Here is a 69377-nt window from a genome sequence, read left to right as displayed (position 1 = left end):
AATAATTGCATTTAAACAACAGTAATTACATTTAACAACAACTACCACCCTTACATTTGAAGTATGTTACTTAAACACTTTAATCAATCATTCAAAGTCTGCAAAATGTCAGAACTAAGGATGCAACTTCCTGGGCAATGAATGAGTCAGGATCATATGAAGAAAATAATGGGTGAATTTTTCATGAAATCAGCATTACGCACATGGGAGCCAGATAAAGATTGCTGAGATAATTGTGAAGCTGGCATTTACTTGCTTTCTAGTGTCGATTTTGCATCCCAAATAAGGACTTTCTTATCTGAATACATGGAAAGGATTCATTGATGGTGATTGCTTTCTAAGAGTTCCCTAATGTTGTTTTTATTGGGCAAAGTTTTTAAAAAGATCAGTTGTCTTGGTTACACTTGGAGCTGCTGCTGTTGTGCATCATCGTCAGGATTTAAGTCTGAACCTTCCCTTTATACCTGTCACCAGAGCTGCAAAGGTAGCAGTGTAATTGTACAGCAAGAAAGGCTCTTCTTTCCAAAGCCTGAGGCCAGGGATCAGCCGCTGGGACTGGAGAGGTAAGGTTAGGAGGAAGGCCTGTCCAGATTTTCTTAAATAATTCTGCAAGGAAAAACGGCAGGCGAAGTAGAAGGGCTGTCCCTAGCTTTATTGGTTTTGTTTCACAGGTGTAATAAAGCCCAGCAAGAGCTCACTTGAGGTCTCCAGACTGCTTCCCCTAGTAGCCTTCCTTCTTACGTCTTCCTGACCGGTTGGTGGTCGGTGGTGGTGAAGACACCTCTGTCTCTGGACGCACACGAGAGCCTGCACCGCTGAGTCTGGGCTCCTCCTTTCTCTTTTACAGAAGACTGCAAGATGGCCAAGCCCTCCTCTCCACAGGGGTCTTCCCATCCCAGCTTTCCTCCAGAGGGACCAGGGACAGTTGTAACCTCTGAATTCCCAAACTGTTGCCCTCCCCAGCCCAAAGAAGGTAGGGCAGAAACAGGACTGCACTTCAGCCCCTCGCTCTCTGTCTTTCTACAGAGAGCAGACATGCTGCAGCACCCAAAGGAGGTGAGCTGCTGGCTGTGGTGTGTGTCTCTGCAGTTCGCTCCTGGCACAGTGTTTATTTAAGGCAGAAACCTCCTGGGAATGCATCTGTGGTGAGAAGCTTGGACTTGGCTTTCTTGCTGTGGGCCAGTTCCTAACAGGCACAAGCTACCTTTGGGATCTGGCTAAAGATCATCGCTCCCTGAGGGAACAGCAAACAGCTGTCCCAGCGCTGCTCTTCCAGCCTTACTGTTTCTCCCAGCTGCTTTATTCGCCGGAGGTTTGGCTCTTCGGCTGCGATAAGCCTTGCCGAGCCCGGGCTTTTTCCTTCCTTTTCCCCTTTTGAAGGGACCACAGCCTAACGAACCCTTCCCTGCCCGGATGGCTAAAAACCACCGTCCCCAGGCGCCTGGCCTTGTGCTGCCCCTTCCCTACTCTAATGGGCGACTCCGAGAGCGAGGGGTTAAACCTTCCTCCCAAAAAAGCTGCAGGGAAGGAGGATGCAGGCGCAGCTCCCTGAGGGCAGATCGTTATCGCAACAGCGTCAATCTGAGACCTTTTAATAAATGGGGGCAGGGGGGTAGGGGATAAACCTTTCCTGAAATACCCTCCGCAGCCGGGGCGGAGGTCGAGGCTGGCTCCCCAGCCCCGGTTTCGCGAGGCCCCCCCCGCGGGCAGGCGGCGGGCGTTGTGCGCGGCTGCGGATGGCTCCAGCGCGGCCCGGGGTTTCCCCGGGCTCGGTACGCACAGATCGCCTCGCGAGGGGACGCCGCGGGGACCCAAACGCTGATTGCTCTTGATCCAAATGAGTAGGGAGCTGCCCTGGAGAGCCGGCAGAAAGCAGCAGCTGCAAAACCCTTTACACACATCTGTAAGCACCAGTGCAAAAGCAGCTGCGGTTTTGAGGCACCTGATTTCAGTGCTCCTGGCTGACCTTCCTGTAAGCACCAAAGCCGCTGGCTGGCTCCTAGAACCATTTCCTTTTAAGTTGGAAGTGCTGGCGATTTCTCAGATATGTGAAGCCAGTAGTTCTCATGCTGCAATATCCTCATTTAAAGCAGCTTTGAGACCCCCAAACGATATTAAAGATCTAAATGGCAGTAAAAGACAGACTATATCCTTGCCCTGCAGCCTCTCCGTCCTGCCTTATACCAGTGCAAGGAGATGTGAAGCAGGCACAGCTCATCCCTTCTGCAAAGGCCAGAGCTCTGCCCCCACAGCCCAGGCTGCCACCCGCCAGCACGCTGGGGCCAAGGTTTGGCCATTCCCCAAAGCGGGAAGCCTCCCCCGGGGGTAACAGGGAGGAAGGAAAAGGGAGAGAGAGAGAAGGGGAAAGGGAAGGGGCAGGCGCCAGGGGCTGGGGCATCGCTCAGAGGGGAAGCAGTGCAGGCACCAAGTTTGCTGGATGGGTTGGAAATCATCTTCAGACCATTGTGGGCTCTCTAGATCAAAATGTGTTTTGCTGCACATTTGCAAAATTTTTGCCCTCCCTAAGGTTGTGTGAGTGGCCAACAGCAGGCGCGGGGAGCCTAAGGCATCAGCCGTCCCACTTGTGTGTGGCGGCACCCCTCTCCCCTCCCCTGTCTCCCAGCCTCAGCAGCACTGCCCTGGCAGAGCTAAGCAGTAGGACAGGCAATTTTGCCACCAGGAGCAACTCCCGCCCTAAGCACCTGCCTGCTTGGCTGCCATCCATGTGCTACCTCAGAGGCTGATGCAAAGGAAAAACAAAGCTCCTGAGGCAGACACATAACCCAGAGAGCAGCTCAGACACCCGCCAGCAGAGCACCAGCCCTCACCGTCTCACCTGAGGCGAGGAAACTTGCTTGAAAGCTATGGCTACATCAGTGAGTACTGCAGCCAGAGCGTATTCACGAACCAAAACAGTTGGCGCTAGCAACCCGCCGCTTGTGCTGTACCCATTTGGGGCAGGGATGGTTGCTTCAGTCCAGCTCCTCTCTGGGCCTGGGAACCAGCAGCCCTTGGGCAGCCTGCAAGCAGTACGTGCATTCCCACAGCCCATCTCCCAGCTGGGCTTCAGCCAAAACTCCCCAGTGCGTGGTGAGGAGGGACCGTCAGGACATTCACTATGAAAGCAGCATCCTTATCCAAAGCAAGGACATGCTAAGCTGTCCACTTAAAGCCAATGTTTGCACGTTATGTATTTCACTGAAATGCATCCAGAGAAATTGCAAAATGGCACAGACAAGGCAACCATCAAATACACAAAGCACTTTCTCCATAGATGCTGCCGATAAACAACATCACCACATCACAAAACTGCATAAGCATCCTAGGAAGCAAACATGCAACAAACTCTGCACGGACTGAGAGCTGGCACTTGTCGAAGGCTTTTCTGCATCTCTCCCAAGCCTGTTTCACTATTGGCTTCACAGGGGAACTCACCAACTGTACATCCAGAAATCTCATCAGGTTTTGCACGCTGAATGTCAATGCAAAGCAAAAATTACTAGTTTGGGGCCAAATTCTCATTTCAGTTGCTTCCTGTGGTTTTGCAGGAGTCAATAGGTGTAACTGAGTAGAAGTAAAAGTCTGGCCAAGAAAATCTCCCAACTCTCAGACTGTGTGGAGCCAGACATCAGAATTTTCTCTCGCTCCGCAATCTGCTACTCCCTCTCGACAGCTGAATCACGTTAAAATATATATTCAGAAACATAAGCAGGATTAGTCTTCACTGTTCACCAGCAAGACCGCTAAGCAGAGTAGAGCGCCTAGGCCGTCTGGGGGACTGTGCCTGCTGCCTCAGACCCCCAGGACAGTTCAGTGGCATGGCGGCAAAGGTCTTGAATTGGTCGGCAAGATGAAGGATCCAGCCAGGCACGCACAGCATCCTCGTGGGTGGAAACGCTACTGGGGCTCAGGGGCTGCCGTTGGTGCTGGGGCTGCCCCAAGCCAGGCAGGATGGCAGCTCTCTACCTGAATCGGGGCAGGGACATGAAGGAGAAAGTGGCCAAGGGGAGGTGTTGAAATTGCATTTGCAGGATGCAAAATAGGATTTCATGGCCGGGCGGGCAGGAGGGCAGGCTGGAAGGAGACCTGTGGGGGAAACAGGACCTTCTGGTGAATGATGAAGAGTTTCCCCTATAGACCTGCAGGTCATTAAATGAATGTCTTCAGCTTTCTGAAGGGCCCATGTTCAACTGCCTTTATGGGCGCATTTCTGAGGAATGTAAACAACGAAATGTAAGGGATTTTAAAAACCAGGGCAAAGTCTGCTGTCAGCTGAGTCCCTAGAGCAGCTCCGATTGCTGCTGTAGGAGAGGAGGCTGGCATTTCAGAGAGACACAAACGTCGCGCTCCAGAGGACAAAATGTCCCCGATGGGCACATTATTCCACCGCTGCCCTCTGAGCTTTCCTGGCTCTCCTCTGAAGCAGCCGATGCCGGTTCCCTGGCCAGCCTTCTGCAGCTGGCCCTGGGGAGGCAAAACTGAATTTGATCCCCAATACCCTCAGGGTAAAACCTTGCCCACTTCAGGCTGCTCCGGGGCTTTTCTGTGCACCTCAGGAGGGATCCCACCACCAACACCTGCACAGCCAGCTCAGCTCCTGTTTCCAGCATGCTCCCTGCAAGCAAAAGCTCAAGTGGGAAGAAACTGGACAGTCGCCATTGTCTGTGGGTTGATCTGCACCAAGGGAAAGGTATGTTGTGCCCTTCCACCATACCTGGTGAAAACAAGGCAGTGCCTTGCTTCCACCTGCGATAGCAGGTCCAGGAAAAGAGAGTTGTGGGGGAGACAGAGACACACCTCACCCTGCTAATACTGGGAAGACCACAGAAAATCTTGGCTTCTTTAGGATCTTACCCCCATTCGCACTAATGTTGAGCTAAGAACATCTTTTTCTTTATTTGCCAAGCTCACTGTCAGTGATGCTCTGTTGCCCACACCATTTACAAGATGTTTACTGAGAAAATAAATGCATTATTTTTTACTCATAAAAGTTTAGAGCCTTCCTGGAATGAAGGCAAGTGCAGATTTTCTACATTCACAGATTTCTGATGCCAATAGAAATTAGTCTAGAAACAGGCAAGCTGTAAAGCACGATGTTGAGCTCTTGCCAGCCTTGTGACGGCATCATCCCATGGACTTCCGTGAACTGCTTCGCATTGCCCCTGCTGTGGGATCAGCATCAGGGCTCAGCAGTGCTAAATAACACTTCAGCAGATAAACAGACACAAGGAAGAAAACCGACGTCATCCCAGCAAATCATCTTCACCTAGGAGAGGTCAGGGCATGGTATAAAGGCAGGCTGAGTGCATTTCCAGATTACAGACTACGTCCTTCTCTCAGTTGTGTTATTTTCATGCCAGGGAACAAACCTCCGATGATCTCGGTGCCTTTCTTACTGATTTACACCAGTATCAGCAACAGGCAATTCAGGCCTGTGGTGCAGGAGGCCTCTGGGATAAGGTCTGCTCCACTGAGACAACAATGGTCGAATGCAAGAGCATAAATCCCCAAATAAAGTCCCTGTGGGCCAACTGTTGTCTTCAGTTACAGCACTGCAGCCCCCTACCTACAGCTTGACAGACCTCAGCAGACTGGCAATATTTCCTGGAGTATATTAAGACAGAAAAAGGAGAAATATCAAGCCATGTTATTTTCTGCTATAAATAGGTTCAGCTCCTCTCATTTGGATCCTTGCCTGATGATGCCTGCAGAAAAAGTTGGCCCACTGGCAGGGCAGCAGCCCAGAGCAATTTCAGTGGTGACCCAGAGAGATTTCATCAATAGGTGGAAAATATGGGAAATATTTCATGTAGCGATCCCAGTCATTGCCTCAGGTACAGCCCAGGGTATCAGCTTCAATGAAAGTGCATTGGCGTAATTGGGAGTGTTGGCAGACAAGCTGGAGTGAATCAGACGGGGAGGAGGGAGTGTGAGAAGTCACCGGCTGTTTGCTCTGCCGGAGATTTCCACCCCCACAGCAGTGCTGGTAGAAACATGTGCCCGTGCTTCATCCTTTTCTGTGCATCATCTGCTGTCTTCACTACCTTCAGCAGCGCCGGCAGAACCAGCCCCGGCTGCCGGGATCTCCAATTCCAGTAAAGGGGGAGCAAACAAATACTGGGGAGATGGGTCTTAAAATGCCCCAGCTGTCTGCTGAGTAAATGCCAAGCCTTGAAGTTGGGATTTGACACAGGTTTTTTTAGTACCGGGGGTTCTGGCAACAGCTAAGCACCTGCTTTGTTCTAGGGTGCAGTTTGGGTCCCCTGTGTAACTCCCAGGTCTGCATTTTCCTTTGCCTTTACACCCTGCAGCTCAGGTACGAGGTTCACGGGCACCAAAAGGCTGTTAAAACTCAGTCCCTCCTCGTAAGCCCAGCCACAAGCCTGCAAAATATTTCTGCTCCTGTTTCTCTTTGTGTATCTTTGTGCAAGAGGAAGGATAATGTAGACAAATAATACCAGGAAATGTATTAATTAGGTCTGAACCTTACCCGATGTTAGTGGAGGCATGCTGCTTTACATCGTCTAGCAATGTGAACCTTGGGTTTTTTACCTTCTTTTAAGGTAATTTAATAAGAAGAAACAAGGAGAGGCAGCAGCGAGTGACCAAAGGGCTCTCTGCTCCAGCTAACACCCGTGTCACACAAGCAAAAGTGGCTGTTGCAGAGGCATTCATTGGTGGAGCTGAAGTAAAGAGGCAGCAGCAGTCTCCCACGCAGCTTAGGTAATGACAGGGTAGCAGCCAGGATCATTGTCTTATATATTAACTAAGAAAGCAGCGACCTTCTGAATTTGCTGCACTAATTGCCATGTTGCAGCGTACAGAGCGTGCTTCTCTCCAAGTCCCCACTGTTTCTCTCAGCTCCCCCTTTTTGTCATCTTTACTGGCACTGTGTTTATCAGCATGTAGTGCAGTATCTCATATTCCCAATTAGATCGTTTATGCATGCAAACCCTCTTTCCTCTCCACGAATTCCTGCTTCCTTACACTGCAGGCTGGCAAGAGCCAGCTTCTATACTCTTCTGGAAACTAGTCCAGTCCCATAAAATCCCTACTGAACTCAACAAAGCTTAAATCAACAAGTGCCGTCTATTTCCTGAGGTCAAACGTTTCTTTCAGTTCTATTTTAAGCCAGTGAAAAGAAACTGGAGGAAACAAAAGCTGTTTAGATACTTTCCAAGCTGCGGCTGGGGGCTCATTGGAGCGCCCGCCTGGGAAGCTGGGCTCGGTGGGAGCCAGCAACTGTGCCGCTGAAATACTCTGCTCCTAATTTCAGACCCATTGTCAAACGTGACCAAAAGAAGTTCCGTTTCCCCAGCCTAACCGCATTTGGGAATGACTTGGCTTGGCGTGCCTCAAGCTGGAGGATCCACGGAGTAATTAGGAAGCGAGGAGTCGATCATCTTTGTTTTGTCACTAGACCTCAGTGCAGTGACTGAGGTCTGAGTCATACTGACGCCGAGTTTCTTTTATATGACAGAGCAAATGCGATCAAACCCCATGTCTGTCGGTCTTTTCTGTTCTTGGACTAAGTAATTGATTTTTAGCTTGGTTTCCCATGGTAACAAGGCTTTCTGATCACCAGCTGCACATGTTGGCCCTAATAGCTTTTGAATCCGCTGCTTCATTTCAGTCAAATGTGACGGCAACACCGAGGTCTGAAGGATAATTAAGTTCCTACAAGTTTTCTGAAAACAGGCTGTGTGTGGCAGACCCTATTAGTGCCACATCAGTACCTTCACTGCAGATGGAAATTCAATGACTTCGTATTGGACACCAGAGACTCCACCAAGGGAAAAGCTCTTGTAAGTACCTTAACTAGTGGCAAGCTTCATCCGGGGCTTGCAATCACCCGTGGGATACAAATCCACAGGAGACCAGGTTTCCTTCGCTCCGAGTGTTCGTAGAACAACTTACTATTTTAAGGGAGCATAACGGGTGTTAAATAACAAATCAGTATAAAATTAGGACTGTGTATGAGGGTGCCTCACAGAAATCCCTGGTAAAAAATACAAGAATTTGCAAAAGTTGGTGGCAGTTGAGCATCAGGGGAGAATGAATACTGCCAGCAAAACAGAACGTAAATTGGGAAAATATCTATGTGCAAATATTGTTCCTTTCTCTGGTCAGCCAGACTCAAACTTTTACTCAAAATTAACTGCATTTGACTCCAGGGAGTGTTTTTACTGAGTCAAGATGGCAAGACTTCCCTCCAAACACAGGTCAAGAAGGAAGGTGGCAGGTCCCAGGGTAGCTGTGCATTAGCTCCGAGGGATATCTACGCACTGCAAGCACCTGCTGAGCTGTCAGCCCTGAGCACGCTATTCCCCACACTGCGCAGGTATCGGATTGGGCTGGAGCATCCCCGTATCTGCAGGCTGAGCTGCCAGCACAGCCCATGGTCTAGGGCCCATCAGTCAGCCCTGGCACTGGAGCTGATGGAGGCATCTCTCCTCATGCATTAACTACCCCTACACAACATAGCCAGTGCTGTGAGCTTCTGCTGTGCCCTTGCTAGGTACTGTGGGGTCACGCTGCCTCACAGCTGAGCTGGTAACTGCCCTGAGTGGCTTGAGCCTGCATTAGAAAGGAGGAGACCCTGTCCCATCCTCAGGGAGACATGGATGGAGGAGGAGTGTGGTCAGCCTTACCGGTGTGGGACAGAGGTTGTTTCAGCAGAAACATGCAGTGCCCCTCAGCTGTCCCACCGCAGGGGATGGGACAAGGGCTGCTGCCCTTGGTGGAAAAAAAGGTGGAAAAAAAGTGGTGGAAAAAAAGGGTCGTTGTGGGGAAACATTTGGTTTAGTTAGGAAACCACTGTGTCAGACCGGTGCCTAAATCAGAAGTCAGGCTAAAGCTTCCCTGGGGTCAGGGGCATAGCGCTGTCGCCAAGCAGATGCAGAGCCAGGCCAGTTGCGTACAGCCTCTTTACGACTTAAGACCAACACGCTGCAGGGCACCCGGGCTGGACCAGAGCATCTCATCGTTTACCAAAACACAAAGCCAGCCCCCACCTCAGACTCCTGCCTGGTCCCAGCTGGGGCAATGCTTTCTCTGTTCTGGGATTCCATATACAAAATTCCCCATCTCTGCTTTCCGACTCCTTTGTTTGCTGTCTTCACAGCTCGTCCCATTTGTCCCCATTTTAAAATCTCCTTCCCTCCCTCTTTTCTCACTAGCTTTTCTTCTGGTGTCGCTTCTCCCACCCACAACACAGCCACATTTGTACCTGGTCTGACCAGGCTTGCGTGCAAAAGGATTAAATCATCATTTGAACCAGATCCAAAAGACATCACTGGGCAATGGAACCTTAAAATATTAACTAAATCAGCTGCTTCGTGCTTCAGAAGTCTTTTTTCCTGCATTGCAGATGGGGGGGTGAGTGCTCGTACCGCTTACCATTACTCTTCCTCTCTGTGTGAGCTGGCAGGCAGAGGGCGTGCAACGTGCCGTTTGCTGATGAAGAATAAAAGCGTGAGGTACACCTTTTCTTCTCTTCGAGCTGGAAATCCAGGGGCACTTTTCTGTTGTGCTTGGAACATTGGACTCAGCAGCTGAATTTTACCTACCGCCTCCAAACCTCTCTTCCACAGAGAGCACTGCCTGTAGTTGGCTGGGTGCAGGCAACAGTTTTCAGGGAGGAACTGATGCAGAGATTTTGCATTCCCAGGTAGGATGCAGCATGTCCCAGTAAGGGCTTCTCCCCAGGCTCCTGCACAGCGGTGGCCACAGAGCCCGTCTCTTTGTGGAACCACCGACCCATGCCCATCAGATTTCAGCCTTCACAGTCTCAAGGTTGGAGCAATGCAGAGTAACTGCCATCCGGGGAGGCCAAACATGTTCTGTGCCTCCAAAAAGTAGCTTAATGATGGTTGGTGAAGGGAATAAGACGGCTTTCAGCTGGGGCTGACAGATTCGCTATGACACCACCCAGTAAGTGAGCATCATCACAAACTCTGCCACAGGTAAGAGGCTGGGACTCAGACACAGTACATGTTTTATTATTAAAAAATGCATAAAAACTAAAGACATGCTTCCCAAAGTTAGAGTCTATATGTACATCTGCGCTTCCAGGCAGCTGCAGGGAGCATAGCCTTCTGCCCTCACTGCAAACGTGTACCGCACAGGTTTTTGTTACCCTTTGTTAGGTGTTATCTTCTCACCTGCATTTACAGCATTCCAGCTAAATGAAGAGAAAACCCTGTACTGCCTGGGATTTAAGATGGTGCAGTTTGTATCTGCGACTGAGAAACTGTACTGAACTTCTGGAGACATCTGTAGGACATTGCTGTTCAGTAGGAAACTTTACAGAAAGGACCCATGCCCAACCCCCAGGCCGAAATTCCCCTTCCCTAGGAAGTGTTCTCACTAAGGGCTGAAACTGGACCTGAATTTTGTAGTTAGCCCCAAACCTTACAATAAGCAAATACTGGGCATCGAAGGGTGGAGTGTTCTGATACCAAGTCTGCAATCTCATTTGACTTACTGGTCCCACCTTTGCCAACTCAGCAAATGATGACATTTGTGGTATTCGTTTCTGAGGAAGAGCAATGTGGAATCCTAAGTCTTGTGACACTGCCAAGTCTTCAGCGCACTGGAAATAAAAGAAATTAAGATCTAGCAAATATTTAGGATAAGTAGAGTAAGATGTAACTGCACTTCCTTGCTGGGAACCACTGCACAAAACAAATGCTGATTTACAGTAAAATATTAAATTATTAAAAACCACACAAGCTTGCAGTTATAGTGAGTCAGACATGCTGATTGGAAAACAAAATAAAACCCGAAGAGCAAAACCATTAATTTTGCCCTGTCTGGAAGGCTGCAGTGATACTAGTCTATGTTCTGATGTGACTTTTACAGCATGCCTGAAGACCTAAATAGGAAGGCCAGTGGTTCTCAAGCTTTTTCATCATGAGGACTCTCTCTTCAGAAAGAGATCTCCCAGTTGATCCCTTCCCCCTAACACACACACACCTTCCAAAACCGATTTCACACCTTCACTACAGCAGCCTCAGCACTTGGTTACTTGAAAAAGTCATAGGACTGTTAAAGAGAAAGATTAAAAGAATCCTATTTTAAAGCAAATGCTGAATCCTGCTCCAGCTGAAACTGAAGCAAGTCTGCCATTCTGTATCTGAGCTGTCTCCTTCCTCTCCTGCAGGGCAGCACTTAGCATTAATTAGCACTGTTTCCCCATACTGCTGTTAAGTCCTCTCTACAGTGTTTCCTTTCCATCCCTTTGAAGTTAGATTCTGTCCTCACACATGCCAGCTGCTCTCCCTCCCTTCGCATTTAAATGCCAGCTGCAAGTCTGGTCAGGCCTGAACTGGCATCAAACAGAAGAAAAAGAAAGACATGAAAGCAGTACGTGGGGTGAAGAGGGATGCTGGATTTTCATTTTTTCTAATTTCATTGCTCACCAAAACGTCTGAAACTCTTAAAAGAGCCTCGGACTGAGGAAGCAGCAAGTGTCACTGCATGAAATAAGCCAGATGTTCAAATTCAATGCTGTGTAGAAGCAGATCCGCAGATCAGTTTGAGAACCACTGAGTAAGGCAACAAGTCTAGGCAGTACTGCTGAGTGAACACAAGGTGAATTTTGCTCTCTTGTCCTGAATTACAGTGTAAATACCCACTAGTGTTTTCAGAGGTACCAGTCCTGAAGTCACGCAGCCAGGATCGAAGACAACATCTACACAAGAGCGAGCACTGACTGAACAGAAGGTGTATTCAGCTCTGCTCCAGCAGTCAGTGAGAAGGAGCAGAGCATAGACTCTGACTGCCCGCCTTAGCTTTGAACTCCTTTCAGCGGGATGCGATCAACCTGTAACCCTACTGCCCCCCTCCCCCAAATCCAAGGGGATGTTGGGCTTGGGGTCCTTCCAAGCCGTCCGCCACTGCAGCCCACACAGGTGGTGAAAACTACAAAAGCCGCCCAAGAGCTCCGGCCAGTGCTGTTCAAAGCCATTCCAGATCTGGCATCAGAGCCCCAGGTGACACGGCACCGCGGCTGCACACATCCCGTCCCAGGGAAGCAGAGTGTCACTGCTATGTACAGGCTAACAACTTTTCTCTCCTTCTGTCTCCAGCTCATACAGAAGGCTTTTGTCCTCCCCTTCCTGCCCATCTGGATGCCTTTCACCCTCAGCATCATCTCCAAGGCACAAGGGGCTCATGATGTAGCGATAGTCACTTGTGACAGCAGCAGCTGCCCCAGCAACGGTCTCTTCACCGTCCGTATTTCCAAAGGAGGCGTGCAGGGCAGGGTCACTCGCAGACGCCTCTTTGTCCTTCCCAATGTTGACATAGAGAGGATCTTGACTGGAAGAGAGTGTGGACATCCTCCCCCGAATCATTTCCAGCTGGGACCGGAGCACTCCGAAGCTGGGACGTAGCTTGGGCTCAGGATGCCAACATCTGCACATGAGATCGTAGCTGCAAAACAGAGGGGGACAAGAGCACTAAGAAGCAGAGCAGCCACCCCCTGCACCTCCAACAGGGGCTCTGTGCAGTGCAGCTTAAAAAGCACAGACACTTTCCCCAAAACCTATCGGCTTTGCCCTTGCACAGGTGACAGGACATGGGCAGCCATTATGGTTCTAATTCCTTGTTCCTTCCTGTTTTCAAAGGCATTCTCATTTTGGTCAAAATAATTATTTAGTACCAAAAAACCCAAAAGCCCTGTCAAAGAATGCTGAACTTCTTGGTAAAAACCTCGTTTCGCTGTCTCTGGAGAACTAGAATAAGACCATGAGTGTGACACCACTTAGTAATAGCTTTTGAATTTATTCACAAAAAGCATCCTAACAACCTCTGCTGCGGCTGAAGCCATCCCTCCAGATTCTAGCTCAAGAGCAGATAAAACACAGGAAGAAAGAAAACAGAGATCCAACTGCGGGAGGTGAAAGTTATTTCCAGAATATTCTTTTTTCACACCGTGTTAACTCAGCGCTCCTGGTGTAATGGAGGTGTGCCGCTGTTGCTGCCCGACAGGTTACCAGTGGGACTGGAAAAAGGCACAGTGGGTTTGTTTAGAGGGCTGTGGAGGAATGGACAACAGCTTCACTGCTGGAAGAGGGATGCTGAAACGGCCTTTCTACTACAATGGCACCACCCCTACGCAGAAGATGTGTTCAGTGCCGTTACCAGCCTCAGGCCCCATCCTGCAGCGTTTCTCCTGCGGTCAAATGCCAGCCACCTCAGCTCTGGTTGCCCAAGGGCCAGCATCAGGAGATTTCGCTGGCTCCAATGGCCTGTGCTCAGGCAAGGGGCGAGGAGCTCTGCTCCCCTGCGGCCGCCTTCGTGGCTTGGCGCCTGCGCTGGCTGGCCTCCCGCCGGCCAGGCCTCCCGCCGGAGCCCACTGGGCTGGAGCACGGCCAGAGCCATTGTCCTCCCCCTCTTTGTGCATCACCCACAAGACTGGCAGCTGCATTCCTATGGCGTTATTGTTGTTGCCAGTTCTGCAGGGAACAGGAACAAAGCACAGTACTGGCACTGAAAAACACCGCAGACAAACGAACCTCAGTTAAACTTGTGAATGGAAAAAATCTGATATGGCCTTTACTGGGAAATAAACCATTTCATGATGGCTTTTATTTTACTTTTTGTGTCCCTTGCTTGCTATCAGCTTTACAAGACTGTTTTTGATCTCACACTAGTTTTCCAGAAAGCTTCTATGGTTCAGTTGTCTTAATCGTGATTTACGTCCCTCACGAACAGTAGAAATAACTCTAAATGCTCCAGATAAAATAGAAACTTCCTATTCTGTGGCACCAGATTAAATACTTTCTTTTACCCTCGCTGGCAAACAGCAGAAATTCATTTGAAAGAAAGGTAGAAAACTGGCTGTACTGAGTCAGCCCAAAAGCCCATTTGCCCCAGTACCCTGGCTCTGACAGTGGCCAGTAGCAGACGCTTAGCGAAAGCACATAAGCTGAGGGTGAGCATGTAGTGAGATCTTTCTGGTATATTCTCTCAGGTCTCAATAACCTGTAGCTCAAGGGCCTCTCGAAATGGAGGTTGTACCTTTTTAGTAGCTTTTGATGGATTTTTCTTCAATGCCTAGCAGGTTTTTTAATCTCTTCTCTACTTTTGGCATCTGTAACATCCTATGGCCATAAGTTCCACAACTTGGAACCAAAGCTACTCACAGCAGTCAAGATACAGACATATAATGAATTTAAGCAGTGGTATAACGATGTTTTCATTTAAACTCAGGAACAGTTAATATGAACTGCTGAGAAGATAGAAGTGTACAGCTTTAATAACAAGAGTACAGATTATGCCCTATGTGGAAAAAAGGCTGGAGAACAGAAACCACATGAAATAATCCATCATCAGAGCAGGAGGGAAGAGGGAGGAAAAAGGACTTCATGTCCATTTTACACACAAGGAATGGCTTGCAAAGGCCACTAAAGTCAGTGCTCATAGTTATGTCTTGCTTTGGGCATGACACAGAGCAAACAGAGACTTGCTTCGGCACTCAGTGAAATGATTTCACCTTGTCCAGACTAGGCAAGCTTTTACCCTGGGAGCAGTTATGGTGACACTCCCTGGGGGACCTCAGCCCCATGTATGGACTCCAGGAAACTCCAGCCACCACCCATGGAGCAAGGGTTCCTCAGCAAACATTTCATGTAACCTGCTGGCCAAGAATGGTCCCTTGGCCGCAGGACTAAGGCAGGAGCACAGGCTGCAGCATGTGGCTGCCTGCTCCCATGTGGGCAACCCAAGTCCTTCCTGCAAGTCTGAAAATGCCTGAAACCAGTATCTGCAAGATTGTCCCAGTTTTGTTTCCACTTGTAATTTAAGGTGGGACACTGATCTACAGAACCTTAGATCCTCCTGTCTGCTCTCTTCTCTTTCATCCTGCTGTTTCTGTGAGAGTAGTAGATTCAATTTTGAAAATTGGGCCAAGCTTTGAAAGACACATGCAGGCCACTGCCTCTGCAATCCAGTTTCCTCGTAGTCTTGCTAGATTGCTTTTCTATTCAGCCTTCAGGGTGTGCCATGAAACTCATCTCTTTTCTCAGATGCTGGCCTGAGAAGGTAGGGTGCAGTGAGTTTCTGGAAACACAACTGTAGTTTCCACAAAGCCAAGAGCTGCTAATGTTGACATTGTTCAAACGCTTGAGCCAAGTTAGCTGCTCATGTAGCTACCACAGGTTCCAGGGAGCTCTGCCAGCAGAGAGTATCTGGTAGCTAACCCAGAGACTTTCTAGTGAATGCCTCTGTGTACTGGAAAGTGGATAGATTCAGATCAGCATCTCAGCCAGCTGCCCCCGTTTCCTTCCAGTGAGCCAAACTTCTCAAGGAATCACATGTCAGCAGGGCGAGGAAGTACTCACACATCTTCCAGGCACTCCGGCGGCTGCTTCAGCCTGTTCCCACTGATGAGGTAGTTGTAGATTTCTGCATTCTCAATGCCAGCATAAGGGGTTTGCCCTCGGGTCACAATCTCCCACATGGTCACCCCAAACGCCCACTGAAAGGGAACAGCACACAGAACAAGTGAACAGACAGTTCCCTGCTCGCTGGGGTGGGGTTTCAGTATGCTCAGACTGTGCCGACCCTCCCAGTCCAGGGTAACATCACGTGAGCAGCAGTGATGCAAGGACTATCCCAACTCTAGCTAGAAAACAAAGAAATGACCCATGAGATGCCTCTGATGCTGACACATCATCTTGGGAGACAGCTGAAGGCCCTGCCTGGCCCCATCGTGCAGTGGAGCAGGGGAAGATTTGGGAGCTACTGCTGTCTTCCACCTGCAGACCTCTCCCAAGCATCTCCTACTCATGGTTCTTTAAGGTACGGGGTATCTGTTTTGTGGTTCCCAGCTATAAGAAGATTTTGGTTTGGGGCTCACAAATCAGTTTTGTAATTCATTGAGCCAGATTCTGAGTTACTGGAAATGCACAGGCACAAATGAAAGCAGAGTTTAGCCAATAAGCAGGGCAAGGAACAAACCTCTTATGGCTGATTTTCATTTGTGCTCTACACTGCAACAGTCGTACATTTAAACTAAACTGCAAAGCTTGTTAGGTGCAAAAAATTATTACTTTCATAAGCAAAACCCTGTCCAGTGTCTCTTGTAAAGTGGCTGAACTAGCAATCACCTATCACTAAGCGCTGTCTACAGTGGTTACAGCAATCACTGGGCAACACAACAGCCAAGTTATAAGGCACTCTTGGTGATCTCTTCAGGGACACTGTGACATGGGTAACTGGGAAGGCAAGTCCACAGGCCTGAAGGACAAAACTAGTGTGAAGCTAGATCAAAAGGCAGCAAGGAAGAGGGGAGAAGGTATCAGAAGAAAAAAAAACAAAACACAAAAACAAAGGGAAAGGAAGCAAAAATTTCAGATGAATGGGTTTAGCCTTACTCCCCCGGGGTGAAGTTATGGGGAGGAGTGTCTAAGCACTGATATATTCAGAATCTATGAAGTTCCACCAATGCCTTCTGTAGGATAGAGTACCTTTGCTGCACTTGTACATGAGTGTGTGGGTTACATGCATTTCAAATGTCACCTTCAAATTGTCATGCAGAAGAGAAAGGAAAAAGAATAACAGTAAGAAAGAAGAGACTGCATAAAGAGAGAGGAAAAGGAAGAGGAGAAGGGGAAAGGTGAAGGAGAGGATGAGGATAAGCACTGAAAAATGAAGGACCAAAGGACAAGAGGAAAGGGTTCACATCCTCTGCCATAAACCACTCGCACATATTTTTAGTCTTGAGTTCTGACAGCACCCAAAGCAGAGGTAGCACTGTCCCTCAAACACAAGGCAAACTCCCTTTCCCATCACCAGGGCCTTTTCCTACCCTCAACGAATACAGAAGGATTCTTCCACTTCAGCGGGAATACAAGTGGTCCCCAAATGCACCAGAGCAAAACTCACCACATCACTGTGTGTTGTGTACAGATTATCCGCCAGACTTTCCAGAGCAAGCCACTTCACTGGCAGCTTGGAGGCACAGCCCTGACGGTAGTAGTCTCCACTGTAGATTTTCTTAGAAAGCCCAAAGTCTGCAACACTCACGTTCATGTTCTCATCCAACCTAAGGGAAAGTTTTCTTGACTGAGGAAAGCATTTATTGGCTACCTCAGGCAAAAAAAAAAAGTTATGTCCAGGGAACTGAGGTATATAGTTCACCAACTATTACCCAGAAGGATAATGACTTCATCTATTTTGTGACCAATGTAAAATGGTTTAGGGGTCTCAAATCAGTTCCTTGAGACTAACAGGGAGATAATTAGGACTAAGGAAGTAAGGAAATGGCTATCCTCAGATGGTCTACTCTGTTACACAAAGTGAACTCAGATACTTTCTGTAGTTTCCAAGATTATCAGAGGACATCTGCAGTGCTCGCTGCTACCACTAAGGCTTGCACCCTGTATAGGCAATCAAAAAAACATACTGTGCTTGCCTAGACTGCCTATTACAACTGCTCAAACTAGATCTGCAACATCTCTCCAGGCCTGGTTAATGGTCTGAATTGCTTTGTCACCCACTTAAACCTAGACACATTGGTAGATAGTGCAAGTAAAGCCCACAAAGACTTCATGCTCCCAGGCCTCATAAAGGACTCCCCGCTTTCCCCAGAAGATGTGCTGAAATAGGCATTCAGCTTCCTCTGGAGGAAGTCTGTATTTTTCAGATGTTTAAAAATAGGAAATCAGTGTGGGTTTCTCATAAATGTCAAAGCAGGCTAACCCATCATTCTTCATTAAGACTATCAGGCTCCTGTCTGTACATCTGGACATTCAAATGCCTTTGGAAATCTGTGTCTCATTCTGGATTTTACCAGTTGTTGTGGTTTTGTTCAGAGGCAGAGTTCTGTCTGCCAGAATGGGTTGTTCCTTACTCAGGGAAGAAGCAGAGTGGAGAGGATAAAAAAGGACTTTTCTTCCCTTCAAAGCAGGCAAGGTAGTTTGGGGACAAGAACAGCAATGTGGGATCATACAGTGTGTTCACCATGCAATTATTTCTAAAGGCATTCTCCACAAGCTTTCAGAGAAATTCTACATTTCTTATATTGTGATAATCAAGTCCTCAAAACAGATACAAGAAATACAGACTTCAGGCTACAATGAAAGTTCCTTTCTCCTAACACAGCCAAACCCATTCTCTCCTGTTGGTTACATTATATTGCAGAACAAATAGCCCATGCTGACACACAGCCATTAGAGTGACTAATTACAAACCTATATTGTAATCAACTCTATGAAACTATATGTGCAGACCAATGATGGAAAAGTTCCTTATAAATAGGGTCTATTTGGAAGCTCAATGGGACATTAGGAGTTGCTCCCTGCTCCCAGCACCACCACTACACCCCCCTGCCCCCGTGGCCATGGCTCCCCTATGCCTCTTGTCACTTAAATGCAAGGACCAGCATTCTCGGACAGGACCCCTCCCCACTTTTGTCACACGAAAGGCTTCTCATCCCTCTCTCACCCACTTTCATCTTTTTTTTCCCTAAAAACTCATGGGTCACTTACATGCAGTTCCGAGCTGCAAGGTCCCTGTGTATGAAATTTTTTGAGCTCAAGTACTCCATCCCGCTGGCAATGTCAATCATGAACTTGAGGAGTGTCTGAACAGGCAAGTTCTGAAAGAAATAACAGTTTAAGTTCTGTTCCAGGAAACTTTCAAACACGTATGGCAAAACTGCAAGATTTGCTGCTAGCTTACTGAGCAGAGATGGGGGATATAGGGAGGGGATGGAATGGAGGAGTTGGTCCTCAACATGCATGGAATGAAATACTTCAACATCACATCTCACAACTTTCTCTGGTATTAAAATGCAGTCATCTGCCAATGCCTTTGGGAGACCAACCCCGAACTGATCCGAGTACATTCTCTGAAAACCCATACCCTCCCAGAAGGAATTCCACAGTGAGACAGACTTACAAAAGGGTTTTCCCCAATCCGTGACATCAACAGAAAAGCATGAAGGTCTCCATGCTTCATGAAGGGCAGGATCACCATGGGAATCGGGAGACGGCCCTTGGGACGGCTCCGTAGACTGACTCCTAATTGAGAACACACACAGCAAAGGGGTTTTAGCAAACAGATCAGTCCCAAGGGGAATCTTACAGGCTTTCTCTTACAAATTTGGAGGAAAATGTGCAGTTTTGGTGCGTAGCTTCCATGCTCCAAGCTCCTTTGCATGGCTTCATGCCAGGAGGTGTTAAGACACCTCTAACCCTGTTGAATTCAGAGGCAGTACTAAGTGCCTAGTGCCTCTCAGCTCTCCTTGCAGGACAGGCTATAAATGTTTCTAGGATCACTCCAGACCAGACAGCCCCAAACCCCAGGCTCTGCAGAGCAATCTCCACATTCTGAAAATTGCCCATGTTCCATAGCGCCCACCCACAAATGTCTTGCTTCTTACTCAGTATTTTGGAAAGGCACAATCTCCCCTCCCTCTATTTGTCTACCAACCCACCTGTCCACATTTCGCAGTTTAGACATATCTCAGCCAGCCAAACTCTCCCTGTAGTATTTGCAAGAACCAAAGAAATGGCTTAAATAAGAGATGCTTATCACCAGTGTATGATGGCAAGTGTTGTGAGCACTTACGCACACTCCAACTCCCTCTAGGCCCGGGAAGGAGCAATGCTGATATATGCAGCACAGAGGTGGCTGCACTAGCACTGCCTTGGACAGCAGTGGGGGTCAGTATGTGAGGCTGTGTGGGATTGTGCAGGAATGGGAGGTGGTCTGTGGCACAAGCAGCAGCGCTGGCTTACCAATCAGTTTAGTGACATGCGGGTGGTCAAACTCCTTCATACATGCAGCCTCTCGCAGGAACTCCTCAATGTCAGTCGAGGTAAAGATGTCCGCTGCAAAAAAGTGACTGTAAGTTTTCTTCCTTTGTGGGTGGCTCCAAGGGACTTTACAGATTGTGATTATTAGAAGCTTGTTCTTTGTGGCACAGCACATCCTCTCAGACCGACAGCTAGATGAGCCAGTTTACAACAAAGCAGAGCCTGACACTTTCTCCTGGGATGGGTGGCAGTAAGCACACATCAGGGACATCTGGTAAATTGGTTCTTGGCAGAGTAAAGACCTGCTGATTAGAAGCTCTTTTCTCAGTAACAACTTTCCTTGGAAGCCATGCAAATCACGTGTGGGTTAAAGATTTAAGAATTAATTAGCTAAAAGGACCTAAACTACAATGTTGGGGAGAGAAGATGTCACACAAAATTAAAGAAAATGTTGAAACTGAGGAGATGGCCTGGAGCCCCTGGCTGGCATGGCAGATCCCAATTCATCTCCGATAAGGATGGCATGAAAGATCAACGCTTTTATGTCTCTTAGCATGATTGAGTCTTCTCAGATGCTAGAGCTAAGATTTCTTACATAAGCACACTACTGGAGAGCTTGGACCAAATTCAGCAGTGACATACATCAGCATAAATTTGGAGTATATTATTTCTCATTGCTATTACTCCAGATTTATGGAAGTATATCAGTATAATCAAGAATTAGCCCAGTGGACTACGTCCCCCACTGCTACTGCTGAATTTAGCAGGAGTCCTCCAGTCCTGCTGCAAGATCAGACTCAGACCTGTAGGGGAGTATTCACATTATCTGCTTTAGGCAAGTAATTTAAATATGATTCAGAAGACAAAAGTAGATTCCCTTTTTACAGTCAATGGAGAAAGGAAGGTGCCTCTGGAGAGTGACAGAGAGTTCCCAAGTTAGATGCTTGAAGGTAAACAGTCTGACTACACAAAAGCTTGCAAACTGATTAGAATTATTGTTGAAACTGGATAGAATAATGCAACTTGCACTAATGTCGTACTAGTATATTTAGTACAAACTGGTATTCTGTGGCAGCCAAACTCAGCTCCAGAGATAAGTGAGTGCGACTACTTTAAGTCAGTCACAGTTAATTCTTGCCTTACAGGCAACAGGGGTGAAATAACATAGGTTAACATATATATACATAAATATATGCACATACTTGCTTTGACTTATACCTATCTATTTATTGCTTTTCTTGTTACAGACTTCTGCCCGATGAACGTGTTAGTTGCCCTTGTTATGTACACTCATCAAATGACAAATCAGAAGGGAGTTAGACTACTTAGTCAAATATGCCTGACTGAGACGAGTTAGCTTGTCGCTGCATTCAGCCCAAACACTATTCTGTTTATTCCAGGATATATGCTTGGAGGAATACCATCTTTCACTGCTGAATTATTAGGGCAAAGTAGACCTGTCTGAGCTGTCTATGCCACATGATGTAGTGCTGTGTTGAATCAAGCAACTGAACGAGACCCTCCATACACAGAAGAAGCTGTAGCTATGACTTGGATTTGGTTGCACTCACCACGTGCTACATGCTGTACAAGCAACTAAGGTGGTATAGGTCCTTCCCTGAAGAGCTTCCACTACAAAAAGACTGACGTGGAAGGGATGGGAGGCAACATGGGCAGAGTGGCTGAGTGGGAAGCTCAGAGAGGAGTAAAGAGCATCAGGGGATGTTTGCTGGAGAACAGGACAGATAACATTTAACCTTTCCAAGCTCTCTTCTCTTAAGTACTTCACGTAGCCCTGCTCCCACTTACCTTTCAGCATCTTCACTGCCACTTTCTGGAAAGAGCCATCATCTAGCTTCAGTAGTGCCTCTCGAACTGACCCAAACTCCCCTGTGAAATGACCAGAGCAGGCAGTGAGGGAACAGCTTCTTGTGAAGAAAGTATGATTCACAGCAGGTTCACTCCAGGAGTCACTGGCAAAGAAGCTGAATAACCATAAGAAATGCAGCTACCAGCTTCATTTTTCATTCTGCAGTTCCAGCCAGCAGCTTTCAGCATGTGTGCCTAGAAGAGGAAGCACTACCAGTAGACAGAGGCCACTGTGCTGGCAGTCCAGAAGGCAAAGCAAAACAAAAAGGAAGGAAAGCAATCCCCTACCAGATGGACGATGTGGAGTCAGAGTGTAAGCTGGGATCCCAGGCAGACATTTCTGGGGAAGCCATATCATGAGAGATGAGTCTGACTGAGGCTCTGGTCAGAGAGGGGGCTATTAGCTAGAGCAGTGAGTGGATGAGTTGGCTGAGGAAGCTCTCAGGGCTGACAGCCGTCAGAGCTGAGTAATGGTGCCAGGACTCAATCATTTGAGACACGATCAGGCTTTATCTCTCAAAACTCAGGGAATGACTTCTGTGAATCACAGCTGACCAGAAAAAACATAGAACACCTACTTGTGTGTGATATGCTAATTTGCAGGAGGAAGTGTTTACCCTGGTGTGTTCTCTAAGGGAGATAAGAGGAAACACAACTGGCCAAACCCTCTTCAAATTATTTTAGCCTGAAGTGACTTTATACCACAGCGTAACAGCCTCTTTGCATTAGATCTGGCTCTAGATTTGCTCTCTCTAATTTTGTAACTGTTTACCCCACCCAAAATGCATTAGTATGAGGAACTCTGGTACTGAAAAGAAGGAAGCAAAATATGGCACTTGGGGCACCTTCCCCAAAAGCATTATCTTTCCACTAACTTTTCACCAGTGTCCTTCACTACTGTATAGCACATGCTTATTTCACAATAACCATGAGCAGTGGATCTGACCACAAAAGAGGAAAATGGGAAGGAGCAAAGGCATTTTGTACTGCTTCCGTATTATGGAGCTATTGCTCAGCTGTAGAGTCAGCAGAGCCCAAGATAATGCAGTCATGCCATCTTATAACCTGTATGCTGAGCGTGGGGTTGGAGGAATGGAGCTGACAACACAGACCAGATCCTGCCAGCGAGCGTCCTCCCACCAAGGCCACCCCCAGGGGCCCCACTGCAGCCGATTTCCAGTTTGTTACCTGTCATGGGGACCGCCCAGAAGCATTGAAGCAGGATCCCAGAAACTAGCCAAGAGCTGACACTCACAAACAGATGACACAGCTGTTTAATTACTTAGTATTGTTAAGCCCTCTGAGACCACTTCTGCAGGAAGGTCATCTTCCTGCTCTGAAAGAAATGCATTTGTTCTAGGAGGGATGGAGTGGAAGAATGCTCCCAGTGGGAAAGGGTCAAAGAAAACTGCAATAAAACTAGTCTTACAAAGAAAAAAGAAGCCAAAAACTTCAGCTTCCTTTTGCTTATGACCCCTGACTTATGCTCCTCTCTTAGTTACTGGCTTTATCATTACATGTTTTCAATTATTTCTAGAGATTGCCTTCAGCCTGAGAAGTAGGGAAGGATGAATCTACAGTTAGCATACTGGCCTGCCATTTGGGAAATCTGAATTCAAAACCATCTTTTCACACAGTTTCTGGGCCAATCTTTTAGCTAAAGTTAAGTGAGAAGCATCCCACCTTTACTCTGCCCACCCCTCCTGACCTCAAAATCTCAGAGAAATGTTAGGAGCACCTGTGTGGGAGATCCAGATGGAGATCCACAGTCAAAAGAGCTCCTAAGGACCTGAGCTAATGAGGACAAATGTCAGCAAAATTCAGTACCTGTTCCAAATGTGCCTCTATAAGAGCCCAAACTAAAATCTGGAGTCAAACCACCCCAGATGTTGAGAATATCTGAAACTGAATCAACATTTTTTTTGAGGGGTTGGAGTGTTTGAGGTAGATCATCTCTGTCTCTGTATTGTCTCAGCCTGTTTAATACTTGATGCACGCTTATATAAATGGCAGGAATTCTATAGCACCACTTCGTTAGTAGAAAGTGTAGAAGTTTAATTGAATATTCCTTTGTTTAAATCTCTGAAAGAGATTCACACACCAGTGAATCAACAGTACTCTGGAAAGCTCAGCATAGACTGCAGTTCATGACTCTGTAGAGCCATATTATAGGAATGGCTTAGCCAATATCCTCTTAGTTATGCTAAACCTTTGAAATGTTTTATCCCAGCAGAAGGGGAAGTTCCATTTAAATTGCCATCTACAAGCAGAAGGAGAGAAAACTGTCTGCTTATAATTGCTTCTCCCTACTAAACAGTAAAGATAACACAAGTGGGACTTTCAGTGCAAAGCCTTGTTCAGTTTTCGTTCTTACCCTTGCCCAACATTCTTCCCAAAGTGAACTGCTGTTCCTGGATTAGGACATCTTTGAGTTTCGTCTTCAGCTCATCACTGATCCCTACACTCTCCACTGGAAAAAAACAAAGGAAGAGTCAAATAAGGGATACTTAAATATTCTGTCACAACATCAAGAGTAACCTGTTCTAATCTCCATCTCCAATCTGATTTCCATACTGTAAGAAGGAAAACCTGAAAAAGACAGAGTTCCCCTCCATGCCCTCTAGCCTCACCACAGACAAGAGGCCAATAACTTTCAACCACAAGAAAATGTACCAACAGTACTGAAAGGGAGAGGGTGTGATAACACCACCCTTAAACACACCAAGAGCAACAGGAATACAGAACTATTGTAAATAACACTGAGAAGACAAAATCCAGTCAGAAGGGACACTGATAGACACTGGTTCATACAGCTTCATTTAAGTTGCCAGAGCTGCACCAGTTTTCAATGACTGGCTCTCAGACTATTTTAAGTACAGTACAAGTCTCACAGTACCTGGCTGAGAGGGTAACATAATGTCCAACAGTTTATGGTCACTAGATTTAATGGAGAGACCTCTAAACCCAGGGCAGCAAAGTCAAAGACAGCCATGCAGTGCTGTTACAGAGAGCCATGCCCTTGCTGAACCAGGAGACAGAAATGGATCATCTTAATTCTGACCATTCCCGGGACTCAATCTCCTATTTGAGAAGTTACTAATTCCTGGCCTTCCAAGACTGATTAACTGGTTCATGCTTGTAGCACAGCTCAGCACACTGTTTAAAGCGTAATGCTAATATTGTTAAGCCATATTTATCTCACTGTTGCATAATATTACAGTTGAAGGAGTCCCTGTAGTGTGAAACTGGGGCAGGGGAGTGGCAAATTTATGCCTTGCACTAATATACACAATGACTGTAGCTGTAATTAGCAAGTGCTCTGTAACTGGTATGGCAACAGCAATTCCGGCCTTTCACCTCTGCCATCCACAGTGCCTAAGCCTCCTTGTAAATTAATCCCATGTTCTTGATCCAGAAACACCGGTTTCAGGGAAAACAAAGAGAGAGCATAGCACATGCATGAACACAGCTTCTCAGGCAGAATCACTCAGGTCATTTTACTTACATGTTGCTTCAATGAGCTCTGGGCCCTCCCTGTTGAAAGACCTGGCAGCTCTGAAATGGACTGCTGGATCACCTCTGCCAACCACACTGCCAAAGGCATGGCTAGAAGGCAGAAAAGACACATGGGGCCATGATTACATGGGCCATTCACTTCTAAAAGGGCGTGTTGAACAGCATGGATGATTTCTCACCCCTTGCCATATAAACACTACAGACTGTTTCGTTAAAGAGGGTGTAGCTGGAAAGGAGGAACGAAGGGTTTATGCTGCCTTGCTGATGCACCTAGAGGGGGTGGGAGCCTTCCAAAAGAGGGGAATCACTCATTCCAAGTGCCTGGGAGAAGCTGCAGGTTGGGACAGGCTGCAAGAGTCACGTAAACAGAGATGCTGCTGTGAGAGGGAGGTCTGGGAGAATCTGAAAAGAATGGGAACCTTGCTTGCAGCAGGGAGCGACCCACAGCCAAGAGTCAGAGGTGATGGAAAGGAGACTTTCCTGGGGATCCAGAGGGTTCTGGGCAGTCAGGAAGTACAGGCAGCTGCTAGACTGAAAAACAGCACGGGATAAAGGGCCCAGCCCATAAGAACACAGAAGATGATTCATCTGTGGGTCTTTTCTCTTTGAATCTCTTAAGCAGCAGTGCTAAGGACTTATAGAATTACCCTGATCTAGTTTCTATTTCCATATTCTAATAAAGTCCAGCTATTGACATAACATTTTTTCTACTGTATTTTTGGTGTTCTCATTTTGAAGAAAAGGTAGGACACTTTCCTGCTAGTCTCTAATCCAGGGTCACCCCCAAAATTGTGAAAAAGCAGTTATCCAAAGAAAGCACCAAAAGTACTCAGTCCACAATGCTTTTTGAAAAATAATTGAGTCAGAAACCACAGTAGAGGAGAAAGCAAAGATCTCTCTAACCAGCACAAGGAGAACTTCCCTTACCCAAACCGAGTTTCCTTTCTTCTTTTTCGAAGGAGAATAAGAGCCAGGGCAACAGCCGTGACCAGAGCTGTGAGAATGCCCAATGCCACAGGAACCCAGGAAGTCCCATAAGGAGGTTGTCTCTGGCCATCTAGATGATGGAGAAAACACCAGTCAGGAAATAGGAGACTGTCAATGCTAAACAGATCATACTGGGATATTTCTTCTTTCTGCTTTTAAATGGAAAAGCCATGCTGCTGGATCTGGTGTACACAGTGGATCACTGTACACTGGAATTTGGCATAAACAGCTACTCAGTCAATCATCACAAAACCTAGCTGTTTCACACAGCAAAGTCACAGTAGATGCATCCAGTTATCAGAACCTATTGTTAGTTTTGAGCCTCAAGAAAGTAAAAGGCACTGCTCCAGAGTATACTACTTTCCATGAGCTCATGATCTGGGGTCCTTTAAAGTGGAGTCTCAGGACAAAAAGGTTGCTTAATATGAGCATTTTCTGTGCATGTTTCACCTTGTCCTGTTTGAGGCAGCCAGCAGAACCTTGACCAGGCTGCACAGTACTGCCTGAATGCCAACCACATAACATTTTGAAAGACAATAGAGAAAGACAATTGCCTCATGGCAATCTGGTTGAAAATATTTACATTTCCCCTCTCACCCCTCCCACAAAGAGAAGCACCCTGTGGGACTTGGTATTGGCTGTAACTTCCCAATGTTGTTGGTTGGTTGTAACTTCTCAATGTCTCTCTACCAAAGAAAAGGCAAATTTTAAAAAGTGCCCTGCGAGTCAAGAAATAAGTTAGCCAGCATGCAGGTTCCAATTCTGGTCTAATATTTGCTCCCAGAATACGTATACTTTTGACTACAAACTGTCTACAGAAGAAATGGAGATGCTGCCAATCTGAGTAAGCTGCCAGGGAAGGAAGATAAGCAATATGGTTATGAATAAAAGAATATTATCTATGCTTGGCAAACAACAGATAAATTAATCCAATTCCCTGAGAGATTTCTTCTCCAAATACAATTACTAAAGATTAAATGTGAATTTGAATGGGTTTATTAAAATCTAGGATAGCCCTCATATCTCCAAATTGTTTAAGAGTAAACAAGAACAGGTAACAGGTCCCTAAGCACTTCCTTCATCTTCATGCTCCCTTGCTCACCTTCAGCAGTCGACTGTGCTTTACCAGAAACTAAGGAAGAATCACCTTTGACGATTTAAGTAATCCTATTATGTTATATGTCATGAGAGTATAAGTAAACCTGTCCTTAAAAGAGATGTTAGGTTAATGGGCTGAGGTTTGGATGAACCTCTGCAAAGATGTATGTGAAAAGGAGTCAAATACCCTTACTGGCAGGCAAAAGGCTTCTAAGGCTTGATTACTAGTTACATTGTCCAGCCTTATCATCCAAGTTTTTAAAGAAGCAATGTTAGTCTAATAAACAGGTAGAGCTTAAGGAAACAGAATTCTGGACCATTGAGGAAGCAGACTAGTACTTCTCCACTTGAAACAAATTATCAGAGCTTTAGCACCTATTTTCCAGCATCTTATTTCCTTCAGTGACTCACATATTCTTTTCCCACCCAGAAGGCTTTATAGGCTCTGGGTTTTATGATATTCCCTCTTGCTGCACCTTTTGACTTGGCCTGCAAGGCTGCTTACGAGGAGGGAGAGGGATCAGAAACAGAAGTGGAATGAAAATACAATGAAAGGTAACTCCAACCCGCTCCACAATTCTCAAGCCAATCACTTGGGCTGTTCCTGCCAAACAATCAGGGTAGAAACGATTAACAACACTGATGTAACAGGTCCTCTCTGACAGTTAACAATAAAGTTTCCTTCCCCCTGTGGTGAGACAAACCTCTCTCAGCCTATTTTTCTAGTCTCTGTCTGCTAGCTGGCCTAGTGAGAGAGCAGAGATTTAGGTCACCTTCCAGGGGGTCCCTCCAAAAGGAGGATGGACGAAAACAAAACTAAACTAAATTATTCTCCCTGTTTCTAAACTGCTAGGAATCAGGAGCCCATCCCACAGTTTATAGCAAATGTGTCAGAAATAGAAATAAATGTTGTAATTCACTGCTTCTCTTCCTCTGCCCCACAGATCATTGCTTTCCACTCGTGCCACTGAGCTAGAGAGGATGGCTGCAGCCCAAGTAAAGACAGGGTTGCCTCTCCTCCCTCAACTCTGTCTCTCTCCCATCTCCTGCACTCCCCTTTTCCAAGTGGCATATGCCTTAAGACTGCACAAGGCAGAGAGAAGACAGTATTATTAGATGAGCTTAAGTGAGTATTTAGGAGCCCTTTGATGATGAGAGAACCCTTTTTATTTCTGTAGTGGGTTTTATGTCACAAAGGTGGGCAAAGAACGTAATCCAAGAGTCTTCTCCTGCATACAATCATGAAGATTACAGATAGGAAAAAGCTATTAGACCATTCTGTTCCTCTCTCTGCAATGAGAGAGAGAGGTTTCTACTGAGAATGTTTCTGAAAATATTAAAACAATCTTAGTGCACAAGATTTCTGCAGAAGCGGAGTGGAGCTCCCACTAGCTTTGCTGTGATGACACATACGACTTAAAGTTTATACAAGCTTAGTCATCCTTACTGCTGCACTGGGAGCTGGTCAGAAACCACCCCTGGCTTTTCTCACATAAAGCAACCAGTGCCAGTTTGCTATTTTAGGAAAGGAAGCAACTTATATTTTCTACCAGACCTGGAACAAAACTGCAGTCTTTCTGCAGCTCTGCTGTTTAAGGCCTGTCAGTGTTTCCACAGTGAACCTTTATTTCCAGCCTGTTATGCTTGTGAAAAAATATACGTGCTTTCAGACAGCATTTGGTCAAAACAAACACCACTCCTGATGCTACTTTTTTTGAAGTGGTTTGTAAATAAAAACAAGCAAACATATTGTGCTTTCAGGATTATCCCATTCCAGCTCCCTGTAAAATGCAAACCCTATACTTTCCCTGGGGCTTCTCGCCAGTGCTGGCTATTTTCCAAAGGGATCTTCTAGTCCTTTCAGGTACTTTTTTCTGTATTTGGGTGCCATAGAAAATACCTGAGCAAAAAGCAGGAGAAAAAAATTGATGGAGCCGATGCCCAGCCTCTAGTAGAGTCAGCTCTGGACCTCCGCACCCCTTCATTCTGCTTTAAATAATTTGAGGGCTTTGATCCCACAGTGACTGTGTGCTCACACATAAACATCAGTACTGACTTCATCACAGGAACCGGGTTGCCAAAGGGCCTTTCTGAGTAACGTGCACATTAAAATCAGCATTAGATGCACTACTGCAAGTAAGGCTACAGTTCTCTCCTGGTTACGCTGCCCCTAGCCCACACCTGCTGCTTGCCTGGGAACCCCACTCTAGGTTCCCCCTGCCATCTCTAAGTGTGGAGGGTTCAGGAGAGATCAATGTCCATGTGATTCCTCAAAAGACATGTGGAGTGGGAAGAAAGCAGCAGCAGGTGGGTCAGCATCAGAGATTAATTGCTGTCTCGTCCTGCCACAGGCACTGGGAACAAAACCTCAGGAGACTGTGGGATTTTTGCATGACCACACCTCACTGACTTATCACCAATCCGTATGTTTATTCGGAACGTCTTTCTCTTAGTTGTTTTACAGTTTCCTTCACAAGCGGCATTCTTCTCTCCCTTCTACCCATCTCCCCACATAACATCCTGCCCTTCTCCATAGCCTGACTCCCATTTCCCATTCACTGTGAAACACAAGCAGGAAGCAAACCAGCGCCGATGAGCCTAACTGCCCTTTATCACTAGGAATACACTCCACACATGCATGTTCTTCGCTCCCAACAAACCCTTCCACGTGGTCCAGATTACATGGTACAGCTTCTGTACCATCATCTCCCTCTTCTACCAATAGCTCAGCTTTTCCATAGACCGAGCTAAACTGGTTTAATATAAACACATTCAGTAAAACCATTACAAAACCCCATGTGGCCATGGTTTAAATCAGGCTCAACTGAAATTAGTCAGGAATGGCTTCAAATTAAATCAAAGGAGAGAACCTATGTTAGAGGAGATTTCTGTCACATTTACTCTTGTAAATGTGTGTGGCATCAGCCTAAATGAAGGATTTCAAACCTTCATTTGCACCTTTTCTGTTGTGTCACCCCTTGCCCTGCTCTGCACTAAGCACAGCAAAAGCCCGTTAAAGACACAGTAGTGGCCAGAAGCTGTTTTGTTAATACCAGCTCTTTAAACAAATATTATTTAATTTCTACTCTCCTTGGTGAAGTGTGCTGTTGTATAAAGCCATGTGGCTCAGTCAGCTGTAAGCACTGAAAGGAGAAGAGTCAGAGAAAAACAGCAGTCCCAGCACTTCTGACTTTTTTTTCCCCAAAGTGGAGGAAATGCAGTGGACACTTACCCATGACCTCTTGGGCTTCAAGCAGGAAGAGGTCACTCCAGGGCCCGCATCCTGCAGAGTTCAGCACACACACCCTGATGATCAGGTCTTTGAGAGGATTCCACGTTGTGAGATTAGCTTGTGTATCCTGTACGATCATCTCGCCCTAAGAGCAAATGGCAACAAACTGTAAGTTGTCTTAAAAGGAATCTAGTCTAAAACTTTACCTTTAAAACTAAACCAAACCATGTGTACTTCATTGGTGCTATAACAAGGGTTGGGAGTTGTGACTCCTGGGTCCTACTCTCAGTTTTGCTACTAACTTGGGCTGTCATCTTGGGTTTCTCTTCTCAAAAATTGCTAATAGTTTCCCAGGGCATAGGGAAGGTATGAGGTTTAATGATTTCCTCCTTTGAGGTCCTTCCATGAAAGTTGCTATAGAAATGGAGGGTTTTTTCTGCTATTAAAAGATACACCTCCTTCTTGTGCTTTAAACACAAAGATGTGCTAACATACTGCAAAGCATCTGACAGTTTTAATCCAAGGGAGGAGTCTGGCTGTTTTAACTTGTTGACCAAATCCCAAATGGCTTCTGAATTTCATGGCCAATTTTCACTTAGGATGGCAAGGCCAACATATTTTCAGTAATTTTGTGGATCTTCTTCAGACACATCATTTGCAGTAAACCCATGAAGATTTGGCTACCACCATTGACACAAAGTAAATTCAATGAGAACTCAAAATATTGTCATTCAAAGTCAATGACGTTGACCTAGTATGAAATGGGTCACGCAAAAAAGGAAGTAAGTCTCTTTTCCCTCTAGCTGTCTATTATTACAGGCTTGTTCATCATTAATAAGCACTGGCTAAACACATATTAAGAAGCAAGAAACCATAAGAAATGCTGTGAACTTCAAAGGCAGATAGATACCTGGGAAAGGTCAATGCTGAAGAACAAATGAAAGGCCTTCTACCCTGACAGGGTCCTTTCAACTCCCTACATACTGTAAATGAAATAAAAGAATCTGCAAGCTTCTTTCTGTGATTTACAGTATAACTCATTCACTTGTTAAATAAACGTTTACTGCTAGGATTTGGAAAGCCAAGTCCCGGTCACAGGAAAGAGAAAGCCCAGATCTTGCACTGTCTGAGCTGCCTTTGGAACAGCACTAGAAAGAGGCAGAGATAAACTGAATTCTCTCTATGTTGTCCTTGTTGTACAAGGAATGGCAGAGAACTGGTCTGTCCACAGATGAATGTTCAAGTGAAGGAATTCTGAATAACCCAGGAAGGGAGAAATGGGCCTAAATCTTGAGGCCAAATACTGAGGAGTTGTTACAAATCAGAATAGGTCCATTTACACAAAAGCAATACCAGCAATCTAGACCCCTGGTATGGATAAGGGATGAGGGACCCTAATGCCTAGAAAATTTAATATGAACATTCTCCAACTCTGTGCCCAATGGCTCAGCTCCCCTCTCGATCTGTTACCTGAGTTACATTATCCTGAATCCACTCCAGCCTGTATCCCAGGACATTTTCTTTCAGCACGTCTGGAGCCACACCTTCCCACTCCAAAATCAGACCAGGATCTCTTTGGATAACATGGATATTTTGTGGGGTGCTGCTTGGAGCTGAAAGCAGAGGACAGAACACAATCACTCTGTGCAGGAAAATAAGGCACTATCCACACTGAAAATGGCTGAAAAGACAGTTTCACCCTCTTTGTGAGATCAGCCGGAAGAGAGAGCATGAGGGGAGAGAACAACTTCTGCACGCCACCAGCACTATGTTTGCTTCAAGTGGAGAAGATAAGGTTGGTGAGCATCTCTCGTTTCTTTCTGAGACCCCAAGAATCTCACAGAGCAAATGGGGCATATGCTCAACATGCAGAAGCCTCGTGGCTGGATCAACTTGTGTATCACACATCATTGCTGTTAACCACATTTGACTGCATATTATTATTTTACGTTAGGTGTTAGGAGACCCTTAGAGCGGACAAGCAATCTAACAGTATAACATTTCCCGCATTTCAGAATTAGCAAGGAGGAGTTCAATGAAGTTTATCATCGTCTCTTTCAGATTCAGAACTGCTTCCCTGTTCTTGTCTTCTATTTGCTTACCAAGCTCCAGGGTCTGAAAATAAACCTTGTCGGTGAAAGGGGAGCTGCCCATCTCATTGCTGCACTGCACACGAACACTGTAGTTGGTGGAATGCTTCAGGCCTTGCACGCCATAAGCAAAGGGCGGCACTGGGGTGACTTCAGTGGAGAACTCCTGGCCGTCTGGTGACTCAGCTACCTGTGCCAAGAGTGAAACGGAGAAGTCTGTTACCATAAGCCATAAGACTAACAGGTCCATAGGGACAAGAATCCATTTCATGGTTAGTTTAGGAATGTGTAAGAATAGATACGGTACCAGTGGTGTTTAAAATACTGAAAAAGGAGTTGTCAAACTAAGAATCATGAGCCATGCCTTTATTTGGTTTAAGTGACATCACTCTCCTAACTCTGGCAGTACAACAATTTTCCACCAGCTGAAAATTTGATTCCATATTTTAAAACATTTCCTTACCTATGTTACAAATTCTGCAGTTGATTATTTCCTTTAAAGAAAACTAAATGTGCTTGTTGCTTTGAGTGCTAGCGGCTAGCTTCTGAGGCTTGTCTAAATTTGGGCAACAAAAATCAGTAGATCAACTTCCCTGTTGCCTAGTGTCACCTTTTTCTCAACTCCTTTTTCAGAAGTTTATTTACAGTTCTGTAGTGGATTCAAGACATGGTAGACACGGGTGGCTTGGTTCAACTAAAGTGTTCCAAATTAAACTGAAAAAAAACTTTTTACCACTTCTGCAACCCTTCTTTTTTTTCAAATCTGAACTTTTAGGCAACATGAACATTAATTTAAATCTGATATCACTGTGTGCTTTTAATGCACAGACAGGTTCAATGTTCCTGCTTTTGTACTGACAACAGCAGAAATCACTGCATAGCTCCCAGGCTCAGCCTATCTTTCCTCTCAAGTGCATATGAAATAGCAAAGCTGGGAGTCAAAGCAAGATGTACTGACAAAAGTGAAACACTTGTGGACTTTATATTCTTTATATAGCAGTCTTTCTCCCTTTCTCCCTGCCCTTCTGCTTGTTCTCACGCATACTTTTGGCCCACTGATTTACTTGGCTAATAAAAAGGAAGAATCTCAAGTTTCCTTAATAGGAAAGCACATTGTTGTCATTATCAGTGTCATGCAAAGCAGGGAAAAAACAAGCAGACTTTTGTCTAAAATCCTGTCAGTTTGATGATGTGTTTCCATTCAACAGTCTGAACAGTTGGTGCTCTTTATGCCCTGGAACATGGCTTGTGTTAACAGTCAGTAAATACGGTGATTCCCTACCCTGTCCCCAGAAGGAATCTGCCTGTCCGAACATGGTGCTCTTGGGGTACCTGCTGCAATTCCCAAGTGCCAGAAAACCACAGCCAAGTTTCAATCCCCCTTCTCTCTCTGGGAGGCTCTGAGCAGAAGTGGAATCGTGGGGAGCCAGGAGCATGTGCATTTTCACATGGAAATGTGAGACAGAGGAAGCACAGCTTTCTGTCAGTGGAGGGTTATTGCCAAGTTACCCTGCTCCCAGATCCAAAGGCAGGAACTTCGTCCTCCCCAAATAGAACAGAAAAGGCTTAGAAAACGGGTGAGAGACTGCCGAGTGGACAGAAACTGAGCTGCTCTGATTCAGCTTCTTTTCCACATGTCCCATCCCCCCCACCCCTACCCCTGCCAAAAGTGAGAGGGGGAACTCAAAACCCAGGGTGATTAGCATTGTAGCATGCAAGCCAGAAAGAATAGGCTGTTCCAAGTGGAGATAACTCACATTGTAAAACAGAGGAAGGAAACAATTTTCGACTGCGAACAAGAACAGAAGCAGCAACAAAACCCAGAGACTGGGGCCAGCTATATTCAGGCATTCTTTCTGCCAGTGAGTTAAAACAAGATGATGGTTTCTTTTACTTATGATAGGGAATAAACATCAGAGCATGAAATCTCTGGTTTTCTCCCCAAATAAAAAGCGGACTGCAAGTAAATTAGCTAGGCTGCTTCCAGCATACCTTGTGTTTATAATCCTCCTCTACATAGTTGGCAACACCCCATAGAAATTCCACTTCAGCTCACATTGCTGCTGTAATCAGGTAGGGAATGCATAGGGGCCCAATATTCACACCTGGCAGATAAATCCATGGGCAATGTGCCTAGCTGTGTTTGCACGGCCTGCTTCAGGAATCACCATTTCTTTTTGACACTTGGTTACCAGCTGTTTGATCTGGTTTTACACTTAAGTGTGCAATGCTAGAAACTAACTCTGTCTGAAGCTGGACATGTACCATTGTTCCCAGGAACCTAAAGAAGCAGTCCAATTTTTCACAGATGTTGAGTACTCAGCACCCAGTAGAGCTAAAGGATATTATCACTCTTGATTTTCTGGGCAGAATTAGTCTTTGAGAATGCAAAACCAATCAAGATTTAGAGGCAGGGCTTAAAATTATTCTGAAACATGCAAATAGGCCTGACTTTGTATCAAAAAGCCCAATCTGTCTCCTGCCTCTCTCCTACCTCCATCACTCCCACCTTTCCTGTACCACATCCTACACTTTGCAAGCTCCTCATCCCTTGGGCTCACTGGTATGTCCAGATCCCAGCATTTCCTCTGGCACCGCAAAACACAGGGCTGAGCTGGCGTGTGAGTCACAGGCCACTGCACTGCACTGCACAAGTTACCACGGGCCAGCTGCTCAACGCTAGCAGGACGTGTGAGCACCCTGCAGCTACTCAAGGGCACTTTCCCATAGTGACATGTGCTTCATATGTGCTGCAGTGTAACACTCTGCATAGAGTAGCTGCCACGGAGCAACTGATGTGATAACCTGCCAGGAGGGAGAATGGGGCCAGTCTCAAATTCTCAACTGGACACTTCATGCTCAAAACTTCATGCCCTGCTCTTTGGCACCTATATATGCCCTGAGTTGCATCCTGTTAAGTTTCCATGTTTTAAAACTGTGGAATAAGAATTCAAACACTGGTACAAAGCAGTCAGGAGAGCAAAAGACGGTCCAAGCAATGTCGTGGCTCAGGGGAGTCCCACTCTTCATGCAGGGCAGGGGACAATCCAGAGGGGCCATACCTGAAGAGTGCAAGAATGGAGGGGTGCGCGGCCATCAAATCCTGGCACCCAGACCACGCTGGCATTGCTGCTGGTGACTTGGCTTACAGTTACATTGAGAGGCGGGAGAGGCATGGCTATAAAGGAAACAAAGAGACCTTTCAGTATACACAGAACTGAGCAGGTATTCACATGGAAATGGAAGAGGCTTGAGGCTAGAAATTATGCAATGAAATCACTAACAGAAATGGGACAATATCACATCTTCAGAGAGTGACCCTGACTGTTGTGAATGAAACTATTATTTTCACATTGAACAAGCTATTGGCATCCATTCTTTAATAGTCCAGCATACTTGCTTGATGCATACAGGCAGCGGTTGATCTCTTTGATAGTAATGCCAGTGTGTGATGTTTACACCTTCACTACTCAGCCCTCTCCCCTGCCCCCTCCATTGCAATGCATGACCCAGCCCTGTGCACACAATAGCCTGTGGACCTACATTGTGAACCAAATCAGGGCTTTAAAATCCCTCCCCTGGTTCTCAGTCCAGCCCCCGAAACCATCTCTGCCAGCACCAGTCGGAGTGTGGTTTGCTGTAGTGACCCGAATACCCTGCAGCTGGATTTGCAGCACACCGCTTCGTGCTGTGAAAGCGCTGCCTCCAGGTGTCCGTTACAAACTCTTCCTGAAACACCCTGGGACAGAGCCTGGACTGAAAACTCTGCCTCCCTCAGGCTTGGGATGAATAAACTCAGAAAGCACTCTGTTTTATAGAGGCGCAATTCGAGGCAAAGGGAGTGCCTGTTACATTGCCGATACCACACTACAAATTAAGGGCAGAGCCAGGAACAAAATCAGGATTCCCAGACTGGCCATTTAATCAGATGTTTGTGCTTCCTACCACCACAGAGCAGCACCAGAGCACTGCCCCTCTGCTCTCGCTCTGACCAGACACCTCCATCACTGCAGGGGCCCCTAGTATGTTGTTGCATTAACCTGAGCTCTTTGGCTTCCTTTTAGGATCCTCAATGCTTCCCTTTGCCTTCTCTTTTCCTCCCACTGTAATTCCACATAGTTACTTCCTAGTCTTCCCGATATACCCCTCACCATCTCTTTTTCAATCCTGAGTCTCTGTTTGTATTTAGGCACCTCACTCCTGAAAAAATTACCAGCTACACGAATACTAACCTCTCCCCTGACCTTTTGCTCATTTTAAAAAATCCTACGCTGCTGCCACAAGTAATACTTTTCCTGCAGCACCCCAACAAACTGTTCCCTCAGGAGTTCTCTTTCAAAAACACAACGGTCCTCAGGACAAGGCTCTGCCTACAAACTGAATTTTCCACCTCTCCTGAGCTGTATCCAGTGGAAAGCAGCAATGGAAAAGTAACTGCAAACCAGAATTCCTCCAGCTGCATCTTCTACTCTGCCAGAGAGCGCCTTTGCCTCTCACTGCATCGAGGACAACCACAATACTGCCTTCAGCATCTCCACAAGGCCCTCTTGCATGAGAAATGCATAGACCAAAGCCCCCTCCCAGGTCTCTACAGAGAGCCTAGAGGAGAGGACGGGGCAGGGAATAGATGGTGCCACAGATTAACCCTATAAAGCCTTTGTTGTCTGGTTAACTAGTTACCAGGCCCCAGGGCAGGGGGCTGCCACCTAGATAAGAACCGTGCGCGTGGGTGGGAGGTGGGGCAGCAGAGGACAGGTCTAGCATGGAAGATGGGCAATGAGTTCTTTGCCTTTCAGTGAAAGATCTTTGTGAGTTAACAGACTTTTCTGTGTCTCGGTTTCTTTCCCTTTTGATGTTGGGTATTCAGGTTTGTAAGCCCTTTGGGGGAAAAAAAGCTTGCTGTCACTGCTTACTTGGGTATCATTGAAACATTGCCCTTAACTCAAGTCTTTTGTAAACACACTCGTAACTTTTGGGTTCAGCAACATGTAATTTTCAACACTGGATGGCAGGCCCAAAGGAGGTACGGGCTATACGACCAGTGAGAATAAATAATCAACTGCTAACACATCTACTCTATAATGGAGACAGCCACTGAAGATGGTCGGCTTGCTAGCACCCTCCCCTAGCTCTGTAAGTTGTAGAAGGAACAGATGCATTTCCCCATCATCCGTTGGGAAAAAACTCTGGGTGGCTGTTTCCTGTTGAGCTCTGAAACACGGGATACGACCCTAAAAGTCTCAGCCACACACATGAAGGAGAGCAAAGCCAGTCTGAAAACAGGACCTTGAGTGTTAACATAATGAGAGTTAACTTCCTCTGTGCTTGTAGAGTGGCTGGAACAATGGGGCTTTGTACATGGCTGGGGACTGTGGGCTACAATAACAGTAATTTTCTGCTTGGAGTACACCCAGCACATTGTGGGCACTACAGAGAATAGATAATGAAGAACAACAGCAGCAAATAGGAAGAAATGTTAACAGTTTGCAAATGTCCTAGCAAAAATATTTGCCTCCGGAAACACAGAAGAAACAAATTGTTTAATAAATTGTAGAAACACTTAAGAGTCCTCATTAGCAGATGGATCTGTGTGAGAGGAAGGCCCTGATCGTGCATGTACGGACAACTCCTCCCAGGAGTAATTTCATTGAAGTCTACATGTTCATAGGATCAAGGACTAAATAAACATTATCTGGGCCTGCTCCTGTTCCTGCTGAAGTCCTTGTTAGGAGCTTTGCTTTAATTTTAACAGGGGCTGTACTAGATCTTCAAAACTTTTGCTCTTTAGAAGAGCCTCATCACTTCCCTAAGTTTATAACTACTCTTTTAGACATATCTTTGAGGTATTACAGTTAGAACTTTTATGACTACAGCACTGGACTTGCTATTTAAAACCTGTTTTTTATATCTAGGACATGCCACATACTGGTGCAACATTTGCCGAATCACTTAAGCTTGCTCTTTCTCAGCTGTAAAAAGTGTGTGTGTGTGTGTGTGTGCATGCACAAGCGTGTGATGGTGATACGTCCCTCCCAAATAGGTTGTGCGGATTCATTACCTGATGATTGACCTCTATGGAGCACTTCTGGCTAAATGTAATTGCTGAGAAATGCGAGAATTCTGAGGCCTTTACCCCATCATCTTATTAATGGTTAAAAAAAAAAATCTCTGTTAACATTAAAAAAAGAAAAGAGCTTGTTTATGCTAAATGTTATTTCAAATTACAGCTTGATGAGATTTTTTAAAGCATAGTAGCTTTGTGAACTAAATTCTATCCCAGGATAAAAATATCCGTAGAAGATATATTCCACAACAACTAATTCCCCTGTGTAGACAAGCCTTTAAGGCAACAACTCCAAACATTTTAAAATTAAGTTATAAATCTTGCTAGTCCAGCATACTGCATTCTTGGCACGGCAGTAACCACAATGTCCTGAAGAAAAATACACTGTAAGAGCGGCAGATCTACAGCTGGATTTTAAGCTATCCTTTAATGAATATTAGCTAATACAACTGTGAGTTCCGATATAAACATAAATGCTTGCTCTTATTCGCACTGAGCAATAAGCTACCACTTGGAACAAATGATTTTTGTGACATGCCTCTCCTGGAACTGATAATCATGTCATTTAATGCGTATTAAAGCATGACTAAAAATTCAAATGCAGAAGCATTTCAACATGAAGAGGATGGGAAGAGCTGGTTGCTCTGATTATCCCTGTTTCAGTCACCTGGAGGAACAGAGGAAATGTGACATCAATTTAGGGACTTCCAAATGGCAACCAGTCATGCAAAGGCTAGGAATTATTTGTTTTGAGTGAGTTTTCAAAGAGCAAAGAATTAAAAAAAAAAAAAATCCATAAAAACAGTGTGGATGAGCAGACTTTACTGGCCACTGGTGATTGCCTTCCTTGTCTTTTTTCAGCATCTAATGTGATGCCAACAGAAGCAAGCAGAAGTAATGGCCTCTTTAGCTCTAACAAGACCCATCTATCTCCAAGAAGGAAAGATTTCCCCAGCTACAGATTTGTATCCAGCTTCATCTCTTACAAACAATTTGACTGTTCTCTCCTTTTCAAGGAAAAACTGTTATTTGACATCACATTTCCACTCCTCAATCAGATGTGGTTTATTTTCAACAGCCTGGGATACGGCCTTGCATAGCAAGTGGGAACTGCTGTTAGAGCACAAAGCATTGTTTCGACTGCTGAGAGCTCCAACCGGTGCTGGTTGCTGGCAGCTCTGAGACAACCCTTTGCATTAAGGAGCCTTACTTTCCCTCCCCAGAGAGCAAACCCAAGTCCCTTGCCCATTCTCTTGCACTCTCTCACCTTTAATTTGAACAGTGGCTGTCCGAGATGAAGACAATCCCTTTACGTTGTGAGCTTCGCAGGAGAAAACTGTGCTTTGATTAATACCTGGAGATCAGCCAAGAAAAGGAAAGGAAACACAAACAGCTATATAATCCAGCTTCAACCTTCAGCAGAATTTCAATTATGTGTGACATCCAGCTCAAGCTGTACAGGCGATTGGAGGGCTGAGCTGGGTGCCAGTCAAAGGCACGTGGATTTCAATGTAATTAACGTGCTGAACACATTTTTAATGGAGAGAGTGTTGCAATGTAGAAAAGCCTCAACGGGAGCTTCAGAAAGCACTGAAAAAGAAGGATGAATTTGGCAGAACAGCAGCTCACAGTGCTCAGGTAGTAGATGTCCACTTCTCACATTCTGGTGAGCATCTTTGGAGCAAGGATCGCGCTAAAACATGTGCTTATACAATGCTGAACACTCTAGACCTCAGCCTGCCACCTGAGCAACAACCATCTTCTAACTGGGCTTAGAAGCCCAGGCAAACTTCCAACCAGATGCTGCAGATTTCAAACTAATGCCCATCTGTCCCTCACCTTGCATCAGACTTTTGAAGACACGCAAAGGAAGTCGAAGTAAAATGCTACTGCATCAGCACTGAGGCACTTTCCAGGGGTGACACAATACAAGTGAGGATTACGCTCCCTCTCTTCTGTGAGCATCCATCCATCCCACAGGCCTGAACACGGCATCATACTGATGTCCAGCTGCTCCAAGATGCATATAGGTATTGCTAATTAATCAGAATTGAGACAGATTTGCAAAGCTGCCTGGAGAAGTGTGTCCAGCATATGTTTCCACTTGACTTGGCCCTCAGCTGCCTTATAGGGCTCTATCTGAGAAAAGTTAAGGATTGGCACACTATGGGCATACAGTTTAGGAGGGAAAAAGATTTCAGAGCTGCACGGAGCAGCTTGCACAGTGTCTGTCTTTGCCCTTTGATTCATCTCCCAAGCCTGAGATTAACGGCATTGCGAAGAAGGTGCAGTGGAAGAGAGGAGGGACTGCTATAAAATAAAGAGCAAAGTATTTCAGCTTCTTCCACTCACCCCAGTGAACCAGAGGAAAATGCTGCCAGCAGGCTGAAGGCCAGGCAGCAGAGCAGAGCAGCACCTGACGTGGTAGGCATGTCACAAAGACAGAACCAAACACAGCCCTGCCCTGAGGAAAACACAAAACACACCACAAACCAACATCTCCTTGCTCTCTAGCACCATTGCCAGCGCTGCCTTCCAAATACAACAATTCTTTTACCAAACCAACTGCTTGCTGAACCTTCTAAATGTTTGATTTCTAGCCAGTATTTTATTATTATTTTCTTCAGAATTTGATATGTTCTTTAGCTAGCAATGCTTGTTTTCTTACCAACTATCTTTTTTGACATGCTTTAGCAATCTGACCATGCAGCTTGTGTCCTGCTACATTCTTTCCATTGCAAAGACAAGATCTGCCCAAGGGACATCCCAAAGAACACTGAAACGGGCAAAGAAAGGTGCCGGTACGGAATATATCTAATAGCAATTCATTTGGAGAATCACTAGGAGCAGATGCCCTTCTTCAGGCCTCCATGCCACTGCCCCACAATGACAGAAGTTTTGTGAGGCATCGTGGGATGAGTTCAGTGGAGGAAGGGAGGCTTATTTTTTTTATTGTCTTTCCCCTCTCGACTATCAATCTTTTCAGTTTCCATTTCAGCAGGCAGATTATATCATAAGGGAGTAGTTTTAATTTCCAACTTGGAATAGCACCGAGTGGCTACGTAAGAGAGGGAGCAGATGATAAAACCATTGCAAATCACAAACCAGGTTTTGATTTGCATATAAATTAGGTTCTAAGGGAAGGCTTAATAGGATTGGATAGCTCAAAGGACGGCCAAAGATGTACAGAAAGAAACTCCCCCTGGGTGTAACTGTATTAACACTGATGAAGAGGCCCCAGAGATGACTCTTAGTCGTAAAACCTTTTCTCTCTAAATAGCTAGTTCAACTTTGGCTCAGGGCTGCTGAGAATAATAAAACAGCATCAAAGAGAAGCAGTAACACAAAGCTGTTGGACAACTAACTAGAATAAAGTTACCTCTCGGAGGTAACTACAAGAATAGCTGCAGTCAGGTCCTGGTAGAGATACATTGCCCTTCCCTGAAAGTGGGCTGAAGAGAGGCCTGAACACCTACCGGCTCCTGAGTTGTTCAGCTGATGCTGCTGGGGACGGCAGTCTTACCACCATGCACCTAGTGTGCGCTCTGGGGCAAACCTTGGTCTCTGAGGATATCAACCAGCCCCCTTCAGCACCAATTCAACCACTCTAAAAGTGTCGAACAATTACATGAGGTGGTCAGGTTTTAATGATAAGAGCATCCAGCAAGCCTGCAAGAATGGGCGGGGGGAAGAGAGGGGAAAGCAGTGCGTGACATGGCTGTGCACAGAAAGAGGAGGTGGCACCTGTTACATGTGAATGCTTGGAGATTTCCAAGCCATATATCACCAAGAGAGTCACTTAGTATAACTATGAACATCCTCCATGAGGTGGAACAAAAGATGCACCCAATGCATCATCTGTCCAGTAGCATCTTTACCACAGTGCCAGCCCCACCCACGCTCTGTAAGAGCCTGTGCGCCTCAAGCCAGCAGAAAATACACAGAGCAATGATCACCCCTCGAGATGATCTGGCTTTGTATGTGACCATGATCTCTCAACCCTCAATGTACAGTCAAAGACCATTCTCACACAATGTGGCTAGCCAGTGTCACCAGGCATGATCAGAAGAGAGCTTTCCTCCTCTTCTGATGCTCAAAGTGATCCCCTGCATTGGCAGCAGCCTTACCTGACACATTTAAGATGGAGGGGGAGATGTCTGGAAGCCCCACTCTAGAGTCTCCCATCCACCAGACAATTGTCACTGGTTCAGGGGGACCAACAGCAGCACAGGCCATATGAAATGGGGCATTAGGGGACACGGACACATCTGCAGGTTCCACAGTAAAGTAGGGCACACCTAGAAAAGCAACAGACAAGTGATAATAACTGGAGAGACTCCTTCTGTCTCATTTATTTCCACTAATACCAGTGCCCAACACTGGACACCCATCTGCCCTGCCCCTATGCCTAATCCGACTCCCTCTAAGCCCTTCACAAGAACCAAGGGTCAGATATGCTGGATCACCTCAGGGCATGAATGTCTTACATACTCCCACTAGAAGAAGTCAGAGAGAAAACAGTGCTTGCTTCCCAAAATGCCTTTGAAAAACCTCTTTCACTGAGTCTCCTTCAAGACTCCCCTATGAAGTAGCTTTTAGTGGCAGTATTTGCTCAATTTTTCAGCTGGAGAGACTGGAGTTTAAAGAGGCAACAGTCAATAACTTTAGTGGTGGCAGACACCATTTTAAAAGATACCTAATCCATCCACAGATACTTCTCGCCATGCATTAAAAACTGAAGCTTGTGAATGTGTTGAACTAGCAGCTGTAACAAACCCATGAATGAGGAAAGAATCCTGCCGGTGAGAGACTGGGATCATTTACAATGCTCTCTCCACAGCTTAATTGACTGGAGCTGCCTTCCAGCATGCTCCAACACCACGAGAACCAGGCTGCCTTGGAGTTAGGGGTAATTTGTTTCAGAGCTGAAGGCTATCCACGGACACAGCTCTCTTGATAACTATCTGTTCCCCACTGTGGAAAGACTCCTGCTTAGTACAACACGCCTTAGATCAGGCCCACAGGGAGCAAAATGCAGCTGCAATGCTAACTGCCTCAGGTCCTCTCTAAGTGGCAATAGCTGAGCATAACTCAACACATTAAGAGATGTGGTTCCTCTTATGGGCAATGCCAAAACTCTTGTGGTTTCGGTGCTCAAAACCAGTAACACAAAATTCACCAGCCATCAGCACCAGTGCCGACACTGCAGGACAGCCAGTGTGCGCTTCTGGTGGCTGGCGGAAGAGCTGAAGGCCCAGAGAAATGTTGAGTTCCTTTTTATACTCAAAACTTTGGGTGTAAGCACAGCCGCTACCAACTGCGTCTACACCAAAATGAGGTATTCTCAGCTGGAAAAAGTGTGTTCTGGAAACTGCTGATCTGCCGCCTCACAGAAACAGAGGAACCAACCGCATTGTGCATTCATATGCTTAAATTACACTGTCTGTCCCTGGCCAAAGATGACGGGCCCAAGCAGCTCCCGTTGGTGTGGCAGATGCTGAACACCTCCAACAGCAGGAAATTAATGTAGGTGCCTAAACAGGGATTTAGAAGCCTAATGCTTGACATTTCCCCTACACTCCAGCTGAAAAGTGGCCTCCTCAGTCTTTCACTGACCGTCCAGTCGCTGTTTGTGTCTTTCAGGTGGCAGGTTTTTTGTGCTTTCCTCGCCTCCTTGCCACTCCCTCTAGAGTGGCAAGTAAATGAACAAACTAAAACAGGTCTAAAAATAGGTCACTGCAGGAATGATGGTGCCTATCTGTGCAAAGGTTAATGGTCAGGACAGGTATATCTATCATCGTGGTTTACTGCTGGTTTTTGCTTACATGTTTTACTTTATTTTTTTATTGCAGTCACACATAAACAATAAAAGTGAAGAAACTTTCCAGATACCAGCTGTGACACCTCCGCCCGCTTTGCCCTCCTTCTCCAAGGATGATTAGAAGGGAAAATACCATACCTGTGAGCAGGATCCCTGCCTCCTGTCCTTTTGCCATGGCACCCAAGGTAACCCTTTGGGAGGATCCTGCCCAGCTTGGCAGGTTTTCTCACTTTGGGAGCAGCTAACCAGATCAGACAAGACCACAATTAAAAACTCTCATAGTTTAGGGAGTGCAGCTGACTCACCCAGCTCAGGAACTTGCACTGCCTCCATACGTATGTTACCTGGATACCTCACTGTCTGCGACACATTTAGCCTCCCAGCTCCTGGTATAAGAGGCGAGTGCTGGCACCCCCCTTTCACAGATGTACCGTGGAGTCACTGAGCAGCCAACAGCCAGGAAATCAGTGGCAAAGCAAGGAAATGAGCCTGTCTATTCCCTGTTGCAAGCTGGCATCCAACCTACAGGGCAGATTTTTTTTTTCTACAGCTCAGTTTTCAGGAGGACGTGTCCTTACAGGTGTGGCTGGGGCTCTGATTGTAGCCACAACAGGGGCTAGCAGCCCCAGGAACAGCCACACTGTCAGAGGTGTAATTTCAGAGGGAAAGTTCTGTAAGAAACATAATCTGTATTTTTAAGATGGTCACACTCCGTAGCGTGCCTCTTAGATTATCTCTCCGGGCATCGAACACTATCATATTCTCGGTAAGGCCAGAGTCTAGTTTCTAAACCAGAAACCACTTTCAAAATCATTTTTTGTAAATTCTGAGGAGTGTTTCATAAGATCAAACATTTTAGCTGTATTACAAAGACAGTGCAAATACCATCGCTACAAATTCTGCCTGATACAGACTACCTAAGTGGATCTCAAGGTAGATATTAGACAGCATAGAAATCCATTCGAGCTCACTTTAAGTTAGATCACCAGTAGTCAACACTTGTTTTGCGTGGCACACTGAAGGGTGTCAGCACCTACCAAAGGCTGCAAATGACCAGAGTAAAGATCCTCTCTCAGTCAAAGAAGACAACAGTTGTTATCAATACAGCAACCACTTCTAGACAAAGCTGGTACACCCAGGGAAGAAATACATACAGAAGGAACAGTGAAAGTGGGACTGATAGGCTTTTGCATTCCCCGGTGTTTTCTTATGCTAACAGCTGACACATTTTTTAAAAATCCACACCTTATCAATACTTGTTTTTTAATTTCTTCCACTAACTCCCATTTCACATGCTTACATGCTCAGTTCAAGTTTAACCGGCTTCTGCCGTACTTGCTTTTCTCATACAGGTGACTAGTTACATTTTTTTAGCTTACACTTCCGCTGTAAGCTTTGGCCTTCATTCTCAACACTCCCCCTTACCTAGCTGCAGCTGATTTTTGTGACTGATATTTTTTGCCTGTGCTATCCAGAAGGGCTCCTTGGTTTTTCAGATGGCTTAGCACACTGAGCTACCCAATCACTCCTAACGTACCTACCATGCAAATGCAGCCACCTTTGGAGCAGGCCATGGTAATTGGAATAGAAATGGAAACTCTGCACAATAGAGAGCGTTTTAAGCTGTAAACAACATTCTCCAGTCGAAACTGCACCTGAAAATTTAGGTGGACAAAAGCCTGGGATTTATGAAAGGCAGCAGCTAAGAGTTCCTGTTCCCGTGAGAACTGCTGTGGATGTTTGCAAGGCTCTGAGTGAGTGAGACCTTTGCTGTAAAACACCCAGACCACACCACCTCCCATGACACCCTGCCTGCTCCGCCTCTTTAAGACTGTCGATTCAGCTCTGGCCCAAAATGTTACCAATCACATCCAAAAAGCCAATTCTTGCTGCAAACGCACTGTTCCTGTCAACTTCTTCACCAAATATTAAGCCATCCTATGACTACTAGCTTCTGAGGATCTAACACAATCATGGCTCAAGGGAAATGAAACTAGAGATAGTAAGAAGCCACCAATCCACGCTGCCTTGGGCAACTTATGGGCACCATGTAGAAGTTTTTCTTTATCAGACAATACTGGACAAAACAGTGCCACATGGAACAGTCACAGCTATGAAGCGCTGATGTACAGTACTTCTCCCGAAACTCAGAACTGGGCTAAAACTGTACCTTGCCCTCCAAGACCTGTTTGGCTGATACACAGAACCACGCTGTGACCCTGCTTTGAGAAATGCGTTGGACCAGATGATCCCCATGGAACCCTTTCAACTTGAACTACCCTATCATTCTACAAATTATTTGGAGATGAAAGCATCAATGAATTGAGGGGCTGGAAAGAAATGTGTGTGCACGAACGGATCTTGTTTCCTAACGTGCCAAAATAAAACCAGAAGGTAATGAACTGACAGCTCCTCTCCTTGAAGCTACTCTCCTATTTCTTACTCCTGCTCTGTAGTGATCTCACTGCAGTTAGCAGCAATGGTTCAGAGCCAAGAAGCCTGTCACTGGAGCAATCTGCTCTCACCACTTCCACCTAGAGCAGATTGGTGGGTCAGCTCTGAAAGGAAACCAGCACTACTACTCCTCCTTACCTTCCACTATGAGCCACACTTGCTGTGATTCTTCCTTCTTCCCCCCGTTCTCAACCTGGCACCAGTACTTCCCAGAATCTGTCCGCTCGACGGATTTCAAGCTGAAAAAAGTCAAAAGCCGTATCGATATTTTACGTGGATAAAGCCATGTTTTTGCCCCAAAGGACCCTCCAGTGTTTGGCAAACCAGATGCATGGACAACACCCACTGAGACGCAGCCAGCTCTGGGGAGGAGGGCAACAGCCAGCCAGCACAAAGCGCGCGGCAAAACAGCGGAGACAGGAGGCTCCCCTCTAAAGTGGGTGGAGGGAATCCTCAGCAGAGGAGACAGCCTTCCTCTGAAACGTCCTCGCAGAAAAGCCGTCATTTGTGTCCTCTGAGGATAGGAAGGGGCTGGTCATCTTGATCCTGAATCATGACTCTAGCTGGCCTTCAAGAGCGACAGCTTGGCCTACAAAGTCTGAGCTAGCAGGAAACTCCAAACCACAAACCTCCAACAAGCCCGACTGTTTTGCCTCACTTAGGTGACAGGACTGGTGACAGCCTCATACAGGAACAGATGGGTCAGAAAAGGGCACCCCTCACCTCAACTGCACTCAGTGTTGTTCTCATCCCAAGAGTGCCTCACACTGCAAAACTCCTTGGGCCTCTCGATTTGTGATTGCAGGGGGTTATGCTGGCCTACTCCAGCATAGGACCTCACCCTACGAACTCTGTGTCCTCCCTTGCTCAGCAACAGCTCCCCTTCTGAGAAGATGCATCCAAGCAGGAGAAGGCAGCCACGGGGACTGAGCAACATTCAAGTCGTAGGCCTCCAGTTCAGGGGAGAAATTCTGCTCCTTGCTCCACCACTGGAAATCTGTGGTATCCTCACTGCCGTTAACAACACAAGGCTAGCACGGTGAGTAAGGGCAGAATTTGGTCCCAAAGCAACAAGGTCTCAGCTACCAAAGGCACAAGTGTGACTCTGAGTGCCTGTCAATGTACAAATGTTGATTGCCCCCCGTGGGACTTGCAGCCATGCGTCTGCTGCCATGCAGGGATTCTCAGCAGATCTGATGCCCGCCTTCCTAACGCTAGCAGTCCGCCTTGGGGAAGGGGAAGAACGTCTCAGGAAGGAAGACAGAAAAGGGAGAGTGTTTGCTGAAATGCACGAAATGGACCCACTACAGCCTGATTTTCAGAGCTGTACCTTCAAATGCCATCAGCTGTCCTGCCCATCCAGCCGCATGTTCTGAAACACAGCGATCGCAGCAGTCACACAGTGGGTGGCAGAAATGATCACTTTAGGAGAAGAAAGGAAAAAGGAGAAAAAGATACGGACACATCTAGATTTAGCAGCCTAGCTTAGCCCTGGTGCTGCAGAAAGTTCTCAGTGGAGGAAAACAAGACGTGAGAAAGGAGATCAGACTGGAGATTGTGAGGGGCAAAGAGAGTTAACTACTGGAACTGGGGGGAAGTAAACGGTAGTTTCAAGACAAACTCTTTCCACAACATAATGTTACGCAATAGTTTTACTGGGCACAGATTTTTTTTCCTATCAAAATGTTTCTTACAGACAAGCTTTAGCACAGAGACTTTTAGTTGGTGGAACTGGAGACTCCGTGCAATGTCAATCCAAGAAACCTAACAGGAGATGAAGCCAGAGCTCAGGGAAGAGTGATTCTCAGTCAGTCAACAGTTTTGAGCCCTCACAGTGATGGCATGTTTGCTTGTAGAAGCTCTCTTTATGCATAAAAAAAAGCCAGAGCACAACCTTGGGTCTTGTTTAACTTGGTACTTCCAGAACTAGCCGACATCTCTCTGTGCCTTTATTTCAGCAGAAGAGAGCTGCTTTGCAGAAGAGAGTTTTTGCGCCTCCGAGTGGGGCAGGACTGATACCATCTAGCGTAAATGTATTAGGAAAGCCTCTGGAAAATGACTCAGGGATGGTTCAGGTGACAAACACTCCTCCCCAAAGAAAGGAAGGGGATGTAGTCCTGGGAGCCTCATTTCAATTAACGATCCTCACCCTTTAGGCAGACTGACAGCTCAAGAGAGAGAGTAAGAGAATGGAATGAGTATGAGAGAGAAAACCTATTTATATAAGTCAGACCTTAGTCTTCCTGCTGCATGGCAGAACAAGATGAACAAACAAGGCAAGAACATCCTTTCACCTTGAAGTCACGTCCCAAGCATCACAAGCATTAGCAAAGCACCTGTCACCGCAGTAGTCAGGAAACCAATACGGTTCTAGTGCATAAAATCTCAGCCCTCAGTGGCTTCAATTCTGCTCTCAGTTATGCCCTTGCCACGTGCTGAACTGCAGACCTAAGGACCCTGCCCCGCTGAGGGCACTGCAGTTGCATAGATATAGCTGACAGCAGAAAACTGTGCAATAGTTTCCGCGATATTCTTCCTTCTCTGCATCTGTTGTACCTGAGGAAGCCGATCCAGTGTTCTTCATCTACTGGAATGTACACCTGGTCTACGCTTTGCACCACTGCTCCGTCCTTGATCCACAACATCTCGGGATCTTCCATTCCCTCGAGGCTGCAATTTAGTTTCACGGGTTGACCCTGGGACACCTTTAATTTGATTGGAGATCCTGTAAATTTCATACCTAAAAAAAAAATACTACTCCGCCCCACCCCCAGAAGAAGGGGGGTTGGAGTACAGCAAATTACTCTAGGTTGGTGGTCTGGAATTACATACCCTACCAGCACATGCTGCAGAGGGGTCTGTTAGTCTCGGCACTGCTCTACTATGTCTACTAAGCAGTAGTCCAAGGCAAGCACTGAAAGCACAATTGCTGGAGAAAAGTGGTGGCTCAGTGTGTACATGGGGCTTTTTTCAACTCATGTAACAGCAGGGTGAGCTTCTGCAGAGCAGTGCCCAGGCAGAGCCAGACAGAAATGCTGGGAGCTTTGCCGTGTCAGTGATCCAGCAGTGCTATGTGTGTTCGCTCAACACGGTACCACACCTCCCTCTTTTCCCCAGGCTTGAATTTCAGCTACGGTATTCCTGTGCTGCTAAGAAATCATCGTGCTTGCTCCATTGTATGCATTTGTAAAGAGCTGGGACACGAGAAAGAATCAATTATGTCTCGTTATTCAGCGTACACGGTTCCTCCGCATTACAGAAAGCTTCTCTGCAATTTGCAAAACCCATGAAAGCAAAGCCTATTCCACAGCACACCTCACCGAAAGCAGAACTGTTTACAGAACAGATATTTCTGTCGCGTGACGTGGGCGTGTGCTCAGACGAGCCTACCTGACCCTTCAGGCCAGCCAAAGGACCACGTTGTACCCAGAGCTATATAGGTGCGACCCCAAAGCAGCAGGGCCAGAATCGGTGGAGCTGCTCAGGTTTACATTGACACAGAAGCGATCAGGATTTGGCCTGGAGCACTGTACATGTGTGGGTGGATGGGGAGCGTTTCCCTCAAGCAGAAGCGAATATATGGAATGTGTTACCATGAGAAAACACGGAAGCCAACTATATAAGTGCATTTAAGAAAGAAAGGCATATAAAGGAGGAACCAGAGGATCAAAGGAGACCGTGGGAAAGCAGGAAAGTGGAAAATAAATGTAAAGCTGGTTTTGTTAGGGAGAGTGGCCATTTCCTATCCAGTGGCACAGGACTGACAGACCAGAACAGGTATAGCCTAGCTCAATATTATGCCCTGGCAGTGGCCTCCACATCCTTCAGAAAAAAAAGACTCCATCACTCTTGCCCGGCCATGTATCACAGTACATTACAACTTCACCCAGTTCACTGGCTGGTCAGCTTCTCACAGGATGCCTCGCTAGCCTACAGAGCTAGACAGAAAAACACAAGTTGTGAAATCCAGAGCGCTGCAAAGTAAGCAGCCCTGTTGCTCTCGAACTCTGTTACAGCCTTACCAGTGATCAAATACAGAGATTTCTCATGTGCCACTTTCCTTTTTGCCAAAAAGCCACCCTCCCACAGCCACGAGGGCACCACCTCACAGGGCAGAGCAACAGCAGAGGGACTCGCAGCGTGGTTGTAACAGCTGGAAGAAAGGGGAGCCAGCACTGTGGGACCAGCCAGTGCTCTGCCACTGGCAGCCGGTACCCGGCAAGAGCACCAGCGGTCCGGGAGCAATCCCAGAACACAGGCAGAAGGACTTTATTCCTTTCCTTAATGAGATTCTCCAGCCTGTTAACAGCTGGTTTCCCACACTCAGTCTTTTGCCTTTCTATCTGCTGTTATTAATTTAGCAAATTCACAGAGAGCATTGAAAAACTGGTAAGATGATCATTTTAGTTTAGTTGCTACAGCTCGTTTGCTGGGCTAAGGATTTAATCACCTTGGGTGAGGATGATCTAACCTTGCATTACTTAACTCATCTGTAACACAAATGACATGTACCCAGTGCATGCCAGAAAGCATCCTCCCTTTCACCACTCACAATATTGGAATAAAACATGAAAGCTTCATAGCAACTCTCTCTGTGTTACAGAAAACTGATGTAGTCAGGCTGCTGAACGCACGCACAAATTGACAGACACTTTCATTACAGGTGCCTTCATGGAAAAGCAAACTACTCAGCTTTCCTCAGACTGCCTTGCTGAAAGAGTTAGCCACAAATTAAACAAAGAAGTGTTGTTAGAGACCCTTTATGGTTTTCAGTTCCCATACAAATTAATGATGTAGGAAATTAATATACAGTACAAGTGTTCAGCCTGAGTTGTAATTCTCCACATCACCCAAGTATAAGCCCTCCGTCAAGATCAACTGAAATGAAGAAATACAGATCAGGGATTTTTAATAAATTTACAGGTTTTTGACAAAAATCCAGTTTCAGCTGCAGCATATCTTCCTGCAGGTATCAGGAAGAAGCACATAGGAGGCCAATACGGATTTTAATTTCCACCCATTCCTCCTTCTACTCTCCCACTCACGATTTCTCATCTGATAACATTCTTGCCAGCGCAAGAAATAATCTCATCCAAGTAGGTTCCTCCAAGCCTACCTGTAAGAGCTGCAGGAGTCAAAATGTATAGCTAGGAAATAAAATTGTGTTCAATTTCTTATCAAGCAGTTGTCTGACAGAATTGACAGCAAACGAACCTACTAGTTGTCAAAATACGTGACATATCTGTTTGTTTGTTTTTTAAACTTACCATCTCTGAATATTTTGATTCCTAGGAAGAGAAGTATGTTTTTTGTGAAGTTATTTTGGGAGTGGAGAGATGTCTACTCATGCACGCCAAGGGAAAGGCTTTTCGCTCCTCAGAGTCCTTAGGACCCTGAGCTAGCAATCCAACCTGTAACACAGCCTCTCCAGCTCAGTGTCACTGCACGCACATTGCTGCACATGCAGCGCGGAGCGCAAACTCCCGGTGAAGTCGGCAGGAGGTTCGCCTGGGCGGCGAGAGGCTCTCACACGCTGCCCTTCCCTGCCGACTCGGGAGTGAAACTTCGGAAAATGAGTTCAGGAGGGAAAAAACAACAAAAGCCACTCAGGAATGCGTTAGCGCCCGGCTTTCCTCGGCGACGATCCGCGCTAGGCAAATAGCAGAGCAATGCCTCCGCAAACAACGAGGAGGATTATTTGGGCTGCGACTTACTACTCTGCACTTGCAGGCAGGCGGGCGAGGCTCGCAGCACCCCGCACAGCCCGGGCTCCCCGCCGGGCACCGCCGGCTCCCGAGCGCCACGTAGCTGGCCCAGCCGCTGGACCCACAGCTGCGGCGCTGCCACCCGCGCCCGGCCGTGAGGGGGGGCAAAACGGGCCGGCCCGGACCCCCACCTGTGGCTGCCCGAGACCCCGCGGCTGCCGCATCGGGCGGACCCCGCACCCCGGCGCCGCGCCAGGCCGCCCCTGCCCGGCGACCGGTCCCCGGGCACCCAGCCGCTGCCGGCGGGCCGGCCCCGCGCTCGCCCTCAGCGGGCTGCCGACACCTGTAGAGGTGGCGCGGCGGGGGCTGCCCGCGGGGGGACCCGGCCGGCGGCGGGGAGCGCACCCGGCGGCGCCGGCGGGGCAGCCCCCCGTCACGGCCCGGCGGCGGGAGCCGTGCCCCGCAGCCCCTCCCGCCGCGCCCAGGGGTCTCGGGGGGCACTGCCCCGCCGCCCCTCCCTGCCGCCCCCGGCCCTCAGCCGCGGAGACCGGCAGCGGCCACCCCCCCCCCCGCCGCCGGCGGGCTGTCAGCCCCTCTCACCTGCCACGGCGGCGACGTCCCGGAGCGCCGCAGCCCAGAGTCCCAGCAAGAGGAGCCGCGGGATCGCCATGCTCCGCTTCAGCTCCATCGCTCCCGCACCACCATCCTCCCCCTAGCTCCCGGCGCCGCGGGGGGCTCCCACCGCCCGCGCAGGCGGCGGCGGCGGCGGCGACAGCGGCTAAGGCAGCCCCGCGTCGCCGCCCGCCACCAGACTCCCCCCGGAGGCTGGGGGGACGCTCAAACTTCTGGCTGCCGCACCGGCCGGGGCGAGCGGCAGGAGGCCCCGCCGGGGGGCGACGGCGCGGGTCGGTCGGGTCCGGGCGCCGCCGCCGGGCGGTCTCCCCCTGCTGGCGCGCAGCCGCCGCGGCGCCGCTCGGCGGCTCCTCCGCGCGGGTGGGTCCGTCCGTCCGTCCGTCCGTCCGTCCCTCCGCAGCCGCCGCCTTCTCCTCCAGGAAATGGCGCTCTCGGGCGGTCACCGCGCGCTGTGCTCCCCCTCTGACATCACGCTCATGAATATGCATGAGCCGGGCGCCCGCCGCCCCCGAAGAGGCGAATCACCGCGCCTGTCGCCCCCGCTCCGCCGCCCCGGGACGGGACCGGGGGCGCGGACATCGCCGCCCCCCGCCCCGCCCCGCCCCGCGCCGTGCCCGGGGGTCGGACCCCTCGGGAGGGCGAGCCGGGGCGGGGGGGCGGCCGGCGAGGGGTTTTCTGGAGGCGGCGCCCCCCCGGGGGCTGCGCCGCCGGGCGGCCTGGTTTCCAGAGCGCCGGGAGCGGGTGACCCACATCCGCGGGAGCTGTCGGGGCACCGGGCAGGGGGGGAAAACCAGGTCGCTCATTCCCGTACCTCCATATGGAAGCAGGAGGCCAGCCTGGCCCCCTCAGGAGGCCCTGCGCACCCTCCTGCCCCCGAGGGGAGGAGGGCTTGGGGCCACCACCGGGGCTCGGCTCCCCCAAGCCAAGGCTCTGCCGGCATGAGCAGCAGCACCTTGCCTCATGCACACAGCACCCCCAACCCCATTTTCCCTGGCTGGCGCTCTCCGGCTCCTTGCCTCGGCTGCGCTTCCCTCCCCAGCCGGATCCCGGCTCTGGGAATGCTGGCCACCCCATCCGTCCTAGTGCCTCATATGTGGAGGAGCACCGGCAACGTGAGGGGACGCGCCCGTGCCCTTCAAGCAGGATCGGCTCGGCCTTGCCCTCCTTTCCACTAGTGGAAAAGTAGGGAGCGATCTGAGGAAGGAGATCTCTGCTGCTACAGAGTTACTAGCACGGCGTGGAAAAAGTCACCGATAAACAATTTTTACAAAAATCTGGCGCTGCCTTTTCGTAGGAGTTACGGTGAGAATCTGGGTTGAAAGGCGCCATAAGGAGCAATATCATTACAACACAATGCAGCTTTCAGCTCTGCCACAGCCATCGGTGTGCAACACTTACCCAGCGGCTCCTGCAATACTCTGGAAACCTGGCTAAATGGAGGAGCGCAGGGAAACTGCGTTATCCCCATTGGGGGATGGAGAAACTGAGGCACGACAAGCTCACGTAATTCCCTCCCAAACTCTGATCCCCTCCCCAGCCATTTGCATTTCTGATAGGAATTCCTAGGGGACTGGAGCAATGCCAAGAAGATTCATAACTGGAATGGAAATGTCACTCCCTCCCCAGTGCCTCCTGCCACAATGAGGTGGCCGGGAGGAGACACTGACAAGTCATCCACCCAAGAGCTTGCAGGAAGCCTGGGTGCTCTTGGGGACAGGAAATTGTGACGTGCCTCTCGCCAGGATCACGACGGCTCTTGGGCTGAGAGGTTCTGCGCCAGTGTTTGCTAAAAGCTTCACGCACACTTGCTGTCGCTGCTCTCTCTCCCCCATGTATCCATATATACCCATCTATCCGGGTGCACGGTGTGTTTCTGCACTTACTCATGGTGATAGCACCTTCCAGAAAGTAGCTACTTTTGCAGATTTTAGTTGTCTCAGGAGCAAAAATAATGGCCATTAGAATAACGCTGTGTTTCTACGGCGTTTTCCTTCTAAGGATTTCTTCCAGCCTTACAATTACAGAGGCTTACAACACTACACTGGCCCTGTGGGCTCAGGAAACGCTCCGGTGTACAAGCAGGAGAGCGGAGGCACAGGCAACTGTTGTGACTTGGCCAAGCCCATCCGGGGAGGCAGCAGCTGAGAGAGGCTTGACTCCATGCTGCGTGCCCGGAGCACACCTCTACCTCGACAGGCATGTTGTGCTTCATCCAAATGTCATATGCAATGCTCCCAAAGGCTTTGGGAAGGGGAAGGAGAAAGGGAAGGGAGCTTTTGTCTGCAAAGAGGAGTACCCAATAGAAAGTTGTAGCACGGCACAGGCCAGACTCTGGGCTGGTGTAAGAGAGCAAAGCTTTGCTGGAAGCAGTAGACCAAGGGGAATTTTCCCCAGCAGAGGATCTGGCTTCAGCTCTTCTGAGAAGGGCTTTGTGTCAACAGTGATAGGCAGGAAGAGCCATATGAAAATTGGACTGAAATCCTGCACGCGCTGCCAGTTGGAGTGCAAACTGCTGTGGGAAAACTTACGGAGGAGTGCAATATTACCATGCAGAAATCAAAGGAACTGGTGAATCTGAAATGCTTTTAGGAACTGAAGACAAATAAACTCTCTCAGCCTCTCGTGCCACTGAATTAAGCAACGTGGCTTTGTTGTACAGGCTGTAACACCAGTGGCAGTGCTCGCTGCTTACATGCACAGGACACAGCACAGTGGCTTATAAATAAGCTGGTGCCTTCCTGGCTTACGTCCTTTCCTTACTTCTGTTGCGACAGTGTGTTGTCACATCTCACCGGACTTGCTGGGCAGTGTAGGCGTGTTCTAGAAAATGCCTGAAGAGCTGCACAATAATCAAGTAAATTCCCAGTGCTGGGAGACTTCTGAAGATGAGGGAGAAGGAAACAGGAAGAAAGGAAGAGAGGGAGGGAGGGAGGGGAGGGAGAAGGCAGGCGGGAGAGAAGTATTTGCTGGACTTCCTCACCTTCCTCTGCTGTTCAGCCTCTTCTAATTATTGAGACCCAACAGGACAAGGATGGGTTATCCCAGTGAGAAAGCACCCCAAAACACCCCTTTCCACATCAGAAGCCATAGCCCTAGAAGTTCAGCAAAAGCTGCTGGCGCATGCCACTACTCCATTGTCAAAGTAGTCAGTCTGCAATTGGATACAAAATCCCTGTGTTTTGTACAAAGCGTTTTCCATAGAGCTGCCTGGTTTGCACTCGGATTCGAGAACCTGTCTGCTCCATCCTCTGACTTGGGATTTGAAGAGCAGCATTATCCCCTCCATTGCTAGGGGACAGATCCCTCATCCTGCATCAGGAAGCTGTGGCAACGGCAAGAGCGACGATGAAGTGGCATTCAAGGGTCGCAGGAGTAGCTCTGCTCTGCAGTGTAGGAGACCCAGGATGGCTGTTCAGGTGCTTCCTGAGTGGGTGATCTGTTGAAACCAGCATATTCAGCCCCAGGCCAGAACAGGAGCTGCTCCCAGCTTTTCAGTCACCACCAGAGGCTACAGCAAGTGACAGGAGGGAGCTCCACGTGTGTGAGGGCTTTTGCAGCTTAGGGATGGCTTCTCAAATAAATGCCTCAAAGTTGGGCCAGAACACAGGGAGTGAGGAAGCAGAAACCCTTTGGGCTTTCCAAACCGTGCCAAGGACGCAGCTTGAGAGCTGCTGGATATTGCAGTGGCTTTTGAGGACACTCAAAAGGTTAAACTGGGCATAAGCTGTCTCCATTCTCTGCCCAACCCATCATAATAATGGGATTGCCAGAGCTTGTTCATGTCGGATAATAATACTGTTTAACGTGGCCACTTCTGAGGATCCAAATATAACTTTCCATCTTGAAATACATATGGGACCAAACCGGCCATGCCAAGACCTTGGACATGGTATTTAAAGCCACAGGTGGCTGCAGCAGCTCACAAGATGACTGAAACTCATCCTGCCTGTGTCTGGGCTAAGCTTGCCATAACTGAGTTACGCTGCTCATTTGGGAATTATCTGAGCTGCAGCTGAACTCTGTTCTGTTTTAATTTATATTACTCTACCATCTCTTCCTTTCCTCTTTCTTGTCTTCCTCCCTACCACCTCCTTCACTAAGAAACTGTGTTGAAATATCCCAGCCTCTCTGTTTCGTGAAGTTTCAGCCTCCTCCAGCTCTTACATCTTCCATATGTGCTGGTTTTAACTTTCTGTGTGAATGAAGATAAGGACAAGGAACCATATTAAAGACTTGCATTTACTTCGTCTTCAGAATACAAGTATATCAGGGACGAGTCTGAGCTTTGAGTTTAGTCCTGATCCTTTTCTAGTTCCCAAACTCTCCCAGCTCTGCCTGGGGGTGGTAGGTGGCACGGTGTAGATGGGGGACTAGGACTGGGTCCCTGTAGGGTGGATCTAAGTTTGGATTTTTCTCTAAGTTTCAGTGTTATCCAGTTTGGCCCCAGCCCAACCATAATCATTACCCCAAGCCCAAACCTGGTTCCTCCACGTGTCTGGGATGGTTATTCTTTTTTAGAGGTGATAAACTAACACATCATATGTGTTATCTGTCTTTTGCGATAAATGCCAAGCTGTCAGAATGAAAATGTCACATAAATCATACATAAAGCATTTACATTAAAAAAGATCGACTCATACGAATTTAAACAACCTTTCTGATGGTGCCATCGTTTGCAGCAGGTTAGCCAGGTATTGCCAATGTTTCTATTTCCGGAGTTGAAATAAACATAGCACATCAAAACAGAGTCATCAGACCAAAACAAAATATATTTAACATGGTGCAACAGTCAATGCCATAAGAAATCACCATATAAGTATGCAGAGTTATATATAATCTACACATACTAATATGACTTTACAAATCTCATATTACATGTAGATACACACAGAACGGACTTGGGAGGAAGCATTTGTTGCCAGCCCCTCTGGGGGCTCAGTTTCTTACCTACTTGCTGTAGGGTGTGACAACACTTGGTTTTTGAAAGTGACTGTATTGCGATCGTATTGCATTCTCCTGTGAGTCACAGTCGATAATAATCTCCACCATCCACACGACAAAATGGTACAGAACTTGCTCAGCATATGACCATCCCTTGTGGGATGGAGGTTTGGCAGGTGCGAGGTCCCTGGCGGGTCCTCAGTGTGGCCATAAGCTTCTTGGGTCTGTCCCTGGCTCTTAGGGGGTCTCCGGCCAGGCCAGGAGGGCAGCCCACAGCCCAGAGTGCAGCAGTCCGCTCTGCCAGGACCATACACCTTCTGGGTTTGGCATTGCTGGGACTAATTCCAGGAGGTGCTGCACCTGCTCTGGGGGAAGCCTTGCGGGAAGAGCCTGGAGCCCCAGCAGGAGTGGCCGGTGGGGCTGGCTCCCAGCTGTGCTCCCTGCCCGGGGCTGGGGTGGCACTGCATCTCGCCTGGGAAGGTGGGAAGGTGGCAGTGGGCTATGGGCCAAAAGCCCTCCCCAGGGAAAGCTGAAAGATAACCTAGAGCAGTCCTGCAACTGCTCTAATAGACACTGTGGGTAGAAGAGCTTCCTAACAACTCCAGACTATTGGTGGGAGGGTTAATACCATATTTACCTTTCCCTCTCCAGCCCCTCTCCCCTTGTCCACCCCGTGCTGCTCTGAGCAAGCGGTAGGAATGAAACAACCACAAACCAGACCCACAGTCCTAAAAATAGTGGCACTAACAGGGCACTGATCTACATTACGGCTCTCAACGATTGCTAACAGGGGTGGAGCTGGACAAGGTTAACTACAGCTGGAAACGCAGCAGTCTCTCTGCTGCAGACCAGGCAGGGCAAGGTGAGCAAAGGGCTCTTTGCTTTATTGGTGTATGTCACTGGTCTGGAAAGAAAGTCCTCAGCACTTCTCAGGGGCATAGCCTGTGATTGCGTCAGCAGTCAGTGACATTTGTGCCATGAATACCTTATTTTTGCCCAATGGAAGGCAATTACACCCTGAAAGACATCCTCACGGGCAAAACCCCAGAAAAACTGGAAAGCAGAAGTGAGAAAACTGAAAAAAAAGGAAGATGAGGGTAAAGCGAGAAGAGGAGAACATGAAGAAAGGAGAGAATAAATGACAGAAGAAGAGGAGAAAAGACTGGTGAAAATAAATTTAAAAAGCACCTTGTTTGGGGTTTGCAGGAGGTGACTCAGCGCCTGCAGATCTGAATTCTCCTTCTGACTTGGCTCTGGCTGGCTGCATGCCTTTCGCCTTGCTCTATCTGAGTTTCTTACGTTGCAGGGCATCTGAGAGGGCAAATAACTGCAAAGCACAGGCTTTATAAATCCTCTAGCAGCAACAGCGGTCAAATGCTGTGACTGAAACATAAAAATAAGACTGAGGGTGGGATGGGAGGTGAGGCAGGGAACCGAGGAGCAGAAAAAGGGTGAGGAGTGAAAGAGCGAAAGGAAGAGGGGAACAAAAGACTAGGGAGACCAGCCGAAGGAGGGGGAGAAACTCTTGGAAATGAGGTTAGCCGTTGGTCAGACTGACTACGTCCTCTTGCAGTGGCAGGGGGAAGAGCTGAAGCTCGTCCTGCTGACCTGCTATGGAGACCGACGCTTGCAGGTTCCCCGCTGGCGGCACCTCTGCAAGCCCTGTCCCAGGGCAGAGGAGCCGAGAAACCATGCAGGCCTGTCACAGAGAGGTTTCTAGACAGGAGGAGCGCCTGACATAGAAATGCCGCCCGTCGTGCCCCTCCGGCCTGTGCACAATCAGGACGGGGAAGAAGCGGGCATCGTGGTAGGTTGGGGGGTTTTCGTTGACAGCCAGCTGGCTGGAGTAGGAGCAGCACTGCTCGTCCTGGCAGCCCCGGTCCGCGATGCTGCTGCTGCGGCTCCTCCAGAGGCCTGTCCTGTGGGAGCCGTGGACGCGGCAGAGGGAGAAGCGGCTGGTGTTGAGAGAGAGGCGGGAGTTGCCACTGCAGCTGTGGAAAGCGTGGCGTGAGAAGATGGAGGAGGTGCTGGAGGCACGGTTGCAGCGTTCGCAGCCGTGGGCCGTTTCACCATACCGGCACACTGCGTAGCTGTTGTAGGCCGGGGAGTCGGCCAGGTCCATGAGCATGGCCTCTGAGTAGCTGGGGATCAGCTGCCGGTTGGTGCAGATGTGCCACTCCAGCTCGGTGCTGTCCTGCGTGGCATCTCGGGGCATGCGGTACCGGTACAAGGGCTCCTCGGTCGCAGTGGGCGCCGTGTACTCCAGGCCCAGCAGCTTCTCCACGTGGTAGTGGACATAAGCAGTCCGATACTCTATGAGTACCCTGAGTGGCCATGAGATCATCAGGATGGCTGCGACCCAGAAAGCATAGTGGGACACGTACCATGGGAGGTGATCCGGGTCCCCATAGGCCATCATAAGCTCTTTAAAGTCCACGTTTTTGAGCTGCATGCCTTCCCTCACCTCCATGTAGTCATCCAGCCCCTCAATTTCTGTGAAAAAGTGAGCCCTCTGAGTCAGGTAAGAGTTCTCAGACTCAATGTTGGCAAAGCTGAAGCACTTGGTGAACCTCAGCTTGGTGGCTGTGTAGCTCTCCAGGCCCAGGAGCTCCTTGGAGATGTCCTTGTATCCACAGTGAGAGTAGTCAAACTCAGCTTCAGCCACGTGGGTGTTGACCCTCTCGTGGTAGACTTGCGTGGTGGTGTAGGCATCACCGTTGCGGTACCGGGTCACCTGCCGGGTTCGCCGCACAAAGTGGTAGCTGATGGCCTTCCACCAGATGCATGGAGTGGCTTGCTGCATGCGGTTGATGCATTCATAGACACTGTCCACGTCTGCCTTGTACTGCAGCTCTCTCTTGACGTGGCAGTGCCAGCACTCCACCAGGTACACCACGTACAGCATAGAGAGGAAGGCCAGCGGGATATAGACGTAGCCATCCGAGCACGGGCTGTCATGGTAGATCATGGACTTGCCCTTGAAGGAGCTATCGAAGCTGAGCTTGGTGACCCGGGCTAGCTGACACCAGGCCACTGCACCCAGGCAACCATACATGAGGATGGAGAGGAGGAGGCATTTCCAGTGGGACTCTCGGCACATGCAGGCGCTCAGGGACTGCTTCACGGGGCGTTGCTTCAATCACACCGCCGGGGAGGGGGAGAGAAAGACAAAGAGAGAGCGAGGAACCCATCAGTCACGCTGCTTGGCACAACGCACACAGTGACTGTTGCCTTCAAGACTGTGTCTGGCTTTGCTCTCAACTGCCTGAGGACTGGGACACCACCCTACTTAATATAAATGTGAATAAAACCAGAAACAGCGTGCCAGGGACAGAGGTCTCTGGACAAAACTCCTTCCTTGCTTCCTCCTGGGTCTGGGGAGGGAAGTTGTTCGCGCAGCAGTGACTTGCCGTACCTGTACCCCAGTCGGACAGGCCCCTCCGCAGAGGGCGAGACAGGTCCCCAACTCCTTCTCCCTGCCTGGAGCCAGCACCATCTATGCACCCCACCATCTTCCAAGGCTGAGAGGGCTTCGCAGCACGTGAACAGCCGAAAGCACGGGGCTGTGGACTTGCCCCTTTGCTTTGCGAGTGTCCAGTGCCTGGGTTCCCACACGGTGCTGCTGGGGAGGCTTGGGAGCAGCGTCCTTCGCAGGGCCTCAGCCCCATGGGTCATGCCAGCACGGGGGGACCAGCACTTCGTGGAGCTGGAGCTGCTGCCTGACTCAGAGTTGACTCACACCCAACCCTGAAACCTACCAAATGATCGACACCATTTTTCTTGGAGGTGAGCCATCGGGAAAATTACTAGATTCAAGCACATTTAGTTGAAAAAATTGTCAGGATTACAGCACGGTGCAGCATAGCTTCAGGCTGGTTAGAAGACTAGCTCCGACCTAAAATACCTGAAAAGTTAAGCGTTGGAGCTAAGGATGTATGCGTGAATATTTAAAATGTAGCACATCCCTCTCTTTCAAGTCCCAAGAGTCGGACTGGGAGTAGAGCTGGAGTTCGCACTCTCATACTCCCGCTGTGTCCCCTGAGACAGCATGATTGCATTCCTTACCCCAGCCATGGTGCAGTGAATCAGCTGCATTGTCACGCTATGTTGGGCTATAATAAAAAATGCCAAATAGAGCCAAGCAGCTAGCGGAAACAGAGTTGTCTCCCTGCAAAGAGCAGCAGCAGCATGAGTTACATTACTGGCTGGCAGCCGCCTGTCTGTAGAAAGTGCATGAAGCAAGACCCCCCGCTGCCCTGGTAGGTAATGTGGAGGGCTGTCTGTGTTCCTCTCGTTACTGCCTCCCCCTAACTCTGAGGAAATGACAGTGAGAAAGCAGATACACACTGATATTCATGCATCATCATGCCCTCTGCCGAGCCTGATTTCATGCAAAAATAGAAGCACACTGTTACTCCTTCTCCCACGGGGCCACCTCTAATGCATCAAACTGCTCCGTAGATGCCAACAGATGCTAGGTTTGGGAAATGTCATCTTCTTCTTTCTCCACGGATAAAGTTCTCCCCTAGTATAGCTTATCTCAGACCCACAGCAGTTAGGATTCAGTAAGGAATCTTGAACCAGCAAGGGATTTAAGGAGCATCATCTTATGACTCAGGAAATAATAGCACCGTGACACTAGAAAGAAGAGTTTACTGTCTTCTCAATGAGATGGAAGCATTGGCATCTAACCTTGCAGGGCTATAAGGTCAGATTTAATACTGCTTTTTTTTTCTGGGACAGAGAACCACTTTTAAGTAACTACACAGGGTTTTATGGCTTGCTGTGAGCACTGCCAAACTAGACTCCATGGGGTTTCGTTTTGATTTTGTAGCTTCTAATCTGACACTGTGTAAGTGTGGAGTAATTTTATTGATTTTAGGGAGCTACACCAGTATTCATCTGCAGGGACTAAGGGAAGAATCTCACCCCTGATTCTTCCTGATCCATCCAGAAGGAATCTATAAAGAATTTCTGTTCTTATCCCAAACCTTTTGTATGTGTGTCAGAATAAAGAATAATTTTTCTGGGCTGTCTTCTCTTTACAGTGGCCAAAATGGGTGTAGAGAAGCTAAGTGGGTTATAAAGGACACAGTACGTAACTTTTCTGTAGGTAGGGCAGTGAAAAGACCTTAGCATGGGTAAGAATAAGGCTGTTTTCCTTAGCCTTTTGCAGGAAACCTTGAGGAAAGCCACAAAGTGGCTTCAGGCAGTCCCCAAATCAGCTGAAAAATAACTATGGGAGTTTTGGGGGTGAATCCCTGAGTCTACATGCAGTCATGGAGAGCTTCATCTCGTGCAACTCTTGTTAAATACCCATCGCTCTATCCCCGTGTGGTTACTGCCCCAATGTAGGCTTCTGTCCCAGCCGTACACTGGCCCCTGGGTCAGAGCCCCAGGCTCTCCCGACTCATGGGAACTCCACTGGGAATCACTGTCTTCTATTCTTTGTCTCTTCTTGACACAGAACTAGAGTTTTTAAGTGCTATAGTAATGCAAAAATATAGACTGTAATGAAGAATTGCAAACCTCTACCCTTTTTTTCCGCTGAAGGTTTTCTGAGGTGAAAAAAACTCTAAAAATGAACATCTCTCTACTCCAGTCACTGGAACTGTGCAACAGAAAACAGCTGGGCAGTATTCTAACACAGGAATTAAAGTTCACACTCAGGTTTCCCCAGGTACTTCTCATGTAAAATCACATATGGTTAATACTGTGAAGAATGCCAGTGGATCCAGAAAAAGATGCCTAGCAGTCAGTTTTAATATAAGGTGAGTGCTTAAGTACTCCATGCAGGTCCAGGAACCCCAATTTTTTCTATGACTTGTTCGAAGCGCTGTCAGCCTGGCCCTGGCCACAGCCATGCAAGAGGGCTGTCCCACGTCAGTTAAGGCACTATTTGCCAAAGGCACTGCAATCCCCACCTTCCCTTTATCTCACTTCCCTTGACTAACAACTTCTCCACTCTCTGCAGCTCTGTGGTCCAACTTACAACCCACAGGTTGGCTTCTGCTCAAGGGGTGATTCAACCAGCCCTGCTGGTTAGGGCTATCAGTGGCCATATCTGAGCGGGCAAATGCCTCCTAATGTGCTTAGCTCCATGAAATGCCATCTCCCCTTTGGGGGAAGAGATGGCTCTGGTTTCACCAGTCCTGGAGCAGCACCAGGCTGCGCTGGCAGCAGCTCAGAGGCTTGCCAGGTCCAAGATGACATTTCTGTATGCATCCTCTGGAGACACTTAAAAAATGGTCTTCAACCCACTGCACTGAAAGGGCTGGATCAGCCTGAGCCAGGTTACCGCCACTATTCTCACTGCAGCCTGTAAAAAAGGCAGCTTCTCTCCTTGCATTAGTGAAGACATGCAGCCATAGAGCCCACTGCTACATTTCTCTGATTCACACACCTACCTGTCCAGTTCAGCAAGGCCTTCATGTTCAAAACCCTTTAGGAAAAACACGATTCTTTTCTCCTGGCTCTTCTGACCCACTCTCTCATACCCTCCTTTGTTGCTAAGCAGATCCCACTCTCTGCAGGTCCTCGGTTATAAAAGGAACCCCTCTTCCAGGGTCTACCCCCACAACTGTCCCTCCTATTTCAAGTTCTGAATACATTCACCTGGCCTATATCCCCTTATTTCTCCTTCCCTTTACTGAAATATTTATCTAACACAATTATACTTATTAGAAACACTATTAGTGTGTTTGTAAGAAAGACATGAAATAATAGAACATAATTACAATAAAAGTATCAGACATTCAGAAATCTAATAAGGAAATATATCTTTCCATCTCTCTCTGCATAACAAATTCATTAATATGTTAAACCAGTGGCTCCCAGACTTTATTAATTAACATACCACCTCCTTGCAAGCATGATGTTTGTGGTACTACATGGAATTTTTGCCTTTCCATGCATAGTGTTTCAGATCGAAACAGGGCAAGCTTGTATTTCTGGATGAGTACAATAAATGCTTAAGGAAACTAATAATTTCCATGATAACTTGGGCCAGCCAGCGAACGGGAGTTGCATCTTTTGAGGAATGCTGCGGGATCTGTGTTGTTTTGATGTGGAACAAAAGCATAACCCCTGGAAAATGTTAACAGAGAAACATAATTGAAGAAAGCAAAGACAGAGAGCCTGACAGAAAGCCAGAGCCAAACAGAGACCGTCCTAGAATAGACAGAGGCTCAGTCACCAGGTACTTTGCCTGCGAGCTAGGACTCGCTGATTTGGGTCTCCAACCCAAATCAAGAGAGGTGTCCTTCCTCTCCTGCTTGTTGAGGGCTTTGCTTTGGGCTTTGCTTCCAGCGTTGACCTGAGAAACCTCCTGACAGAAGATGAAAGAAGACACAGGTTGCCCAGAGTAGTTGTGGATGTCCCATCATTGGAACTGTTCAAGGTCAGATTGGTCGGGGCTTTGAGCAACAGAATCTAGTGCAAGATGTTCCTGCCCATGGCAGGGGGGTTGGACTAGATGATCTTTGAAGGTCCCTTCTGACCCAAACCGTTCTGTGATTCTACAACCACTTCTGTGAAGAGGGATGGCTTTGCCAAATCAAATGTTTCACCCAAAAGGTCCCAACCAGCTCTGATAACAGCACAAATTGTAAAAATCTCCTGTTTTGGATGGAATGCTGTGAAGAAGCACAGCCGAGCTGTCAGTACTATTGTTTATGAATTTCAAGTCGTGTTAAAAACACACGCTGTAAATAATGTCTTGCTACGCTCTGGCATGCTGCTGAACAGCTTTCAGATGCCTCCCTTCTCATTGCACCTGACTGGATTGGAAAGTCCTGCTAACTCTCACCCAAACTATCCATAATCACAAGCCAAAACTCACTTTACTCTTCCACATTTAAAAACAACAACAAAAAAATATTTCCCAAATTCTTTAGTAGATCTCAGCACGAATGAGGAAAATGCCACAGGCGAGAGGTGGCAAGTGTGGGGAGGGCTGCAGGTGCCCATGCTGGGAGTCCTGCGGAGAGGGACAAGGTTTGGGGACAGCCCTGCCCCGAGCTGTCCCTGGCCCCAGGCAGTTGGCCCCACAGTGCTGCTCTGCATTTGTGTTAGGGTTTTTTGGCCCGTCGTTTCCAGAAAGCTCAGGCAGAGCGAAGGATCTGTGTACCATGCAAAACAAAGAGGCAGCTCCACATCCTCGCATGGTCTGTTTTCTGTCTGGTGGCGTGGAGCCTTCTGAGACACTAAATGATAGATGCTATTTAATTTGTTGCCACAGTTGCTGGAAAATAGTCTGGAAAGTCCTAACTGCTGACGGAGAACTGGAATTTCAACTGACACCTGTAGCAGACAGGAGTTTCCAGGCTGGCAACATTTCGATTATTTCTCCTTCAAGAAAGTTCTGTGCAAAACTTAGTTTGCAAATGATAAAACATCCAGGCAGTGGCTGAAAGGGCAATTGCCTTCAAAGACACCCTCCGATGGCAGATGCCCAAGATCAAAAGCAGGTATGCAAGGACTGGCGTGGAGCCTCCCTCACACAGGCACACCCACCCAGCGCTCGTCCTGGCTCAACAGCAGCCAGGTCAGGTTCTGGCTGCAGCAACCGTAATTAAAATCATTAAAACGTGCTCTGTGTTGTAGCAGCGTGCAGATTTGGGCTGTTAATCTCGCATAGTATAAAGGGGTGGAGAGAGAGCAGAGGGGGAGTGCACAGCCTGGCACATCCTCCGCTTAGCAGCTGGAGGCAAGCATGCTCTGGTGGCAAGAGCAAGGGGCTGGTGGCCAGGGTTTTGGCTCTCTGGCCCACCCCTTGACTCCTTGCAAGTGACCAGCATTAAGACACAGGCAGGTAAGTTGTAGCTGGTAACCGTCCTAAGTGAGCCTGCAAGCAACTGCATTGGGGGTGGCCAAGAATGCAAAAAAATTACCTCCCCTCAAACCCTGATTTCTCCTTAAAAGGCATATATGAAATGTAAGACTGATGCTAGAGAACCAGAACAACATATTTCTGGGTGAGCAAATTGTGCTTGTGTCTCTAGGCCTTCCTCTTGATGAGTACATAAGAACTAATGAATTTCCCAGGGTGCAGCTCGAGGTGGTCTGGGTGTCCCCATTCTTCCAAGCGAGCCCTCTGTTAGCAGGAGGAGGAAGGACCACGCTCAGAGAAGCCCAGACTGATTCCACCAGCCCAGGTTTTTGGATGCCTAACTTGAAACTCTGGTGCCTCTGTTTCACCAGTGATGGTTGCTGCTTTTGCTGATATGAGTATGTCTGATAGCAGGACTCACCCTTTAGCCATGTGGCTGTCCCTCGGTGATGGCAGGGATCCTTATGATACAATAAACAGCCAGATGGTTCTTTAGCACTTACAAGTAGTCATAGAAATTTATCCTATCAACTTTGCAAGGCTATTCTGGGTCAGGAAGGTTCAGCTTCTATTACAACCTGTCGTGGTTTAACCCCAGCCAGTAACTAAGCATCATGCAGCCGCTTCCCCCTCCCCCCTCCCAGTGGGGTGGGGAGGAGGGGAAAAAAAAAAAGGTAAAACTCATGGGTTGAGATAAGAACAGTTTAATAACTAAAGTAAAATAAAATATACTACTAACCAATAATAATAATAATAATAATTGTAATGAAAAGGAATATAACAAAACAAAAAAAATAAATAAAACCCAAGAAAAGACAAGTGATGCACAATGCAATTGCTCACCACCCGCTGACTGATGCCTGAGCAGCGATCTGCCTCTCCTGGCCAACTCCCCCCCATTTATATACTGGGCATGACATTCTATGGTATGGAATATCCCTTTGGCTAGTTCAGGTCAGCTGCCCCGGCTATGCTCCCTCCCAGCTCCTTGCACACCTGCTTGCTGGCAGAGCATGGGAAACTGAACAATCCTTGACTTGGGATAAGTGCTACTTAGCAACAACTAAAACATCAGTGTGTTATCACCATTATTCTCTCACTAAATCCAAAACACAGCACTGTACCAGCTACTAAGAAAAAAATTAACTTTATCCCAGCCGAAACCAGGACACAACCCAAACTACATTTTACACCTTAAGACTGGGAAACACTACGCCTTCTCCCCGTGGCTCCTATCTCTCACGGGCAATGCAATTTCACTCTACAGTCCTATGTACAGCCCAGTAACTAGTGGTTGGTAAAAGCTCATCTTCCATAAAGACACTCTGCTTTAACTGATAGACTAAAAGAAATGAAGAACCTGCAGTCCCCTTTGTAATTTGTTCTTGGTGATGAAATTTTACTGCCATTGTAATTTTGTCTCACTTCAGCCCCCATTCATGGCAGTGGGGATGCCCATTCTCCGGGTAATGAAAGACTCCTTTCATATGACTGCCTTCTCTCTCTGAAGATACTTCTCCATTCTAATTATGACACCTCTCAGCCTTCTTTTTGACAATTTAAATGGGTCAAGGTCTTGAAGTCCTTCACTGCACTGTTCCAGCTCTTTTTGCTGCTCTGCTCTCTCTCCAGCACCTTGAGATCCTTCTTAAATGTGTACCCTGCAAGTGGATATAGGACTTCAGCACTTATTTCACTGGCATCATACCAAAACATAAAATCACCTCCCATTCCCACTCATTCCCCCTTTTTACTGTCTCCAAGAGTTGCTTTAGTAGATTTTTGCCCAGCGCCACCCCGGGAGTTCATGTTCCACCACTCATCCACTTTGCTCCCAGGTATTTTTTGAGTCACTGTTTCTGAGGACAGCTGAAGGGTTGGCTGCACTCTCCACCCTGAAATGTGTAACTTCAGATTTGGCTTTGGATTGAATAATGAAATTACCAAATGAAGCAGATCCCTCTGTAGGACTGTGCTTGTCTCGTCATTACAGACCAGCCTGCTAATGTTTGTGCCAACTGTAAATGTTACCAGCAGTAATTTTACGCTTAATTCCAGTGGATAGTGTCAAATCTGGTAATTATTCCTGCAGAACTCTGCCAATCTAATGGCTAAATACCCCATTAACTTATACAAGTAAACTGTCTTCACAAAGCTAAGTGTCAATCACAAAAACAAGGCTGTGGGCGTTACATGGACACTGAGTGGCTCCTCACACTTCCAGTGCTTACTGCCAGGAGTAATCCCACACGCAGCTCTACATACAATACTAAGAGAAACCCTCCCAAAGCTTCAGTGGAGCACATTATCACCTAGCTTGCTGTTGCTGTACGCTCTTCATCAGTAAATGTATTTTACTGCAGAA

At 47.6% G+C, this 69377-nt stretch overlaps 2 protein-coding genes across 2 annotated transcripts; both read right to left on the bottom strand.

The window, feature by feature from the left end:
* Positions 1-9980: 9980 nt before the first annotated feature.
* On the bottom strand, positions 9981-53371 carry TYRO3 (TYRO3 protein tyrosine kinase). The gene is made up of 19 exons (XM_050898223.1): positions 53209-53371; positions 49460-49643; positions 47042-47142; positions 42756-42926; positions 39896-39982; positions 35627-35742; positions 32577-32754; positions 31945-32087; positions 30475-30619; positions 26085-26214; positions 25147-25247; positions 24016-24111; positions 21582-21662; positions 19755-19847; positions 18913-19034; positions 18501-18610; positions 16897-17056; positions 15351-15487; positions 9981-12438 (listed from the first exon to the last, which is right to left on the bottom strand). Exons 1-19 carry the CDS (start codon positions 53294-53296, stop codon positions 12063-12065), a joined length of 2619 nt encoding a protein of 872 aa, XP_050754180.1. The 5' UTR covers positions 53297-53371; the 3' UTR covers positions 9981-12062.
* A 6513-nt stretch (positions 53372-59884) lies between these two features.
* On the bottom strand, positions 59885-61309 carry LOC127017326 (transmembrane protein 151B-like). Its single transcript, XM_050898337.1, has one exon. The coding sequence runs from the start codon at positions 61280-61282 to the stop codon at positions 59885-59887; it is 1398 nt and encodes a 465-aa protein (XP_050754294.1). The 5' UTR covers positions 61283-61309.
* Positions 61310-69377: the final 8068 nt, after the last annotated feature.

Source organism: Gymnogyps californianus, chromosome 5 (assembly GCF_018139145.2).
Source record: "Gymnogyps californianus isolate 813 chromosome 5, ASM1813914v2, whole genome shotgun sequence".
Classification (NCBI taxonomy): domain Eukaryota; kingdom Metazoa; phylum Chordata; class Aves; order Accipitriformes; family Cathartidae; genus Gymnogyps; species Gymnogyps californianus.
This window is presented reverse-complemented; position numbering and strand designations above follow the sequence as displayed.

Coding starts and splice junctions, on each gene's coding strand:
- TYRO3 (XM_050898223.1), bottom strand. CDS start 53,296: ATGGAGCTGAAGCGGAGCATGGCGATCCCGCGGCTCCTCTTGCTGGGA. Junction 17,057..18,500: donor CTTGCAGCTCGGAACTGCAT/GTAAGTGACCCA, acceptor ACTTTCCCTTAG/GTTGGATGAGAACATGAACG. Junction 12,439..15,350: donor CCGGAGTGCCTGGAAGATGT/GTGAGTACTTCC, acceptor TCTGTTTTGCAG/CTACGATCTCATGTGCAGAT.
- LOC127017326 (XM_050898337.1), bottom strand. CDS start 61,282: ATGTGCCGAGAGTCCCACTGGAAATGCCTCCTCCTCTCCATCCTCATG.